The sequence below is a fragment of the Oncorhynchus masou genome, chromosome 6 (assembly GCF_036934945.1).
Source record: "Oncorhynchus masou masou isolate Uvic2021 chromosome 6, UVic_Omas_1.1, whole genome shotgun sequence".
Classification (NCBI taxonomy): domain Eukaryota; kingdom Metazoa; phylum Chordata; class Actinopteri; order Salmoniformes; family Salmonidae; genus Oncorhynchus; species Oncorhynchus masou.
In genome coordinates this window covers 35,781,681-35,853,769 of record NC_088217.1, presented here as the reverse complement: position 1 = coordinate 35,853,769, position 72,089 = coordinate 35,781,681, and the positions used below count along the sequence as shown (strand labels likewise).

Sequence of the window (72,089 nt, the reverse complement as noted above, 5' to 3'; positions counted from 1 at the left end):
AAGGGCTCTTCGGTACTGCACGGTAATGTCTTTCCAAGCTAGTCGGAAGACTTCCAGTTTGGTGTGGCGCCATTTCCGTTCCAATTTTCTGGAAGCTTTCTTCAGAGCTCGGGTATTTTCTGTGTCCCAGGGAGCTAGTTTCTTATGAGAAATGTTTTTAGTTTTTAGGGGTGCAACTGCATCTAGAATATTGCGCAAGGTTAAATTGAGTTCCTCAGTAAGGTGGTTAAATTATTTTTGTCCTCTGGCGTCCTTGGGTAGACAGAGTGAATCTGGAAGGACATCAAGGAATCTTTGTGTTGTCTGTGAATTTATAGCACAACTTTTGATGTTCCTTGGTTGGGGTCTGAGCAGATTATTTGTTGCAATTGTAAACGTAATAAAATGGTGGTCCGATAGTCCAATATTATGAGGAAAAACATTAAGATCCACAACATTTATTCCATGGGACAAAACTAGGTCCAGCGTATGACTGTGACAGTGAGTGGGTCCAGAGACATGTTGGACAAAACCCACTGAGTCGATGATGGCTCGAAAGCCTTTTGGAGTGGGTCTGTGGACTTTTCCATGTGAATATTAAAGTCACCAAAGATTAGAATATTATCTGCTATGCCTACAAGGTCCGATAGGAATTCAGGGAACTCAGTGAGGAACGCTGTATATGGCCCAGGAGGCCTGTAAACAGTAGCTATAAAAAGTGATTGAGTTGGCTGCATAGATTTCATGACTAGAAGCTCAAAAGACGAAAACGTCATTTTTTATTTTTTATTTAAATTGAAATTTGCTATTGTAAATGTTAGCAACACCTCCGCCTTTGCGGGATGCACGGGGGATATGGTCACTAGTGTAGCCAGGAGGTGAGGCCTCATTTAACACAGTAAATTCATCAGGCTTATGCCATGTTTCAGTCAGGCCAATATCATCAAGATTATGATCAGTGATTAGTTCATTGACTATAAATGCCTTTGAAGTAAGGGATCTAACATTAAGTAGTCCTATTTGAGATGTGAGGTATCATGATCTCTTTCAATAATGACAGGAATGGAGGTGGTCTTTATCCTAGTGAGATTGCTAAGGCGAACACCGTCACGTTTAGTTTTGCCCAACCTAGGTCAAGGCACAGACACGGTCTCGATGGTGATAGCTGAGCTGACTACACTGACTGTGCTAGTGGCAGACTCCACTATGCTGGCAGGCTGGCTAACAGCCTGCTGCCTGGCCTGCACCTTATTTCATTGTGGAGCTAGAGGAGTTAGAGCCCTGTCTATGTTGGTAGATAAGATGAGAGCACCCCTCCAGCTAGGATGGAGTCCATCACTCCTCAGCAGGTCAGGCTTGGTTTGCGGGTGAGTCCCAGAAAGAGGGCCAATTATCTACAAATTCTATCTTTTGGGAGGGGCAGAAAACAGTTTTCAACCAGCGATTGAGTTGTGAGACTCTGCTGTAGAGCTCATCACTCCCCCTAACTGGGAGGGGGCCAGAGACAATTACTCGATGCCAACACATCTTTCTAGCTGATTTACACGCAGAAGCTATGTTGCGCTTGGTGATCTCTGACTGTTTCATCCTAACATCTTTGGTGCCGACGTGGATAACAATATCTCTATAGTCTCTACACTCGCCAGTTTTAGCTTTAGCCAGCACCATCTTCAGATTAGCCTTAACGTCGGTAGCCCTGCCCCCTGGTAAACAGTGTATGATCGCTGGATGATTCGTTTTAAGTCTAATACTGCGGGTAATGGAGTCGCCAATGACTAGAGTTTTCAATTTGTCAGAGCTATTGGTGGGAAGCTTCGGTGTCTCAGACCCCGTAACGGGAGGAGTAGAGACCAGAGAAGACTCGGCCTCTGACTCCGACTTGCTGCTTAATGGGGAAAACCGGTTGAAAGTTTCTGTAGGCTGAATGAGCGACACCGGTTGAGCGTTCCTACAGCATTTCCTTCCAGAAACCGTGAGAAAGTTGTCCGGCTGCGGGGACTGTGCAAGGGGATTTATACTACTATCTGTACTTACTGGTGGCACAGACGCTGTTTCATCCTTTCCTACACTGAAATTACCCTTGCCTAACGATTGCGTCTGAAGCCGGGCTTGTAGCACAGCTATCCTCGCGGTAAGGTGAGTACAGCGACTGCAATTAGAAGGCATCATGTTAATGTTACTACTTAGCTTCGGCTGTTGGAGGTCCTGACGAATCGTGTCCAGATAAAGTGTCCGGAGTGAAAAAGTTGAGAGAAAAAAACAAAAATATAAACGGTAATTAAAAACTAAAAACCGTAAAGTTGTCAGGTAGCAAAATAGGTTGGCAACAAAACGCACAGCAACTCAAGGAGCAGAGCAATGGTGAAGAGAGAAACAGTTTAGGACTTGGCTGGTTCTAGTAGTACTTCCTCGGCATACCTGTGTGACTCGGTGTGAGGGTTCAGGAGGCACCCTGGTCACATCTGAGAACCATCTGAGGTGTGAAAATATTCCAGTAAATATTCCAGCGCTGCAAGTTGAGTGGGTTGGTGTTCCCACAGCGTTCCTACAATGTCTCTAGGGACAAATGTTTCTCTGTGCCTCCCTGTCACCGCCTACCAACCAGGGCTGGTAAAACCTTGGATCATTGCTATTCTAACTTCCGCGACGCATATAAGGCCCTCCCCCGCCCTCCTTTTAGAAAAGCTGACCACGACTCCATTTTGTTGCTCCCTGCCTACAGACAGAAACTAAAACAAGAAGCTCCCGCCCTCAGGTCTGTTCAACGCTGGTCTGACCTATCTGATTCCACGCTTCAAGACTGCTTTGATCACGTGGACTGGGATATGTTCCGCATTGCTTCCAACAACAACATTGACGAATATGCTGATTCGGTGAGCGAGTTCATTAGAAAGTTAATTGATGATGTCGTTCCCATAGCAACGATTAAAACATTCCCAAACCAGAAACCATGGATTGATGGCAGCATTCGTGTGAAACTGAAAGCCCGAACCACTGCTTTTAACCAGGGCAAGGTGACCGGAAACATGACCGAATACAAACAGTGTAGCTATTCCCTCCGCAAGGCAATCAAACAAGCTAAGCGTCAGTATAGAGACAAAGTAGAGTCACAATTCAACAGCTCAGACACAAGAGGTATGTGGCAGGGTCTACAGTCAATCACGGATTACAAAAAGAAAACCAGCCCAGTCACGGACCAGGATGTCTTGCTCCCAGGCAGACTAAATAACTTTTTTGCCTGCTTTGAGGACAATAAAGTGCCACTAACAACCAAAACCTGCGGACTCTCCTTCACTGCAGCCGATGTGAGTAAAACATTTAAAAGTGTTAACCCTCGCAAGGCTGCAGGCCCAGACGGCATCCCCGTGTGTTTACGAACATATTCAATCAATCCTTATCCCAGTCTGCTGTTCCCACATGTTTTAAGAGGCCCACCATTGTCCCTATTCCCAAGAAAGCTAAGGTAACTGAGCTAAATGACTACCGACCCGTAGCACTCACTTCCGTCATCATGAAGTGCTTTGAGAGACTAGTCAGGGACCATATCACCTCCACCCTACCTGACACCCTAGACCCACTCCAATTTGCTTACCGCCCTTTGCTCAACCCCGCCCTGTGCAACTGGGTACTGGACTTCCTGACGGGCCGCCCCCAGGAAGGGTGTGAGTAGGTAACAACATCTCCACCCCGCTGATCCTCAACACTGGGACCCCACAAGGGTGTATTCTGAGCCCTCTTCTGTACTCCCTGTTCACCCACGACTGCGTGGCAATGCACGCCTCCAACTCAATCATCAAGTTTTTTATTTATTTATTTATTTATTTTTACCCCTTTTTCTCCCCAATTTCGTGGTATCCAATTGTTGTAGTAGCTACTATCTTGTCTCATTGCTACAACTCCCGTATGGGCTCGGGAGAGGCGAAGGTTGAAAGTCATGCATCCTCCGATACACAACCCAACCAGCCGCACTGCTTCTTAACACAGCACACATCCAACCCGGAATCCAGCCACACCAATGTGCCGGAGGAAACACCGTGCACCTGGCAACCTTGGTTTGCACTCACTGCGGCCGTCCCGCAACAGGACTTGCTGGTGCGCGATGAGACAAGGACATCCCTACCGACCAAGCCCTCCCTAACCCGGACAACGCTAGGCCAATTTTACGTCGCCCCACGGACCTCCCGGTCGCGGCCGGTTACGACAGAGCCTGGAGTACAGCGCCCTTACCACTGCGCCACCGGGAAGGCCCCTCAATCATCAAGTTTGCGGACAACACTACAGTGGTTGGCTTGATTACCAACAACGACGAGACATCCTACAGGGAGGAGGTGAGGGCCCTCGGAGTGTGGTGTCAGGAAAATAACCTCACACTCAATGTCAACAAAACAAAGGAGATGATTGTGGACTTCAGGAAACAGCAGAGGGAGCACCCCCCTATCCACATCGATGGGACAATAGTGGAGAGGGTAGTAGGTTTTAAGTTCCTCGGCATACACATCACAGACAAACTGAATTGGTCCACCCACACAGACAGCGTCATGAAGAAGGCGCAGCAGCGCCTCTTCAACCTCAGGAGGCTGAAGAAATTCCGCTTGTCACCAAAAGCACTCACAAACTTCTACAGATGCACAATCGAGAGCATCCTGTCGGGCTGTATCACCGCCTGGTACGGCAACTGCTCCGCCCACAACCGTAAGGCTCTCCAGAGGGTAGTGAGGTCTGCACAATGCATCACCGGGGGCAAACTACCTGCCCTCCAGGACACCTACACCACCCGATGTGGAAGGTCATAAAGATCATCAAGGACAACAACCACCTGAGCCACTGCCTGTTCACGCCGCTATCATCCAGAAGGCGAGGTCAGTACAGGTGCATCAAAGCAGGGATCGAGAGACTGAAAAACAGCTTCTATCTCAAGGCCATCAGACTGTTAAACAGCCACCACTAACATTGAGTGGCTGCTGCCAACACACTGACTCAACTCCAGCAACTTTAATAATGGGAATTGATGGAAAATGATGTCAAATATATCACTAGCCACTTTAAACAATGCTACTTAATATAATGTTTACATACCCTACATTACTCATCTCATATGTATATGTATATACTGTACTCTATATCATCTACTGTATCTTTATGTAATACATGTATCACAAGCCACTTTAAACTATGCCACTTTGTTTACATACCCTACATTTACTCATCTCATATGTATATACTGTACTCGATACCATCTACTGCATCTTGCCTATGCCGTTCTGCACCATCACTCATTCATATATTTTTATGTACATATTCTTTATCCCTTTACACTTGTGTGTATAAGGTAGTAGTTTTGGAATTGTTAGGTTAGATTACTCGTTTATTACTGCATTGTCGGAACTAGAAGCACAAGCATTTCACTACACTCGCATTAACATCTGCTAACCATGTGTATGTGACAAATACATTTGATTTGATGAAAATACTAGCCTGCAATTTCACATTTTGACAGGCTTCTCTGGGAAATAACATAACCATGGACCCCATGCCAGTGAGAGGGCTCTGAGTTTAAAGGTAGGAGGTTCCGGCTTTCAGCTGGGCTTAATATGGCGGCCGGCAAGCCCTGGGCACCTGGTCCTCTCCAGCATGGCAGTCTAGTGACTAACCTAGGCTCTGAGCTGTTTGGCCCACTCCAGCATGGCAGTCTAGTGACTAACCTGGGATCTGAGTTGTTTGGCCCACTCCAGCATGGCAGTCTAGTGACTAACCTGGGCTCTGAGCTGTTTGGCCCACTCCAGCATGGCAGTCTAGTGACTAACCTGGGCTCTGAGCTGTTTGGCCCACTCCAGCATGGCAGTCTAGTGACTAACCTGGGATCTGAGTTGTTTGGTCCACTCCAGCATGGCAGTCTAGTGACTAACCTGGGCTCTGAGCTGTTTGGCCCACTCCAGCATGACAGTCTGACTAACCTGTGACTAACCTGACTAACCTGGGCTCTGAGGCTCTGAGCTGTTTGGTCCACTCCAGCATGGCAGTCTAGTGACTAACCTGGGCTCTGAGCTGTTTGGCCCACTCCAGCATGGCAGTCTAGTGACTAACCTGGGATCTGATTTGTTTGGTCGACTCCAGTATGGCAGTCTAGTGACTATCCTGGGCTCTGAGCTGTTTGGCCCACTCCAGCATGGCAGTCTAGTGACTAACCTGGGATCTGAGTTGTTTGGTCCACTCCAACATGGCAGTCTAGTGACTATCCTGGGCTCTGAGCTGTTTGGCCCACTCCAGCATGGCAGTCTAGTGACTAACCTGGGATCTGAGTTGTTTGGCCCACTCCAGCATGGCAGTCTAGTAACTAACCAGGGCACTCGAGTGGACACTACAGCATCTACTGGATCAGCCCAGAAAGTGTACAGCTACACAGTTATAGGTTGGCTATCCATGGTGCCTAACCTGCTATACTGGATATGTCATTGGAATGTTTCCTTTTGGCGCATTACAAGTTTGCAGTGTGAACGACAGGAGTAACAAGAATACATACTACTGTACACTCAGGGCTTAATCACACATATGTAAACCCAACCTGTCACATAAATCATGGACAGATTTCAATTGGAGATGTGCATGTTTAGTTTACGTTACATTTGTACGTCTAGGATACAGCCCTTGTTTCTTTCACCTGTTCCTCTGTGCCTAGGTTTCACACACATACACATACACCCGTGTGTGTGTGTGTGTGTGTGTGTGTGTGTGTGTGTGTGTGTGTGTGTGTGTGTGTGTGTGTGTGTGTGTGTGTGTGTGTGTGTGTGTGTGTGTGTGTGTGTGTGTGTGAGGGGTTAACAGGTTAGGTTTGGGGGATAACCAGGCAAAAGCCATGCTATATGAGTGAGAAAGAGAGTATGGAGGCTTTAGTTCTCAGCCCTGACCTCCCAGGCCTCTCTCTAACTCACATCTCACCAGCATACTTCTCATATTAAAAGAAAACAAGTTACACAAATGAGACAGATGGTTCTTGTTTGTGATGACAGTTGCAATTTTTGGGGTTTGAGGAGTGCCAAGTTGTGCAACACACAGAGACTGACAAAAACCCAGCGCTGAACCCCACACCCTGAGGATGCAACACCTAGCAGACCTGTACTGGTTGTTAGATTTACAAGCTCTTTCTCTGTATCTCAATTCTTCTATTTGTGTAGTAAACCAAGAGCTCTAGTCAATTCATATTGTGAAAGGTTTGCGGTGTAGCATTATTGAAATGTAAAGGTAATTTCCAATTGAGCTGACATATGCAGAGCCCTAAGGATCAGTATGGATTCTCACCAGAAGTACGACGGTGGTTCATCCTTTAAAAGTTGCAGCATAATGTAGCACAGCTTGCATGGTGCCACAGAATTCTATGGTACATTATTTAAGTGCCAACCACTGATACCATTAATGCTAGTTAGTGCTAGTTTGACCACCAGAGGGCATCTTTGAAAAGCATTTGATAGCCTGCAATAGTGGCTGTACTAGAGAATTTAAAACTTTTTTTTAGAACATAGCATATGAGACTGATTTTAAGAAATGTTGCTTCATTAATTTGATTAATATTATGGTGTTTATATTCCAAGAAAAACAAAAAACCCTCTGGATTTCCGTTAGGATGGAACGTAAATTATGGCGCTGTATAACGTGACGGTCGGGAGTAGGCTGCAGTGCTGGGCTATTTATCTAAAGAATCCTCGTGTTGTGCGGGCATGCAGGAGACCGGGGTTCAATTCCCCAATGGGGGAAGTAATAAACTGTCCTTGAAAATAAGAATTTGTTCTTAACTGACTTGCCTAGTTAAATAGAGGTTACACTAAGAGTATAACATTTCTACACCCTAATTGTATAATTGTAGTCTAACCAATACCTAAACGGAGATTCAGTGAAAATAAAAATCTCATTGATTTATCAAGACCAGTCCCCATGCTTGTCTCAGAGCAGTGCGAAACGGTGCTAAAATAGTTGTAGGCTATTTGCTTCAAATCCTATTGCTTCTAACTTCAATATGCTCTTTAAATAAATAAGACATACACCACTTTGAACAGCACAGTACTCAACACTAGTGAGACTCATGTTGCCTACAGTAGGCCTACAGTACATCAAAAAATATGACATGACTCTTCGCCAATAATTACATGCAGTGGGGAGAACAAGTATTTGATACACTGCCGATTTTGCAGGTTTTCCTACTTACAAAGCATGTAGAGGTCTGTAATTTTTATCATGGGGACACTTCAACTGCGAGAGACGGAATCTAAAGCAAAAATCCAGAAAAATCACATTGTATGATTTTCAAGTAATTAATTTGCATTTTATTGCATGACATAAGTATTTGATACATCAGAAAAGCAGAACTTAATATTTGGTACAGAAACCTTGGTTTGCAATTATAGAGATCATACGTTTCCTGTAGTTCTTGACCAGGTTTGCACACACTGCAGCAGGGATTTTGGCCCACTCCTCCATACAGACCTTCTCCAGATCCTTCAGGTTTCGGGGCTATCGCTGGGCAATACGGACTTTCAGGTCCCTCCAAAGATTTTCTATTGGGTTCAGGTCTGGAGACTGGCTAGGCCACTCCAGGACCTTGAGATGCTTCTTACGGAGCCACTCCTTAGTTGCCCTGGCTGTGTGTTTTGGGTCGTTGTCATGCTGGAAGACCCAGGCACGACCCATCTTCAATGCACTTACTGAGGGAAGGAGGTTGTTGGCCAAGATCTCGCGATACATGGCCCCATCCATCCTCCCCTCACTACGGTGCAGTCGTTCTGTCCCCTTTGCAGAAATGCATCCCCAAAGAATGATGTTTCCACCTCCATGCCTCACGGTTGGGATGATGTTATTGGGGTTGTACTCATCCTTCTTCTTCCTCCAAACACGGAAAGTGGAGTTTGGGCCAAAAAGCTCTATTTTTGTCTCATCAGACCACATGACCTTCTCCCATTCCTCCTCTGGATCATCCAGATGGTCATTGGCAAACTTCAGATGGGCCTGGACATGCGCTGGCTTGATCAGGGGCACCTTGCGTGCACTGCAGGATTTTAATCCATGACGGCGTAGTGTGTTACTAATGGTTTTCTTTGAGACTGTGGTCCCAGCTCTCTTCAGGTCATTGACCAGGTCCTGCCGTGTAGTTCTGGGCTGATCCCTCACCTTCCTCATGATCATTGATGCCCCACAAGATGAGATCATGCATGGAGCCCCAGACCGAGTGTGACCGTCATCTTGAACTTCTTCAATTTTCTAATAATTGCGCCAACAGTTGTTGCTTTTTCACCAAGCTGCTTGCCTATTGTCCTGTAGCCCATCCCAGCCTTGTGCAGGTCTACAATTTTATCCCTGATGTCCTTACACAGCTCTCTCGGGTGTTGGCCATTGTGGAGAGGTTGGAGTCTGTTTGATTAAGTGTGTGGACAGGTGTCTTGTATACAGGTAACGAGTTCAAACAGGTGCAGTTAATACAGGAAATGAGTGGATCAATCTATGGACATAGCATCCTATAACCTAATTTCCTCGGTCAAACAGGAAAGCCTACCTCTGACTTCTTAAATAGGAAGAAACCTTTGATTCTCCTCCTGAAATGCCACTGTAGCTCTACACAGCACAGCCATTGGTTAAGCAGCACACAAAAACGGTTTTGATCAGTAAGAGCAGAGCAGGCCGAGGCTCCGGGTTGGAATATCAATTGCAGTGTGTAATGTAATCTAGTTTTATTTACACCATCCCAGCAGCTATCTTAGAAATATAACTTTTCTCTGTGCTTCTCTGAGCATGCACTTCGTAGCCTATCATCTATATATATGTGATGCATGATATCACCTTTAGGCTCTGGATAAAACAGTTTGAGACCACACTAAGTAGACTATAGGCGCAATTAATATTGAGCACCCAGCAGAGTATCAGAGATGAGGGATGGCATCAGGCACACATCGATATATAGCCTAATAAGTAACGAATACTAAAACAATGAGAAATATTGAATTTAATCAATTACAAATTACACGACCCTCCCTTGGACTACATAAATAAATACTAAACCCTCCCCTTGATTGAAATTGAAAAAGCTCCTCCAGGTAACGATTCTGTACATTTTTATCCGTCCCTAATTACTGCATTATTTGACGTTTGTCCAAATTGGATTTTATCTTTGACAGAATCGTCGATTTATGACTTAGGAGTCATTTGTTCTATTCTATTCTTCTCCCTGGCAGGAACAGAACTCTATTCTAGTGCAGCATTGGATGCATGGTGAGATCCATGATCCTCTTACTGAAACCATACAGAGCGAGCAGGAGGGAGGCGACAGTCTATTGTTTAAGTCCCTATCTAAATTTGTGACGAATAACGCTCAAAATAGCTCTCATGCCTTTAACCACACACACCACGTTCCAAGCTAGCCCCTTATTGCTCTCAAATATGCCCTCTGGTGGTCAAACTAGCACTAACTAGCATTAATGGTACCAGTGTTTGGCACCACGCAAGATTCTGAGGCAACTTTTAAAGGACGAACCACTGTATGTAAGAAGTCACAGAAAACGTTGTCCATTGATTATATATTTATAGTACAGTACCTTTACAAGAACCATAAATAACATTCTAATAAATTAAAATCAAATTAAAATAATCAGGTCTGCCACCAATGATGGATAAATACAAATACACACACCGCCATATTGTCTCTTCTTATCATAGAACTTTAGCAATGCTCTAAAGGTAGTCTGCTCTGTGTTGTAATGTACCCTCTGAGGCTACGGCTGGGGTAGGATGTCCCCCTCTACAGCCTGAGGCCTACAGCTGTCACTCTGACCTAATTCTACTGCTCTAGACCCAGGGGTAAAGAGACATACTAATTCCATTTAGAGAGAAGGCTATACTCTTGTATGGACCAACAGGTTGGAGGCTGAGTCTCAATCCCTCTGCCCTTGTTCATTCCAGCTTCACTGATCTATACATGCATAAGCAATAGCTCCACCTAGCTCCTACCACAAAGCATACGGGATGTGACGTAGGTGCATGACCCACAGCATCTTAGAGCCTGCATTCCTGGCCTAACCTAGTAAACCCCTCTGGATACACACACATTGCTATGATGAACAGGATAAAGTCTGAGGCCGAGGCTGCATGGACAAATTGATGGCTCATGGTAGATCATGGATTTTGGATTGTAACGAGTCCCTGTTGGGTTAGTTAGAAACATGATTCTGTCCATTTGGTGGGCCTCAAGAAACTCTAGAGAGCTTTAAATGGATCACAGGCCCTGTACGTTAGGGAACAGACGCTCTAAAGGGACAGCACTGCTGACCTCACTCTTTCCATGAACTCAGGGAATCAGCCAGGACATGAGAGGGGAGCAAGAGAGGAGAAGAACAGAGAGAGCGAGAGAGGACAGATACTGCATCAGTGTGGCAGATGATGTTATCAGTGAGGTCACTCACCATCTATCCCTGAGTGGATAAATCCGATAAGGTGAACAGCGTGGATCAGATAGGGAGTGAAAGTGACAGGCGTGTGGTGGACCAGAGCGTTCCAGGCACTGTGTTCATGTGGGCTGCCGGCAGTTGGCTTGGCCAGCACTGTTTATTTTGGTTCAGCTGCACTAGCTCTCTTGATGCTGGTATATCTATCTATGGGGGTTTGGACTCAGTGTTGGTTCCCCTTGGCCTGCATGATGACCACCTGTCTTTCCCCCTCTCACGCACACACACAGCTGTGGACAGTGAATTTGTGACGACCACCTCAGGCAGGACGGTCTGTCGGCACATCATAAGGGGGGAGAGACGTGTAAGATTTTCCTCACACCTGGACAGTGCTAGCACCTGTGGGAATTAATCTGTGGTGTGGCAGGTGAGGGGAGACGGACTGTGTGTGTTTTTGTTGGTGTGTGTGCGTGTGCGTGTGGTACAGCTGAGGGGAGACGTACCATGAGTGTGTTACATGAATCTGTTAGCCGGTGGCGACTTACCGTGTCACAACAAGATGTGCTTTGACAGGAGCGCGGTATCCATGGTCTCCAAGCTGTCAAATAGCCTCTCCAACCCACACCTCAGCCACATAACTCTCTCTCTCAAATGCAAACAAATAAATATTGCCAAAATTCAGTTAGTAATGGAATTGATAGAAAATGACATCAAGTGTGGTGGGGATGTTTTGCCTTGGTATATTTATTTTCCTGGAAGTCAAAGAGACATCGATATACAGATACATGCTGGCCCTGTTCAAATACTTCAATACTCCATTCATCCCTCCCTTCGTTGAGGTGGTCACTGACCTGTGAAATAGATAGATTATGAGATGTGATTACTTCAAGCAAGCAAAGAAGGATTGTAAAAGGATTCAGCCTCCAGAAGAAATATAGCTTCATCACTCAGAATCGTTCCTTTCCCTTTGCCATCCCTGCGGCCATCTTTACCATGGCTACATGGGCAGTGCACGCACCGAGACACAGTCAGCATACCTACACGCATGTCTCTACCCTCCCCCATCTCTCTTCCTTGATGAAAAACACATTGTCTTCCATATGTTGACAGGAGTGTCTGGCAAAAGACAGTGCAAAGATAGAGGACTGAATACCATAATGGCTAAGGGAATAACCCTGACACCTTGAGGCTCAGATATGACATGGAATTGTTTAATGACAGGCAATTAACGCAATAGAGACAGACAGGCAGAGAGATAAATAAGCAGTCGAGCACACATACACACATCACACTCACAAGTTTGAGCTGGCATGCCCACGCATCTCCTAGACATCGGTAGAGTGATTTACTGTATTGCTTTAATAAACTGCTAAAACTTTGATTGTGCTTTTCATCATAAGTCATCTTCTGTGGAGATCATCATAAAATGCTCGGGTCATATAATGCTGCATAGCACACGCAGTTCCAGGGTTCACCACTGCACTTCTCTCCTGGGACATGGCTCTCCACCAGCTGTGTGTGTGTGTGGGTGTACACTACATTACCAAAAGTATGTGGACAACTGCTCGTTGAACATCTCATTGCAAAATCATGGGCATTAATATGGAGTTGGTCTCCCCTTTGCTGCTTTAACAGCCTCCATTCTTCTGGGAAGGCTTTGAACTAGATGTTGGAACATTGCTGCGGGGACTTGCTTCCATTTAGCCACAAGAGCGTTCGTGAGGTTGGGCACTGATGTTGGGCGATTAGGCCTGGCTCGCAGTCTGCATTACAATTCATCCTAAAGGTGTTTGATGGGGTTGAGGTCAGGGCTCTGTGCAGGCCAGTCAAGTTCTTCCACACCAATCTCGACAAACCATTTCTGTATGGACCTCGCTTTGTACACGGGGGCATTGTTATGCTGAAACAGGAAAGTTCCACAAAGTTGGAAGCACATAATTACTCTAGAATGTCATTGTATGGTTTAGCGTTAAGACTTCCCTTCACTGGAACTAAGGGGCCTAGCCTGAACCATGAAAATCAGTCCCAACCATTATTCTTCCTCCACCAAATTTTACAGTTGACACTGCATTGGGGCAGGTAGCGTTCTACAAGCATCCGTCAAAACAAAGATTAGTCTGTCGGACTGCCAAATGGTGAAGCGTGATTCATCACTCCAGAGGACGTGTTTTCTCTGCTCCAGAATCCAATGGCGGCGAGCTTTACACCACTCCAGCCCACGCTTGGCATTGCGCTTGGTGATCTTAGACTTGTGTGCGGCTGCTCAGCCATGGAAACCAATTTCATGAAGCTCCCGACAAACAGTTCTTCTACTGACTTTGCTTTCAGAGGCAGTTTGGAACTCGGTAGTGAGTGTTGCAACCGAGGACAGATGATTTTTATGCTCCTAGACATTTCCACTTCACAATAACAGCAATTGACTTGGATAGCTCTAAGCGGGCAGAAATTTGACAAACTGAGTTGTTGGAATGGTGGTATCCTATGACGGTGCCAAGTTTAAAAATCACTGAGCTCTTCAGTAAGGCCATTCTACTGCCAATGTTTGTTCATGGAGATTGCATGGCTGTGTGCTCGATTTTATACATCTGCCAGGAACGAGTGTGGCTGAAAAAGCAGAATCCACTAATTTGAAGGGGTGTTCACATACTTTTGTATATATAGTGTGTGTGTGTCCCCCAGGTTGAAGGGTTTCTTTTGTGCTTCCTCAGTTATTTCTAAGCTATGATTGGTTGTCCCAGAGATGTTTAAACGGCACTCAATAGTGATTGGCTGTCCACAAGGGGACAATTAAACAGGCTTGATCTTGATTGGCTTTCCCAGAGGAGATACTTAAACATGTCTGTCAATGAGGAGCAATGGAGTCTCGTGGGACTCTCCACTCAACTTTATAGTAAGTGCTGAATAGACTCTCTTTTTAGATAGTTTCTAAGCTCTCTCCCTACACACACACACACTGCATTAACATAGAGAGCCAGGCTCAGACAGATCACCAGCTCAGCTTTAATCCGGATGTGGAGTAATGGTGCCCATGGGGCTCTGATCTTATGACTTATGGGAGAGTTAGAGAGTAGATACTTGTGCTGGCAAACAGTCCACAGCATATCAGAGAGTAATGAAGAAAATACTTATTTTTCTAGTTTGGCTGTGCAATGTGAAGTTTAACAAATCTGGACCTTGAAAAACAGCACAGGAGCTAGTGTGCATACCAGCAGATGTTGGTATCACCACTGTACAGCCATTTGCCCACTAAGCTGTGTGCTTGGATAGTAAGTGTTAGCTGATTCTCTCTTCTGCAGGTGGTTACCCCTAGCAAACACACACACAGGAATGCCCTTAGTTCAGCCTATGGGATAATTAATGGGTCTCAGCAGCTCTTTAGCGTAAGAAGGCACCGACAGACAGCACTCCAGAAACGCACAGAATGTGTGAAGGCCTCTTAGAGGTAGAGGTGTGTGTAAAGGAGCATATTTCAACACCCCTCAGGGGCAGACGATCCATGTGCATCTGTGAATGACTGTGTGTGTATCACCAAGAACATAGAACCTGATACTTAAATCTTTCTGAAAAGTATTTCAATTTATTAGACTATGCATCCATAATCAAACAGCGCTCCCTGGTGGTTAAAGGAATATCCTACACACATGCAAAAAAATAAATATGGCATCTGGCTGAAGGGAAGACACGCTACCTCACTCTCCAACCAAGGTGCATGAATTGAGGAGCAAACTGAAGTGAAGAGGAAATTCTACTTTTGGGCAGTGTTTAGACAGACAGCTGATCTTTTTTCCACTAATTGGTCTTTCGACCAACCAGATCATTTTCCAGAGGTAATCTGATTGATCAAAAATCCAACAAGATCAGAATTGGGCTGGCTTCGTAACAGCAGCCAGAGGTCAGTGGATTTAAGCTCTTAACAGCCCAAGAGTTGCTGAATTTCTTCTTCACTTGTGAATGTACTCATGCCTGCAGCTTCCCTTCTATCTACTATCCATGGGGCAAGATGCAGTGTCAAGTAATGTGGTAGACAAGTTACTCCACCAGAGATGTGTTGACATGCACCACACATTTACCTCCTGCACCCTCTATAATTATTTTTATAAAGTAATACTTTTTAGGCAACTTCCATTTTCCTCCACAAGTGAATGGATATCTCCTACGAGATGAGGGTAGTATACTTTTGTCTATACAAACCACACAGAGCAGTATTGGGTATTTGACCCTTGAGCGCCACCTTGTTTTCTGTAAACTGCCTGATAAGAATGGCCAAGGAAAAAGGAGTAAAGGCAATTAAGGTATAAGTTTAATATTTTTTTTTAAAGAATGCATATACAAAGAACAGACGTCAGACAAAGCATTTGGTTTTGCACCAAAACAACGACAGGTTATAATAATAACAATATAATAAATGACTTGGGCTGCATGTCAACCCAACTCTGAGCTACCAGTCAAATCAACCAATCACGATCCAGGTTTAACAGACACTCTTCTGTCATTGGAAGGTTTAAATGAACTCCAATGAGTGTTTCTAGCTGGTGAGTCAGAGTTCAGCTGAGTTCCAGCCCCTAAAATGTAAAAGGAGAGGAAGTAACCTTTTTATAAAATCAAAAACCGCACAACTGAAAAGAAAAAAAAGATTATGGTAAAAATATCTGGAGCCTATTGACATGTGCCAGCTTACATCATTAAATCTGTTAACCAATCATCTCAGAGACCAGGGGCTCATCTACATGCATCACCAGCAGGTTCAACAACATTTCGACAACGTTAACACCATAGAATTAAAAGTAATAGAACAGACAAATCCCTCAGACCACAGATGTTTTTGAGGTACACATACAGTATCATGGCAGCACCACAGCATTGCCATTGCAGCATGAAACACAGAAAGGCACAGAATTCTGATGTGGCACAGAATTCTGATTCAATAAGCATCAATTAATTAACAATCGAAATAGGTCATAAAATATGGCCGCAGGTGTCTCTACTATAGAACGTTGCTTTGAACGGGGCATTTCAGCTCTACCAATTCTAATTCTATGGTTACCATAACGTTTTGACAATGTTGGACCTTAGCAACACATTAAGCACACACCACTTGTTCTGCTAACACTGTTTATGTTCCCTGCTTCAAAAGGCCAATTCCTGCATCAAGACCCATTGCTACAGGATGCCTTTAGTTTAGATATTTAGTAATGCCAGTCCCTAATTTACACCTAGCCTCTTCCCCTACAGTACAGTCCTACAGTACAGTTCTGAAAGGATTGGATAGATAAGCAATATGGTAATAAAATGTTTCCCTATCCAGTTTATTAAGATCTACAAAAGTGCCCCGAGTGTAGGGGCATATTTGAGAAATAAGTTTCTATGATCAGACTTCTGTTCTGTCATGTGGAGGGGAGACATTGGCAAAGAAAAAGGCTACTCTCAGCACTACTTCAGGTGGTTTTGGAGGTGGAGCAGCAGGATTGGGCACTTGACATGCTCATCAAGAGGGGTGGGGATTAATAATGCAGCAGCTATTTCATTTGGGGGTGGAGCATAGGTCTTTCAGAACGGCTAACTGGCCAATGGCTGCAAAGAAGATGGATGACTAAGAGCCAATAGACATCACTGACAGGGCAAGATGTCAAAGACAGTTTAAAAGTCAAAGTTCAGTTTAGTCTGATTTCCTAAATCACCTATGAGAGATGACACTTTTATGAGAGCCTATGTCACCTGTGTGTTGCCGGCATGGTTCAAACCCTTTGGATAGTATAAAGGGACATGGTCTTGGCCTTCCCTTAAGTGCAGGGCTGAATCTCAGTCTATAGTTACTGCCTCTCCTTGTCTCCTTCCCTGAAGTTTAAAGTCAATGCTCAGTGGGCATCCATCATATTGCTTTCACTAACTTTACTGTGAGATCGGTGTAGATTAAGATGAGGAAGCCACTTTAGCCTACTGAGAGGCACTGATTACGCAGGACTGGGTTGTCTGTCACATCTAAAGGCTCGTACTTACTGTTCTAACTGGAATAGGAGTGTGTCCATGATAGTCACGGTTACAAGCTGGGTTAGGTTCACTTCTGTCTCTCCATCCGTCAGCCCGCTGGTTTATTGCAGTCTAATCGGAAACTCGTTTTTGTTTTTATACTTCGCTTCAGAGTAAATGGCTGTCAATCAGCCTTAGCAGAGCAAGGGATGGATGGGCGGGTGAGGGGAGGGTGTGTGTGAAGAGGTGTAAATGTGTGTGAGGGATGGGGTCACTCATAGCAGCACACATTTGCGTTTCTTCTTGGGTTCGGGAGGCTCCAGCGCAGCCAGTATCGCCTCATCAAACACATTCTTTAGGCCTTTCTGTGGATACAAACAAACACACAGGCTCAATGAAGGGGCAGCATATACACACACGACCCATGAGAGCATCCGCTGGATAAGAGCATCTGCTAAATCACTAAACTAAAAAAATTTAATGATCAATGACGGGGTAACACAGACACACATATGAAAGGGAAAAACAATAGCATGAATACAGAAAGGCATTAAACAAAAAAAACAAAGGGTTAAATGATCAAGTGCAAACAATACAGAGCATTGGCAGAAATTAAAACCCAGGATACTTCATCTTCACAGACGGAGGTGAAAATGAAGTCAAGAGCAGTTGGGGATATGATCAACCTGAATTCATTCATATCAAAGTGAGGAGCGTTCAAAACATAGTCTGGGCAAACAAGAAAGTGGAGGTACGAGAGAACACGGGCTCAAAGAGACACATTCCGCATCTCACACATACACACACAGTGGGAAGGGAAGTCAAATTAAACAACTACACCAAGCCAGACCACTCAAACAGTTTCACCAGATCACTAAGGAGCCTACTGTTAGCTGGAACTTCCCTTGGCTTTTGCTGATTAACGTGTAATTAGATGGAGCAGCATGTTTCTGCGCTCACTGTTCGTTGGTAGAGCAGCTTAGGATAGGAAGGATGGCCTCAGGCCATGCCATGTAACGGGAGAGTGGTACAACACAACTCTATGAGCAGAGCAGGAAGCCCCTGTATCCCTCTGTTTAAGGAAACTCAAGGAACCCTGTAGAAACAAACTATGGCAAGACATGTTTTACCCAGAGATCAGGCTCTATTAAAAATTGGTCTAGGAGGCTATGTAGCAATATGACGCAGCACGATTGAGCTGCTATCCAGCTGTTCCCGTAGATGGAGGAAAAGACAGGCGGACAAAAAGGATAGCAATTTCAGTTGTCCTTTATTAATTCATGTCACAAATCATTTCACACGATTATATTAGCTTTTTATTTATTTTTACTCCCAAGACGGCTAGATATGAACTGCAGCAAATGGCACTACAGAGTGGTACATAGAGAGAGTTTGGCCTCTTAGAGCTGGACGGCATGGTGCTGCCTTGGAGGATTCCATTCAGGATGACTATTTGGTAGGGGTGTAACGGTTCATTAAACCCATAGTTCGGTACATAGTGTGGTTTGGGGGGGGGTCACGGTACAACGGAAAAATTAAATGCCAGTCACAGCGTTCAGCAATCACAATGTTCCATTGTTTGTTGTGACTGGACATTGGTCATCTATTTATATATTCTTAATTCAATTTCTTTACTTAGATTTGTGTGTATTGGGTATACGTTGTGAGATTGTTAGATATTACTGCACTGTCGGAGCTAGAAATACAAGCATTTCTCTACACCCACAATAACATCTGCTAAACACATGTATGTGACCAATACGATTTGATATGGATTGTTTTGTTGGGCTTTTCACGTTTCCACTAATGCTGCATTTGTAACCATGTGGGAGGTAGGAATTTACCAGTTGTGAAGTCGTAAATACACGTGATTTGAACTCATTGAGAAACGCAGATTGGCTTATGGCGAATAAGCTGTGTCAACCATAAACTAAAAGTACAGCTATCATGCTTGTAAACAGATTATGAAGGTCAAAAACCACATTAATAGATTGCCTTTTATAAAAAATGTTTTTAACTGCGGTTAGAGGCCATTTCCATAGTAGGTGACATCAGGTCACCATGTGGGAGAAGTGGGTGCTCATCGTACCCAATTCGTTCCCGGCTGTGCCTCACAAAAGGAAAGTTTGAAACGTGCCAAATTTGGATTACAACACGTGCATCAGCTTTAGTTGTTTTAATGGAAGTGTTTTTTCAGCTCAGATTCACTTAAGGGAGATACCTAGTCAGTTGTACAACAACACATCTTCTGCATTTAACCTGAGACAGCCCTCCGCAGCTCTGATTCAATCGACATCCAAGTCTTCTGCGCCCAGGGAACAATGGGAGAACTGTCTTGCTCAGGGGCAGAACAGATATTTTTACCTTGTCAGCTCAGGGATTAGATCCAGCAACCTTTAGGTTACTGGCCCAACGCGCCTACCAGATGCCCTGAAGAGGCATATGCCTTCAACGTAGCATAGACATAGCCTATAGGCCTAGTGTTTTATTTTGTAAATATAGGTTATATATTAATTCAGGTTCACAGTGCGGACCGAAGTTACCATGCCAAACAGTTAGGTATGAATACATGTACCATTACACCCCTACTATTTGGGTTCTAGCTCTAAATGGTTGCCTTTGCAAGTTTGGTTTTAAAATCCATGGTCTGCCATGGGTCAGTACTGCCCAAAAGGTTCCAACATGGCTGCCGTGATATCATCAAAGAGCAATGTTGTAATGCTTCTTGGTTGAAACCGTGATGGCCAAACTCTCTGTTGCTCTGGCACAGCTCTAAATGCAAATGGTCAGACCGCAGGCTTGTCATACATCAGCAGTAGTACAAAAAACACATGAACATTAGGAATCATGGAGGCTTGTAGAATTGGTGCTTAAATCACAATGCTGTGGAGCCAAGTAAATAAGACACTCCCTTAACTCTGGACTCTCCAAATAATATAGCATGGGGAGGAGGAGAAACACTAATCAAAGGAGAAGAGACATGGGCTGTGTCTCAAATCACATGCAAACTCCCAGAAAGTACACTACTTCATCCACTATGGTAACAGGATGTCATTTGAGATTCACCCAGGGAGGATAAGTGATGGGATTAACCAAACCAAAACAGTCCTTCAGGCACAGTAAGGCCCATGAGGACAAGTAAACAAAAAGAGAAGGGAGGGAAGAGCAATGGGACACAATAGAAAGTAGCACTGTCATAACGGGGGAGTGGATACAGGGGATTGCTTTAAGAGGTTCTGGGTTGGTTGGGTAAAACGACAGGTTTAAACTAAAAGTAAGCAGCAAACAATTTGAGAGAAAGAAGGAACGGATTTTAGAATATACAGCACTTCCTCTTTCTTTGCGTCTCTGGTGGCTCTAGGGCGGCTAGGATAGCTTCATCAAATACATTCTTCAGCCCTCGCTATAATGACAAAGGAGAAAATGACAGCACAGTTAGCACAGCAAACAGAGAAAGAGGAGATGAGCAGAGAAGACAAGAAAAGAGGAGAGCGGAAGAGGCAGTGGAGGAGAGATAGCAGTAGAGGCAAGAAGAAATTGAAATGGCAAAATGCAGATGAGGGCAAGTGAGGTTAGGAGAAACAGTGCAGGCAACATTGTGTAGAAAATGTAAGGACAGAGCATTAGGAGACTAGAGTGAGGACTAGAAGATGGATCTACTGTAAAACAACGTTGGTAGAGGAGATGAGGAAGCCTCCAGAGAGATACCGCCCTGTGAAATAGGAGAGGATGAGCTTGAGATAGAAGTTTCCGTGACCAACAGATCTAGGATCAGATTACTCTATACCCCCTGTTACAACCTTCACCAGTTGGATAAAACATCTGACCCAGGTCCAATGGTTAGGGGCAACTTCTGTTTTGCCTACTGGGGAGACAGTCAGTCACACAGGAAACAGGATATTGCATCAGCATCTGTTACGCCAGTGGAAGCCGGTCTAGAGAGAGGAAGGAAGGCGGCAAGACGCCAGGCCAGTGTAGGAGAGAGACAAGATGGGGAGGGAGCGGGGACCTAAAACTAAACTGGGCCACAGCTCACATCCACTGGGACCCATTGTTTCCACAGTACAGCCCAACTCCCACCGCGTAACACCATCAGACAAGATGGCCGTATGAGATGGTGGTGATAGCTGTACTCCTCTTTGCAGCTTAGAAATGGACATCTCTGATATGCACAATAGGGTGATGAGGACAATATTTATCCATCTAAAAGGATTAATATAATAGACTGTTTATAGACTGTTTGCCAATCTGCTTTGTTTGACTACCAAGAGTTGTGTCACTGGTGCAGCTCAAGCACACCCCTGTACCACAAGCTGATGGAAATGTTGAATTTTGGGTGTAAAAAAAACTACTAACGCCTACAAAACAACTTTATCAGACCAACTTTTTATCTGCAACTAAAAATACTCCACCTTCCTGAATGAGGCCAACAACTGATAGACTGCAGACAGCAGCTGCTAAACACTTTAGAGTAAGGCTAGGCAATATACGTCTATCTATACTTATCGTAAAACAATATGCATATTGACCGATTTCACCACTGTTTCTACTACTGTAGCGATTCAAAGGGAACAGCCAGAGTGGGACTTGAACCAGAGACCATGTGGTTCCAAGGGTACCTAGTACCTTTGTGCCATAAAAGGTATGGCTAGATCTCAAACAACGTATCAGATGAATACACAGACCAGAGCATGCAGTCTACCCCACTTTCTTGTTTCTTTGAGCAGTGACAGATGATATAGGGCATGTATTCAGCTGTGCAGAGAGAACACTTACCTGCAGGTGGCCTGTGTAATTTCAAGATTGAGTGAAGATGTGTGGGAGTGTCTCCGGCTGTCTTACCTCGGTGAAGACAATGTTTTTTTGTGTGTGTATACAGTTGAAGTCGGAAGTTTACATACACCTTAGACAAATACATGTAAACTTAGTTTTTCACTATTCCTGACATTTAATCCTAGTAAACATTCCCTGTCTTACGTCAGTTAGGATCACCAGTTAATTTTATCACATTGGGTCAGAAGTTTACATACACTCAATTAGTATTTGGTAGCATTGCCTTTTAAAAATGGTTTAACTTTAGTCAAATGTTTCAGGTTGCCTTCCACAACCTTCCCACAATAAGTTGGTTGAATTTTGGCCCATTCCTCCTGACAGAGCTGGTATAACAGTCAGGTTTGTAGGCCTCCTTGCTCACACGCCTTTTCAGTTCTGCCCACAAATTTTCTATAGGATTGAGGTTATGGCTTTGAGATGGCCACTCCAATACCTTGACTTTGTGGTCCTTAAGCCAGTTGCCACAAATTTGGAAGTATGCTTGGGGTCATTGTCCATTTGGAAGAGCCATTTGCGACCAAGCTTTCACTTCTTGACTGATGGCTTGAGATGTTGCTTTAATATATCCACATAATTGTCCTTCCTCATGATGCCATCTATTTTGTGAAGGGCACCAGTCCCTCCTGCAGCAAAGCACTTTCACAACATGATGCTGCCACCCCTGTGCTTCACGGTTGGAGATGGTGTTCTTCGGCTTGCAAGCCTCCCCCTTTCTCCACAAAACATGACAATGGTCAATTATGGCCAAACAGTTATATTTTTGTTTCATCGGACCAGAGGGCATTTCCCCAAAAAGTATGATCTTTGTCCCCATGTGCAGTTGCAAACCGTAGTCTACCTTTTTGTTTTATGGCGGTTTTTCGAGCAGTGGCTTCTTCCTTGCTGAGCAGCCTTTCAGGTTATGTCGATATAGGACTCCTTTTACTGTGGATATTGATACTTTTGTACCGGTTTCCTCCAGCATCTTCACAAGGTCCTTTGCTGTTGTCCTGGGATTGATATGCACTTCTCTAGAAGACAGAACGCGACTCCTTCCTGAGCGGTATGACGGCTGCATACTATTGTTTGTAACAGATCAACATGGTACCTTCAGGGGTTTGGAAATTGCTCCCAAGGATGAACCAGACTTGTGGAGGTGTACAATTTTTTTTCTGAGGTCTTGGCTGATTTATTTTGATTTTCCATGATGTCAAGCAAAGAGGCACTGAGTTTGCAGGTAGGCCTTGAAATACATCCACAGGTACACCTCCAATTGACTCAAATTATGTCAATTAGCCTATCAGAAGCTTCTAAAGCCATGACACCATTTTCTGGAATTTTGCAATCTGTTTAAAAGTCAGTCAACTTAGTGTATGTAAACTTCTGACCCACTGGAATTGTGATACAGTGAATTATAAGTGAAATAATCTGTCTGTAAACAATTGTTGGAAAAATTACTTGTCATGCACAAAGTAGATGTCCTAACAGACTTGCCAAAACTATAGTTTGTTAACAAGAAATTTGTGGAGTGGTTGAAGAACAAGTTTTAATGACTCCAACCTACGTGTATGTAAACTTCCCACTTCAACTGTACACGATAAATTCAAAAGTTTGGGGTTACTGAGAAATGTCCTTGTTTTTGAAAGAAAAGCGACTTTTGACCATTAAAATATCAAATTGAACAATAACAGTGCGGACATTGTTAATGCTCTAAATGGCTATTGCAGCTGGAAACGGCAGAATTTTAATGGAATATCTACTTAAGCGTACAGAGGCCCATTATCAGCAACCAACACTCCTGTGTTCCAATGGCACGTTGTGTTAACTAATCCAAGTTTATCATTTTAAAAAGGCTAATTCATCATTAGAAAACCCTTCTGCAATTATGTGAGCACAGATGAAAACTGTTGTTTGCTGATTAAAGCAGCAATAAAACTGACCTTTTGGCTAGTTGAGTATCTGGAGCATCTGCATTTGTGGGTTCGATTACAAGCTCAAAATGGCCAGAAACAAAGTACTTTCTACTGAAACTTGTCAGTCTATTCTTGTTTTGAGAAATGAAGGCTATTCTATGCGAGAAACAGCCAAGAAACTGAAGATCTCGTACAACGCTGTCTACTACTCCCTTCACAGAACGGTGCAAATGGGCTCTAGCCTTTTAAAATTATAAACTTGGATTAGCTAACATAACGTTCCATTGGAACACAGGAGTGAAGGTTGCTGATAATGGGCCTCTGTACGCCTATTAAAATAAAATAAAAATCATCTGTTTCCAGCTACAATAGTCATTTACGACATTAACAAGGTGTACTTGATATTATTTTAATGGACCCCCCAAAAAAGTTTTTCTTTCAAAAACAAGGATATTTCAAAGTGACCCCAAACTTTTTAACAGTAGTGTGTGTGTACATATGTGGAAGTGACTTGAATGTGCTAGGCTGTGGTGTGTTGCGTACGCGTGTCTGTGTGGGATTGTATGCGAGTGTCTGGTCTTACCTGCGTGAGAGCTGAGCACTCAACGTATTTGACAGCCTTGAGGTCTCTGGCCAGTTTCTCTGCCGTCTCAGGAGTGATGGGCTTCTGCTTGTTCTTGGCCAGCTTCTCTATGGTGGACGGGTCGTCTCGCAGATCTATCTGAGTCCCCACCAACAGGAACGGGGTCTTTGGACAGTGATGGGTGATCTCTGGAACCCACTGGAACACACACACACACAGGTTAGAGTGTGAGTGATAGGTGGAGGAGGGAGAGACTAGAAGAGAGGCAGAAGGAGGATATGAGAAGAGGGGAGCGTAGACCCACCTTTTCTTTTACGTTTTCGAAGGAAGAGGGGGATACAACGGAGAAACAGACGAGGAAGACGTCTGTCTGGGGGTAACTCAGAGGCCGTAACCTGTCATAGTCCTCCTGACCTGGAGAGAAAACAAACGTTACACACACACCTGGAACGCAACATGCCTTCAAACTTTTGTTAGGTACACTCTAAAACACAAGCACTTTGATGCACACACCGACACACACACACACACACAAAGGGACTTTAGTGTCAGTATTCAGGCTGTCCAGAGAAGGCAGGGTGTGTCTCTGAGCAGACTGAGGCAGAGTCAAACCTCTCCACTGTATAGAAACCAAGACAAACCCCAGTCTAAAATAGCAAGGACACACACACACACACACACACACACACACGTGTAGAACGCAGCTGATGGGAGGCTGGTTCTATAACAATACCAGTCCCTTTACTACAGCTTAATGAACCTAGCTACCCTTAGTCATCAGTAGGACACACACGATGAGACAGGGCATTGAAGAGGAGCATACTTTACCTGCAGTGTCAAACAACCCCAGGGTGTAGGGCTCCCCTCCAATCATTACAGTTACAGCATAGTTGTCAAACACCTGCAACAGAGAGAGGGGAAGGGTAGAGAGCAAGGGGGGGGGGGTTTGAGACAGTGTGTGAGTGTCAGTGTGAGTGTCAGTGTGCATAAAGTACTTACCGTGGGTACGTATTCAGAGGGGAACTTGTTTGTGGTGTAGGAGATGAGCAGACAGGTTTTACCCACAGCTCCATCCCCCACCACAACACATTTGATCGTCTGCATAGCTGTGCTTTAGAATCCTCTTTACTCATTCAAGATCTAGAGAGAAAAGGGGAGAGAAAGATTAGTGACGGTCAGATATAGAGCCGTGGGGGTAGCTAGTAGTGTCAAAACAACAGGCTAACATGAGCACTCTTGAGCACCCTGTTTAAACTATTATAAAATAAGATGAAACTTGAATGAAAATTCGATTGCAGTGTTTTCCACAAGCACATGGAGTAGCCAGCCAATTAGAAAAAGCCAGCCAGACTCCCCCGGGTTGGGGGAGGTTACGTTTTTTTTGACCGAACAAGTCCTATTTTGGTAGCCTCTGGTACATTCAAATGCTAGATTGTATTATCAACCAGCAAGTCAGGAAATAACACTTGATAAAAATATATAAATTTATTTTTTTGAATCACACTTTAGTGTTAGTTTCATCAGCTGTTTTAAAATATAAAATAAAAAAAGAACAAATGTGTTTTGGCTGCACTGGGCCTTTAAAGAATCCTGTAGGAGTCTGCTGACTTACCAGGCTTTAAGCTTCCTTTGAAGATGCATTTTCTCAGCTACAGTGCCTTTGGAAAGTATCCAGACCATTTAACTTATTCCACATTTTGTTATGTTACAGCATTATTAAACATTTTTTTGTAAGTCCCCTCATCAACCCACACACACAAACCGCATAACGAAAAAAAACATTTTTGCTAACTTTAACAAATACCTTGTTTAATTAAGTATTCAGACCCTTTGCTATGAGACTCAACTGAGCTCAGGTGAATCCTGTTTCCATTGATCATCCTTGAGATGTTTCTACAACTTAATTGGAGTCCACCTGTGGTAAATTCAATTGATTGGACATGATTTGGAAAGGCACACACGTGTCTATATAAGGTCCCACAGTTGACAGTGCATGTAAAAAATAAAAACCAGGCAATGAGGTTGAAGGAATTGTCCGTAGAGCTCAGGGACAGGATTGTGTCGAGGCACAGATCTGGGAAAGCATAGCAAAACATATCTGAGGAAATCGAAGGTCCAAGAACACAGTGGTCTCCATTATTCTTAAATGGAATAAGTTTGCAACCTCCAAGACTCTTCCTAGAGTTGGCCGCACGGCCAAACTGAGCAATCGGGGGAGAAGGGCCTTGGTCAGGTGACCAGACCAAGAACCTGATGGTCACTCGGACAGAGCTTCAAGGGTCCTCTGTGGAGATGGGAGAACCTTCCAGAAGGACAACCATCTCCGCAGCACTCCACCAAATCAGGCCTTTATGGTAGAGTGGCCAGACGGAAGCCACTCCTCAGTAAAAATGACTGACCATGAGAAACAAGATTCTGGTCTGATGAAACCAAGTTAACTCTTTGGCCTGAATGCCAAGTGTCACGTCTAGAGGACACCTGGCACCATCCCTACGGTGAAGCACGGTGGTGTCAGCGTCATGCTGTGAGGATGTTTTTCAGCGGCAGGGACTGGGAGACTAGTCTGGATCGATGGAAAGATTAACGGAGCAAAGTACAGAGATGCCTTGATGGAAACCTGCTGAACAGCACTCAGGACCTCAGACTGGGGGCGAAGGTTCACCTTCCAACAGGACAACGACCCTAAGCACACAGCCAAGACGACACAGGAGTGGCTTCAGGACAAGTCCCTGAATGTCCTTGAGTGGCCCAGCCAGAGCCCGGACTTGAACCAAATCAAACATCTCTGGAGAGACCTGAAAATAGCTGTGCAGCAACACTCCCCATCTTACCGGACAGAGCTTGAGAGGATTTCCAGAGAAGAATGGGAGGAACACTCCAACTACAGGTGTGCCAAGCTTGTAGCGTCATACCCAAGAAGATGAGGCTGTAATCGCTGCCAAAGATGCTTCAACAAAGTACTGAATAATGGGTCTGAATACATATACAGTTGAAGTCGGAAGTTTACATACACTTTAGGTTGGAGTCATTAAAACTTGTTTTTTTTTTTTCATGGGAAAATAAAAAGAAATCAAAGACCTCAGAAAAATAATTTTTGTAGACCTCCACAAGTCTGGTTTATATTTGGGAACAATTTCCGAACGACTGATGGTACCACGTTCACTCAAAGATGCATATCGTTCATTCTAGCGGAAGAGGGCTTAGCATACTTTTCTCAGACTAGCAAACTGAAAAGTAGAAAAAGTACCTGGCTGAAAATGACTAATCTGCTGTATAGCCAACTGCCAGCGATAGTGTAAAAAACTCAAGTCTTCATTCACATTCATTCCAAGCACTGTGGTTGGACTGCGACTGAGGTAGTGACAACATACTGTCCCCTAAATGAACACGAGAACCAGAGTTGAGGAAGACGACCGGTTGAGATCCTGATGTGCTGAAGTTCACCCAGTTAAAAAGGTGAGAGAGCTCTGCAGAGTCTGCCTGCCAGTTGGGATGTGCACGGTTATTTGAATATCCGAACGGATGTTAGTATTCAAATACTTGTAGGAGTATTCATTTGTGAAAAATGTGTTACATAAGGGTAAAGCAAGACAGTTTTATTAAAATAATTTTAAATAACTTCAGTGTAGTTATGATGACCACCGCGTGCCCCATAAAAAGAACGGTATCCTTCACGTGTGTAGCTTGTTTATGTTGGCAAATCAAAGCGGAAGATGAGTACAAGTTCACTAATGCAATGCAAGATGGAATACAATTACAGAATTAAAAGTTAACTAAATGAGGACAAGGCTACAATGAGCAACCCAACAGGTAGGCTGTTTTATCTGAATGGCATTGGGAAGAAAGCAGAGCATGTGCCCTCAATAAGCCTAGCTAGCTAGCTTCTCTAGGCTACTCCATGCAAGACAGGCATGGTTATATGGGATGATAAACAATATTGTGGTTGCTACAAGTTTCCTAGTTTTGCTGTAGTCAAGTTCCCTTAGAGTCTCTTTCTCCCTCAGTCTGTTCGGCACATATGCCGACCAATACCCTCCGCAGCTGTAGCAATAGTTCACAAGTCTCATCTTTGCGCAGTAGCGCTCAGGTTTAAAAATATTTACAAAATTACGATTTTTTTTTTTTTAATATCCGACAAAAAGTCCTGATACTATTTGAAGAGTCAAATTATTTCAAACACCCATCCCTTCCTGCCAGTCACAATTCAACTAAGCTTGGGCAGTATACCGGGATATTTGGAAATAGCCACAGGGTGGTTTTTCAAATCAATTTGAAGATTTGTTGCTACTTTAAGTAAAATACCTTAAGTCAACTTCTGCAATACACGTTAGGAGATAAGAACTGCGTTCTTCATTTCACCCATCACAATTTTTCATCATGGCACTTACCGGTAGTTCTCAGTCGTGAGGTGTTTGTTTACAAGGTCACAATGACGAGACCAGAGCCGTGTGAGTGAGTCACTTTTATTCAGCACGCACCAGGTGATCGCGTTACAGTATGGAATTCACAACCAAATGTTCGCCCGCTAGATATCTTAGCTATTAAGTTAACCGTGTAAAAATTTGCTAAATTCTCTGTAGTGGTGCATTTGGTTTGCTAATTTAGTAGCTAGTTAGCCATCTAGCTAAGTGGTTAGCTTCTTCCAAAAATCAAGCTTCACATGACAGCAGAGAATCCCCTCCCAGATCAAGAGCCTTGCTTTTTAGCATTTAATTAGCATGCTCTATGGGATTTTAAAATGTACTTGTTAGCATTGCTAACATTTGGATTACAAAGGCGGAGTGGGGTATCCTGGTATGGCACAAGATTGGTATGTAGGTATGACAATCTGGATACCACCCAAGCCTATATTACACAACACCCTCCCCCATTGTCTTCTGAACTATCACTCATATGCTGGTTACATACAAACTACCTACCACACATAACAATGCACACCATCTCCCTCTATTTCGCTACCCTCACACACCTCCCTGAATACACACTCCATCTCATTACACATACACACACCGTACTCTTGCTCATTACATAAACGCTGCTTTCATTACACACTCCCTATGTCCCCCTCTCATCCTCTTTATCTAGTCACGGAGACCAAATCTCAGTACAGTTAGAAATAACTGTTGGTCAAGTAGTACAACAGTGATTATTGGATGCCTAACACCCAGAGATCTCCTGTTCATTAGCCAAGTAAGGCCCGGTCTGTAAAACAACCCCTTGCACGGGACAAACTCTTCTGCATTATGGGGATGGCTTTAATAGCATTCAAATGGGTTGAATGGAACTCAGGAATATAGCTTATCCATTCATCTGATAGATCTGTGTGATGGAAGGGACAGGGGCCTGTACTGCAACTATACATCACACCTCCAGACACTGCCCTAATGGAGAGAACTGAGACAAGGACATTTGGGTAATTTAAATAGAGTAGTGTTCTTCACACATACACAGCAGAGCTGAGCTGCTGGCATAGAAAAATGGGCTCTGTCAGTGAGATGGAGAACACAGGGTTTTGTGAGGCTAGAGAAAAAAAAAAAACACATTGACCTTTATAGTTTATCCATCTACTCTGTACCCATAGACTGAACAAGCCCAAGGTCACAATACTGCTGACATTTTCTGTTTTACTGGGAGGGGTGGGAATCAGTAAGCACAGAGAGGAACGGGGAAGAAACTGTTTTTTTCTCAAGGAAAACTAACGATCAAACTGAACGTTGGACACTGATGACAGCTAGACCTAGATGATGCACACTAACATCTAGAAGCAAAATCAATCTCATATTTACACATGCACAGAAAACTACACTGTCAGAGGTTATTGGCACAACACATTTGAATTAGCCTAAATTGTTGTTCTCCCCCTTTGAGCCCGGCTGTCCTCTAGCCCAGGGAAACAGGCTGAATCCTCAGCCAAGTTGCATTAATAGTGTGACAGACGACCATTTACACCCACCCGCCGTACTATTGCTCGCCCTCCATCCGCCCTCTGACCAGCCAGCCTTCCCCTCCCCATGCAGACAGTGGGTCACTGCGGCTTTAAGCTGAGGCATAACGTCATCGGTTTAGAAGCGCTGCACAGCATAGCACAGCTCAAATCAGCACACATAGCTAGATCACAACAAGGCACAGCATAGAACTCAAAGCCACTCACAAAAGTGATTCAGAGTACCCAGCAGCAGGTCATAACAGACACTGCCACAATGACCGTATAATCGTGTAACAGATGGTTATGATGAAGACAGTCATGAAAATAAGATAACCGTCATAATAGTTAGGGAACAAAAATAAAAATGGGTGGAACGAACAGCTGACAGAATTGCCAGGCATTGTTGAGTCAATTTCTGCAGTAACTTTCGGTTACTGGCCCAGTGCAAATACAAACGTGATTTTCTTGGCAGTAGGTAGCCTAGTGGTTGGGCCAGTAACCGAAAGGTAACTAGTTCGAATCCCCGGGCAGACGAGGTGAAAAATCTGTCAATGTGCCTTTGAGCAAGGCACTTAACCATAATTGCTCCTGTAAGTTGCTTTGTATACAAGAGTCTGCTGAATGCTTAAAATGTAAAAATAATGGTGAATGTTTAATACAATACTTTTAAAAATTTTATTAAATTGAAACTGTCTATGCTAGTGAGACAATACCCCACCCATAATGTCAAAGTGGAATGTTTTTTTTAAGATTTTTTTATTAAAAATGAAGTCAATGGCAAGCCTAAATACGTTCAGGAGTAAAAATTTGCTAAGAACAAGCCATATAGGTTGCATGGGCTGTGTGCAATAGTGTAACATGATTTTCAAATGACTACTCCTGTACACAACTACTTGTAATGTCCCGCAATCGAGTAGTGAATTTCAAAACAGAATCAACCAAAGACCAGGGATGTTATTCAATGCCTCACAAAGAGAACCTATTGGTAGATGGGTAATAAAGGGGGAAAAGCAGACATTGAAAATCCCTTTGAGCATGGTGAAGTTGATTACACTTTGGATGGTGTATCAATACATCCAGTTACTACAAAGATACAGGTGTCCTTCCTAACTCAGTTGCCGGAGAGGAATGAAACCGCTCAGGGATTTCACCATGAGGTCAATGGTGACTTCAACAGGTACAGTTTAATGGTGGTGATAGAAGAAAACTGAGGATGGAGCAACAACATTGTAGTTACTCCACTAACCTAAATGACAGAGTGAAAATGAAGCCTGTACAAAATAAAAATCTTCCAAAACATGCATCATGTTGGCAATAAACTGCAAAAAAGTGGCAAAGAAATGACCTTTGTGTCCTGATTACAAAGCATTATGTTCAGGGAAAATACATCACTGAGTACCACCTCATATTTTCAAGCATTGTGGTGGCTGCATCATGTTATGGGTATACTTGTCAATGGCAAGGACAAAAAATTAACTTTTATAACTAATCACGGGTAAAATCCTACAGGAAAACATGGTTCAGTCTGCTTTCCAACAGACACTGGGAGACAGACTAACCTTTCAGCAGGACATTAACCTAAAATATGGCAAAATCTACACGAGCTGATTAGCAAGATGACATTGAATGTTTCTAAAATGGCCTAGTTACAGTTGACTTAAATCCACTTGAAAAGCTTTGGCAAGACTTGAAAATGCATGTCTAGCAATTATAAACAAATCAACTTGACAGAGCTTGAAGAATATTAAAAAGTGCACATATTGTACAACCCAGGTGTGCAGAGCTCTTAAGAGAAACGTACACAGCTGTAATCGTGGCGAAATGTGATTAACATGCATTGACTCAGGGGTGTGAATACTTATGTAAATTAGAAATTTCTGCATTTCATTTTCAATACATTTCTAAAAACATGCTCTCACAAAGGGTATTGTGTGTACATGGGTGAGAGAAAAAATGCAATCCATTTTGAATTCAGGCTCTAACAACAAAATGTGGAAGAAGTCAAGGGGTAGGAATACTTTCTGAAGGCACTGTATAGGCTATATTTCCTCTTTGTGAAAATGATAATCCCTTTTAGTGTAAGAGCTGTTTGAAAAGACCAAACATTTCAGCCTGTTTTGGTGCTAAATTAGTTAGACCAGTAAGTGAGCTCGAATCCTCTCTACCAATAACGGCTAAACTCAACAAAAAAAGAAACGTCCTCCTACTGTCAACACCGTATATTTTCAGCAAAATTACATGTGTAAATATTTGTATGAACATAAGATTCAACACAAACTGAAAAGCTTCCACAGACGTGTGACTAAAACAAAGGGACACAAATCAAAAGTAACATTATCTGGTGTGGCCACCAGCTGCATTAACCTGTTGATGCTCTGGGGGCGCCATTTCATTTTTGGATGAAAAACGTTCCCGTTTTAAACAAGATATTTTGTCACAAAAAGATGCTCGACTATGCATATAATTGATAGCTTTCGAAAGAAAACACTGACGTGTCCAGAACTACCAAGATATTTTCTGTGCGTGCCCTAGAACGTGAGCTTCAGGCAAAACCAAGATGAGACGGCATCCAGGAAATGAGCAGGATTTTTGAGGCTCTGTTTTCCATTGTCTCCTTATATGGCTGTGAATGCGAGAGGAATGAGCCTGCCCTTTCTGTCGTTTTCCCAAGGTGTCTGCAGCATTGTGACGTATTTGTAGGCATATCATTGGAAGATTGACCATAAGAGACCACATTTACCAGGTGTCCGCCCGGTGTCCTGCGCCGAAATTGGTGCGCAAAAGGCAGCTGCCAGTATTTTTCCATGGGATACAGAGAGGAAAGCAAGCTTCCACGAACTGCATATCAATGAAGAGATATGTGAAAAAACACCTTGAGGATTGATTCCAAACAACGTTTGCCGTGTTTCGGTCGATATTATGTAGTTAATTCGGAAAAAGTTTTACGTTGTAGGTGACTGAATTTTCAGTTCGTTTCGGTAGCCAGACGCAATGTAGAAAACGGAACGATTTCTACTACACACAGACGCTTTCAGGAAAAACTGCGCATTTGGTATGTAACTGAGAGTCTCCTCATTGAAAACATCAGAAGCTCTTCAAAGGTAAATGATTTTATTTATTTGGTTATCTGGTTTTTGTGAAAATGTTGCGTGCTAAATGCTACTCAAAATGCTATGCTAGCTTTGCATACTCTTACACAAATTAGTCAATTTCTATGGTTCAAAAGAATATTTTGAAAATCTGAGATGACAGTGTTGTTAAGAAAAGGCTAAGCTTGAGAGCAGACGCATTATTTTCATTTTATTTGCGATTTTCAGAAATCGTTAACGTTGCGTTATGCTAATGAGCCTGAGGCTTTAGTCACGATCCCGGATCCGGGATGGGGAGTTCCAAGAGTACTGCAGTGCATCTCCTCCTCATGGACTGCACCAGATTTGCTAGTTCTTGCTGTGAGATGGTGGAGGAGTGGGTCTAACAAGGCACCTGCAAGTTCCCGGACATTTCTGGGGGGTATGGCCCTAGCCCTCACCCTCCGATCTAACAGGTCCCAGACGTGCTCAATGGGATTGAGATCCAGGCTCTTCACTGGCCATGGCAGAACACTGAAATCAGCCATTCTGCTCGTTCTGTGCGTGGTGGCAATGTCAGGATGACCCTGCAGGAAAGGTACCACATAAGGGAGGAGGATGTCTTCCTTTAACGCACGGTATTGAGATTGCCTGCAATGACAAGCTCAGTCCGATGATGCTGTGACACACCGCCCCAGACCATGAAGGACCCTCCACTTCCAAATTGATCCCGCTCCAGAGTACAGGCCTCGGTGTAACGGTCATTCCTTCGACGATAATCACGAATCCGACCATCACCCCCGATGAGACAAAAGCATGACTCGTCAGTGAAGAGCACTTTTTGCCAGTCCTGTCTGGTCCAGCGACGGTGGGTTTGTGCCCATAGGCGACGTTGTTGCCGACACTGTCTGGTGAGGACCTGCCTTACAACAGGCCTACAAGCCCTCAATCCAAACTCTCAGCCGATTGCAGACAGTCTGAGCACTGGAGGGAGGGATTGTGCGTTCCTGGTGTAACTCAGGCAGTTGTTTTTGCCATCCTGTACCTGTCCCGCAGGTGTGATGTTTGGATGTACCGATCCTGTACAGGTGTTGTTACACGTGGTCTGCCACTGCAAGGCCAATCAGCTGTCCACCCAGTCTCCCTGTAGCGACGTCTTAGGCGTCTCACTGTACGGACATTGCAATTTATTGCCCTGGCCACATCTGCAGTCCTCATGCCTCCTTGCAGCATGCCTAAGGTACGTTCACACAGATGAGCAGGGACCCTGGGCATCTTTCTTATTGTGTTTCCAGAGTAGAAAAGCCTCTTTGGTGTCCTACGGTTTTATAACTGACCTTAATTGCCTACTGTCTTAACGACCAATCCACATGTTCATTAATTGTTTATGGTTCATTGAACAAGCATGGGAAACCGTGTTTAAACCCTTTACAATGAAGATCTTTATTTTATTTTTTATATACGAATTATCTTTGACAGGGTCCTGAAAATGGGACGTTTCTTTTTTTGCTGAGTTTAGTTTTCAGCTTCCCCCTCCACACTCAGACCACTCCCAGATAGTCCTAGCAATATTCTTGCTTGAGAAATGTCTTTGCTAAGAAGCATTGTTTTGTAAATTAAAAATAAACAAAAATCACAGTAGGGTACTTAATTGTTACGAGAGAAAAACACATCTACACTGGACCTTTAACAATATGATATAGCTTTGTTGCTCCTTGCTGAAAAAGTTGTAGTAAATTAGTCATTGGTTGCTGCTGCAGCAGCACACACATAAATATAATCAATAAAACAGGCTTGGAACCCCAATCCCTGGAAATTTGACTGGTAAAGTCATGGGTACACTCGCAAAGGCTGCCTGGTATTGTGGTGCAATAATTTTTCATGCGAATATAGAAAATTAATTCAAAAATTTACTGATGTGGCTCATGCAATGGAATGTATTTTTGTTTATTTCAGTTGAGTTGAAATCAACAAGTCACAGCACATATACACTACCTGCTCTGCTCCTAGGTTATCTTCAACCTAGTTTTATACCTATAGGTACACTTGCAATGCTCGCCAGTCCACCCATTATGCCATCATTGACTTGAATGGGGACAGCCATTCTATATTTCTACAGCAGCACATGGTCAACTGCGCATGGTCAACCTGTGCATGAAAAAAAAACTAAAATAGCTATTTTCCTAATTAAAGTACTTTCAAATTTACCTTGAATGTATGTATGTATTTTGAAGTACAGACTACAGGTGGCCTTCCAAATGTAATATCATTGTTGCTCCAACATAGGATACAAAGTCTCAAAATAAGGCTCTTCAAATCAACCAGATATAACTTGCTTTGATACTCACATCTGTCCTCCTGTGTTTATGACCAAGTTGGAAGGTTAATTTAACAATAGCAAATAAATACAAAATAATTGTCCATTGAGTGCTAGTATGCAAAATTATAATCTAGTGAGGAGAGAACGCTGATTTGGACAGGCAGTGTCACATTCGTAAAGTTTTTGAATTAAAAAAGTTAATGTAGCAGCATTTCCAGTCTGATTGTATGCAAATGTTCTATGCAAAGCCATCTTTCATAAAGGGCTTAGGTGATGTGTAACCGGTTGCATTTCTCTGTCAGTACTCGTTCTAAGCATAAAGGATGTGACAGTTAAGGATGCTTCATAACATGATCATGATAAAATGCGATAATGATAAAATGTTAATGTACTTCCTACTGCTTCTGAAGTGTGTTTATGTTAACAAGCAGGCAATCTTAATCTGTGATCCATTTTGGGTGCACTCACATTCTCATATGAACTGCAATAATGCATTATGCTAACCGGAGCATTTTTTTATTTAACCAGGTAGGCCAGTTGAGAACTAGTTCTCATTTACAACTGCGACCTGGCCAAGATAAAGCAAAGCGACAGAGTTACACATTGAATAAACAAACATACAGTCAATAACACAATAGAAAAGTCTATATACAGTGTGTGGAAATGAGGTAAGATTAGGGCGTTAAGGCAATAGACCGACCATAGTGGCAAAATAATTACAATTTAGCATTAACACTGGAGTGACAGATGTGCAGAAGATGAATGTGCAAGTAGAGCTACTGGGGTGCAAAAGAGCAGCAGAAAAATGGAAAGAAAGGCAGCCAAAAGAGAAGTTGGATTTGGGGATGATCTGTGAAATATACCTGCCGGAGCATGTGCTACGGGTGGGTGCTGCTATGGTTACCAGTGAACTGGGGGGGGGGGTAAACAATGCAGCAACCTTTTTAGCTGTGGCAAAACAGAGATGCCTGAATATACAGATGAAGCTGATTACATTGGAAGAGACAGCAGACTCCACCCAGAAGCATCACGTGGAGGACAAGTGGAAAGATATCAGACCTGATCCAGGCCATCCATGTTGAGCACATCTCATGGGGGAAAGTGAGAGACCATTCCATCTGCATGTAAATCAGCTGAGCACAATTTTGTGCAGTGTCCTCAAGAGCAGTGTACTGCCACCTAAACACACCAAATCCTCTGATTACCAGTCCTTGTCCAGCTCCAATCGTGAACATTAAAAACGGGCCTGCATTCTTGTCAAATATAAAGCCACAAAATCCAACAGGCAGTTCATGGGACTGGTAACAGATAAAGACTGATGCAGTTGAAATCCAGTTCTTGAGGAGTAACGACCACACAGGATGTGTACATCTTGCCAGCCAAGGAGAACAAGGGTTGGGTGGCAGCTGGTCAAGTGGTCCAGTCCATGACCTTTTGTGGACAACAGGTCTTTTGTGTTACTCAGTAGGTGGTTGATAAAAAACATTTTGTCTTCGAAATAAAACATCTGTCATTAACGATCTAGAATGAAATTGCTAAAACTTGTGTCATTTGCAGTTTCTTTTGGGACCCGTTCACATCCATAACTCTAGTGTTATGAAAATACTCAAATTTATATAACTTTTGAGGTGTGCAACCCTCTAATTCAATGAAAATAAAAAGGTATTCCAATAAAGAATTGTAAACGCATTTTTGGTTGGTTAATACCGGACCCACGAGTGCACTTTGATAGCCTATGCAATAACAGTTCAAGATGCTCGTTATTTATTGGTTCTTTGAGGTACATTGGGCCCTATGATTTCTGTGTTGCGGAAATCACTGACGGAATATGGCCATAAAAATGGAATCAGCTGTAAAATATTTCAAAAATGTTCCATAATTTGGCTGAAATTGATGTAAAAAATCTAAAGCAGGCCTAAATATTGTAGTAACCTAAATGATTTCATAATTTAAAGATTACAGACGAGTAGGCCTAGAGAAATAATTTTCGTTTTCAAATTAGGTGTTTTGAGAGAGCAGAGCAATACCAAAAGGACTATTACAAGTAGAGGTCGACCGATTAATCGAAATGGACGATTAATTAGGGCCGATTTCAAAGTTCTTCATAACAATCGGTAATAGGCATTTTTGGACACCAATTGTGGCCGATTTAAAAAAAAAAATGTTTTACCTGTATTTAACTCGGCAAGTCAGTTAAGAACATATTCTTAACAGGCTGACTACCTGTTACGCGAGTGCAGCAAGAAGCCAAGGTAAGTTGCTACCCAGCATTAAACTTATCTTATAAAAAAATCAACCTTAACAATCACTAGTTAAACTAGTAATATCAACCATGGGTAGTTATTGTTAATTTCTCATCGAATGACAGCCTACTTCGACAAACGGCTAATAGCGTTTCAATCGGTGACGTCACTCGCTCTGAGACCTTGACGTAGTTGTTCCCCTTGCGCTGCAAGGGATGTGGCATTTTTGGAGCAATGGATAACGGTGCTTCGAGAGTGGCTGTTTTCAATGTGTTCCTGGTTCGAGCCCAGGTAGGGGCGAGGAGAGAAGCTATACTGTTACACTGGCAATACTAAAGAGCCTATAAGATCATCCAAGTGTCAAAGGTACATGAAATACAAATATTAGAGAAATAGTCCTATATTAACTACAACCTAAAACTTCTTACCTGGGAATATTGAAGACTCATGTTAAAAGGAACCACCAGCTTTCATATGTTCTCATGTTCTGAGGAAGTAACAGTAGCTTTTTTTTTTTACATGGCACATATTGCACTTTTACTTTCTTCTCCAACACTTTTATTTGCATTATTTAAACCAAATTGAACATGTTTCATTATTTATTTGAGGCCAAATTGATTTTGTTGATGTATTAACTTCTTGACACTACCAATAACTGTAGCGGGATATTTTCGTCTGCAACCGCTGAAAAGCATAGCGCAACAGTCAAATAATATTACTAGAAAATATTCATATTCATGAAATCACAACTGCAATATTTCGAAACACAGCTTAGACTTTTGTTAAATCACCCTGTCGTCTCAGATATTGAAATTATGCTTGGTCACGAAAATCAGAAAAGCAAATCAAATGAACCATTTACCTTTGATCTTGGGATGTTTTCACTCACGAGACTCCCAGTTACACAGCAAATGTTCCTTTTGTTCCATAAAGATTATTTTTATACCCAAAATACCGAAGTTTGTCGCGTTATGTTCAGAAATCCACAGGAAAAAGCGGTCACGACAACGCAGACGGAAATTCCAAATAGTCTTCATAATGTCCACAGAAACATGTCAGATGTTTTTTATAATCATTCCTCGGGTAGTTTAAAATATATATTCGATAATATATCAACCGAGTGTGTAGCTTTTTCCATAACAGCTGGAGGAACAATGGCCGCTTTACTCAATTGCGCACAAACTCACTGAGAGCCCCCACCTCTCCACTTACGCAATGTGATCCTTCACACACATTTTTCAAAATAAAAGCCTGAAACTATGTCTAAAGACTGTTGACACCTTAGGGAAGCCACAGAAAAAGGAATCTGGTTGATATCTCTTTAAAATAGAGGACGGGCATGCATAGGAACACAGAGGTTTCAAAATAAGAGGCTCTTCCTGATTGGATTATCCTCAGGCTTTCGCCTGCAATATCAGTTCTGTTATACCCACAGACAATATTTTTACAGTTTGGGAAACATTAGTGTTTTCTATCCTAATCTGTCAATTATATGCATATTCTAGCATCTGGTCATGAGAAATAGGCCGTTTACTTTGGGAACGTTATTTTTCCAAACATAAAAATAGTGCCCCCTAGCTTCAAGAGGTTAATTAAGTTAAAATAAAAGTCCATTCAGTATTGTTGTAATTGCCGCTATTACAAATAAACAAAAACAATGGGCATCGGCTTTTTTTGGTCCTCCAATAATCGGTATCGGCATTGAAAAAAAAATCCGGCGGTCGACCTCTAATTACAAGTCAGGCGATAAGCTGTTTGCAAATTGTCAACATACTATTGGTTGGACCTGTAAAAATACATGTGATGACCACTTAAAGTCTAAAGCCCACATGAAGAACAAGGAAAAGCACCGTCTTAGCCAGAGCATGCCTCTTCAAACGACCATTACTATTGCAAGCGCAACTGCAGATTCAAGACGAGAATTTATCCAGGACTTTGTGGCTGTGTACGCCGAGTCTGATATTCCCTTAGAAAAGATAAGAAAGCTACGGCCGTTTCTAGTGAAGCATTGCAAACAGGGAGGAGTGTTGGCCAAAAATGAGAGCAGCCTCCATCAAACTCACCTGCCCCATGTGTTCGACCAACACATGACTGCTGTTCTACAGAAGATCCGTTAGAAGTTGGCGGTGGTTGTGGACGAGACAGATGCAAGGGATTGTAGCGTTCTAAACATAACTTAGCCTATTAATATACCGTTGCTATAGTCTACATTTACATTCTACAATGTGAAATTGTCCGCACGCTAATTGATATTCCAAACGACGAGCTATCATGGTGAAACATAGCGATGTATAAATGTCAGCAACTGGTCCGCCTCTCCATCTAGCTAACTATCGCTATATCTATATTGTGTTTACACTTAAAATTTAAATAAAATAATATTGTGACAATAAGTGTTAAGGAAAAACTTTGTTTTAACCCATCTTTCATTGCATGTGTTGAAAACCAGTACTTTCTGGTGGATGTCATTTTCATGGACAGATGCAAAAACTCCACGTTTTCCCAAGCTATACTAGCCTCCCTCCACAGCAACGATCTGAACCTGAACAGTGGTCACAGATAATGCTGCTACTGCCTGAAGGCATACAAGGAGGTTCTGAAAGGAGTGATGCCCAACAGTGTCCATGTAACCAGTCTTTGTCATGTCAATCTGGTGGGTGAGACCTGGCAGCGCTACAATTACTTCTATGAAGTTGCATCACGTGTGACATAGATCTTATCGGTCTTCTTTAAGAAGCCTGGCAGAAAGAGGAAAAGGGTGAGCTTCCTCATTATGAAGGAGTTTGTGCAGGCCAAAGCTCCTCCTGAAGCAGTGAGCTCCAGATGGAATAGCTGGTTTGAGGCAGTGAAGTACCATGCAGAGCATAACCATCTCAGAGGGCTGCTCCAAACTGATGACAGCTCTGTCAATCCTGGAAGGAACCCGCCGTCCCACAGCAGTGTCTGCATACAATGTCATGGAGGATCTAGACTCTTGCCTAGTGAATGGAATGGCAAAAACATTTGGGTATGCTGCCAAGACAGGTGAGCTATTGAGAAAGATGGGGATTGGAGACAGGAGGGAGGTGCTTGACCATCTCCATGATGCATTCCACTTGGCCTTCAAAGTTCTCAAAAGCACTGGGACACACATCCAGTCAGAGGTCTACAGGCTGGCAAGGGTGTTCGATCCTAGTTAGGCTTCAGCCATGGAAAAGTAGATTGAAGCCTACACACAATTGAAATCCATGGCAAGCCCATCAAGAGAGCTCAGTGAAGAATGGATTGCCTATCAGCTCTGTGTGTCCAGGGAGTCCTCTCTTGTTTGAGCTTGCTAATTACTGGAGGAGCATGAGTGCAAGATTCCCAAGAGTTGCAGTGCCCTACATCTTCTTCCCAGTCAACTCACTGGACCGAGGGGAGTATCAGCAAATACACAACTCCACTCACAGACAAGCGAGAGGCACTCACCGAGCTCAACACAAAGAGGCTGATAATCATGTACTTATAATGGAGGTGTCTGTTATAGATGGAAAACTTAGTTCCATACATTTTGCCTATTGCTGCATAATTTGCTTAGTGAAGCACTTTATTTCACAAAAAACAATGAATGTACCATTGTTTTTATACATAAGTATAACTAAGTTTTGCCTATTTCTGGCTGCATTGTTGCCTAGATTACCACATTACTTGTTCTATTTATAATGAAACACTTAGAACTCTGTATTGAAGCACTAGCTTTGATTTAAAAAATTGTGCAATGTTGTGTTGCATCAATACAAATGTACTGTTATATCTTAGGTTCTTCAGGCTTGGGGGCAGTACTCAGAAGTTTGAATGACTGAGGTACCCAAAGTAAACCACCTGTTACTCAGGCCCAGAAGCTAGGATATGCATATAATTGGTAGTATTGGATAGAAGAAAAAAACTGTGCCTGTGAGTATAACATAACAGCTATAGCAGGTGAAAACCCTTGGAGAATCCATCCGGGAATTTGTTGTTGTTGAGGTGACACCATTTAAAATGCCTGTCTATGGGACAATCAAAGGAATACCTCCCAGATTGCAGTTCCTAGGGCTTCCAGTAGATGTCAGTCTTTAGAAAGAGTTTTAGGCTGGTTTTTCAAAAAATGAGCTAGAATATAGTTTCTCGGTGGCTCCCATTTTGGCTGTAGTATTGTGGCACGCGTGGATGAGCAAGGGCACTTTTATTTATCTCCAGTAATGAACATACTATTCTATCATACATACTATTATTTACATTTTAGGGCACCTGAGGATTGATTAGAAACGTTGTTTGACTTGTTTGGACGAAGTGTATTGGTAACTTTTGGATTCATTTGTATGCATTTTCAATGAGGGAAACCGGTGATATACTGAGTCAAGCACGCCAACTAACCTGACTTTGGGATATAAAGGACTTTATCAAACAAAAGGACCATTTCTTATGTAGCTGGGACCCTTGGGATTGCAAACAGAGGAAGGGAAGTGATTTATTTTATTGCTTTTTCTGACTTTCGTGGCACCTCTGCTTGTTTGGAAAATGTTTGTAATGCTTTTGTACACGGGGCGCTGGCCTCAAATAATCGCATGGTATGATTTCGCCGTCAAGCCTTTTTGAATCAAAGCGGCTGGATTAACAAGAAGTTACGCTTTTAAACTATGTAAGACACTTGTATTTTCCTGCATGTTTAATATTACAAATTTTGCATTTCACGCTCTGCAATTTCACCGGATGTTGGCCAGGTGGGACGCTAGCCCAAAGAGGTAAAATTGTTGATGTTTTATGAATTCACATTAGACACTGATGATAAAGTGTAAATCGTAAAACACAGAATTCAGAAAATTGTAAACGGATTTCATAGGGCCCTAGGTACACTGTATTTTCAGAAAACTAGAAAGTAGTACGATGAAGTTTGGTGAAGAAATCTTTAAAATAATAACACTCAATTTGCAGAGCGTCACATCCATTGTGCGTCGCCAAGCCTTCCTTTTAGCCTCTCTAGGGTGTGGGACACTAGCGTCCCATCTGGCCAACATCCAGTGAGATTGCAGAGCGCCAAATTCAAATACAGAAATGCTCATCATAAAAATTCAGAAGACAAAACATATTTTACATAGGTTTAAAGATTAACTTCTTGTTAATCCAACCACGGTGTCAGATTTATAAAATGCTTTTCGGCAAAAGCATACCCAGCCCAGAACATACCTAGCCGACAAATTATTAAACAGTAACCAACCAAGCAGAAGCATTACAAAACTCACAAATAGAGATAATTAATCCCTTACCTTTGATGATCTTCATATGGTGGCAATCACAAGACATTCATTTACTCAATAAATGTTCCATAAAGTCTCTTTATATCCAAAAACCTATTTTTTTCACCTGTTTTCTTCAGTAATCCACAGGCTCAAACGCAGTCAAAACAGGTAGACAAAAAAATCCAAATTGTATCTGTAAAGTTCATAGAAACATGTCAAAAGATGTTTATATTCAACCCTCAGGTTGTTTTTAGCCTAAATGGTCTATAATATTTCAACCAGACAATAATGTCGTCAATATAAAAGGTAAACAAGAAATGCACTCTCTCGGGGTTGCGCATGAAAAAGCTCTGCGACACGGTAGGGGCCACTCATTCAGACTGGTCTTACACCCTCATTTATAGGAATACAAGCATGAAACCATTTCTAAAGACTGTTGACATCTAGTGGAAGGCATAGGAACTGCAAATTGAGTCCTAAGTCAATGGATACTGTAATGGCGTTGAATAGAGAACTACAAAAAAAACTACTTCCTGAATGGATTTTTCTCAGGTTTTCGCCTGCCAAATCAGTTCTGTTATACTCACACTATTTTAACAGTTTTGGAAACTTCAGAGTGTTTTCTATCCAAATCTACCAGTTATATGCATATCATATCTTCTGGGCCCGAGTAGCAGGCCGTTTAATTTGGGCATGCTTTTCATCCAAAATTCCAAATGCTGCCTCTTGCCCTAGAGGTTAAATTGTCTAGTAATATTTTACCCTAAGACTGAGATTTACTTTTGCCGATGTGTCTGTTCTCCAAAAAATGCCTGTCAATTTATGTGACATCCATTACTTCAAAGTGGTATTACATAGAACTGTACACTTCACCTATAAAAAAAGGTTTAAAAAAAATAATAATAATAAATTCACATTTATGCATGATAAATCAATTCTGTGAGACATCTGGTTTCTCATTGTGTGTGCAAATGTCACATCCATAACACTGAAATTGCCTACATGCAGCCAGGAGCATAGGAGAAAGTTTTTTTTTAAACAACGTATTTTTTGCTATTCAAACGTTTATTATTACGGTGACAGATCATTTGGCTGGCCAATAACAGACATCCAAAATTCCATGACCATCACAGTCCTAACAAAGAAGCCACAATTCCCTGTGAGGGTAGAAGGCCCCAGGCTCCAAAAGGGCTGCAACGGGCAGTGGCACTATCCCCACGATTATGGTTCCACTTCCAGGAACTGACACAGCCATTCATTTTTAGCATACAAACTTCAGCATGCTTGTTATCGTGGTTCCAAACATTGAATAGCTACAAAAGTCTCTGGGGTAAACGATTAACTCAATGGTTAGGTGTCACTTTAATCCCTTACACTCTTAGAAAATGGCCTATATACACACATAAACAAATCTAACAACAATTTAAGATGTTTACTGAGTTACAGTTCATATAAGGATATCAGTCCATTGAAATAAATAAGACATTAATCTATGAATTTGACGACTGGGTATACAGATATGCATCTGTTGGTCACAGATTTAAAAAAATATATATATAAAAATATTAGGAGGCGTGGATTAGATGTCAGTATCTGGTGTGACCATTTGCCTCACACAGCGTGACACATCTCCTTTGCATAGAGTTGATCAGGCTGTTGATTGTGGATTGTGGAATGTTGTCCCACCCCTCTTCAATGGCTGTGTGAAGTTGCTGGATATTGGCAGTAACTGGTATCCCGAACATGCTCAATGGGTGACATGTCTGGTGAGTATGTAGGCCATGGAAGAACTGGGACATTTTCAGCTTCCCGGAATTGTGTACAGATCCTTGTGACACGGGACCGTGCATTATCATGCTGAAACATGAGGTGATGGTGGCAGACGAACGGCACGACAACGGGCCTCAGGATCTTGTCACGGTATCTCAGTACATTCAAATGTCCATAGAAAAGGTGCAATGTTTGTTGTCCGCCACGCACACCTCCAACTCAATCGAGTTTGCAGATGACAACAGTAGTAGGCCTGAATACCAACAACGAGACAGCCTAGAGAGGAGGGCCCTGGGAGTGTGGTGTCAGAAAAATAACATAACTCAATGTTGACAAAACAAAGCAGCTGATCGTGGACACCAGGAAACAGCAGAGGGAGCATGCCCCTATCCACATTGACGAAACCACAGTAGAGCAGGTAGAAAGCTTCAAGTTCCTCGTCATACACGTCACTGACAATGTGAAATGGTCCACCCACAGACAGTGTGGTGAAAAAGGCACAACAGTGCCTCTTCAATCTGAGGATGCTGAGGAAATTTGGCTTGGTCCCTAAACCCCTCAAACTTTTACAGATGCACAATTGAGAGCATCCTGTCACCGCTTGGTACGACAACTGCACCGCCTGCAACAGCAGGGCTCAAGAGGGTTGTGCGGTCTGCTCAACGCATCACTGGGGGCAAACTGCCTGCCCTCCAGGACACCTACAGCACCCAATGTCACAAGAAGGCCAAAAAGTTAAAGAACAACCACCACCTGAGCCACTGCCTGTTCATCCAGGAGGAGAAGTCAGTACATGTGCATCAAAGCTGGGACCAAGAGACTGAAAAACAGCTTCTCTCTCAAGGACATCAGACTGTTAAATAGCCATCACTAGCCAGCTTCCACCCGGTTACGTAACCCTGTACCTAGAGGCTGCTGCCCCATATACAGCTGAAGTCAGGAAGTTAACATACACTTAGGTTGGAGTAAAAAATAAACTCTTTTTTTTCAACCACTCCAAAAAAATCTTGTTAATGTTTTTTGGGTCTGATTTTCCCCATCTTCTAAAGGTGTTCTCTTTCAATTGCTACCCTGGTCATTTAATCTAACTTTTTATAGTTCTTCTGGTAAGGCCACATTTAAATGTTTCTATTTACACTGAACAAAAATATGCAACATGTCAAAAGTTGGTTTCGTGAGCTGAAATAAAATAACCCAAAAACGTATTCCTCTCAAATTGTGTGCACAAATTTGGTAACTTCCCTGTTAGTGAGCATTTCTCTTTTGCCAAGATAATCCATCCACCTGACAGGTGTGGCATTTCATTACACAGGTGCATCTTGTGCAGGGGACAATAAAAGGCAACTTGAAAATGTGCAGTTTTGTCACACAACACCACAATAGATGTCTCAAGTTGAGGGAGTGTGCAATTGGCATGCCGACTGCAGGAATGCCCACCAGAGCAGTTACCAGAAAACGTAATGGTCAAATCTCTACCATAAGCTGCCTTCAATGTCTTTTTAGATAATTTGGCAGTACGTCCTACCGACCTCACAACCACAGACCACGTGTATGGAGTTATGTGGGCGAGCGGTTTGCTGATGCCAACTTTGTTAAGAGTGCCCCATGGTAGCGGGGTTTGGGCAGGCATAAACTATCAAATTTTATGTCACATAAACATGTTTAGCAGATTGTATTGCGGGTCTAGCAAAATGCTTGTTTCTAGCTCCAACAATGCAGTAATATCTAACAATTCACATCAATACACACAACCTAAAAGTTATTTTTTTTTAAATTATCTATAAATATTAGGATGAGAAATATTGGAGTTGCATATACTAAAACAGTAGAATAGAGTACAGTTTATGTATGAGTAAAGCAAAATTATGTAAACATTAGTGGCTAGTGATATAAACTCTATGTACAGTTGAAGTTGGAAATTTGCATATACCTTAGCCAAATACATTTAAACTCAGTTTCACACTTCCTGACATTTTAATGCTAGTAAAATTCCCTGTCTTAGGTCAGTTAGCATCACCACTTAGTTTTAAGAATGTGAAATGTCAGAATATTAGTAGTGATTCTTATTTCAGCTTTTATTTCTTTCATCACATTCCCAGTGGGTCAGACATTTACATACACTCAATTAGTATATAGTAGCATTGCCTTTAAAAAAATTGTTTAACGAGGGTCAAATGTTTCAGGTAGCCTTCCACAGCCTTCCCACAATAAGTTGGGTGAATTTTGGCCCATTCCTCCTGACAGTGCTGGTGTAACTGAGTCAGGTTTGTAGGCCTCCTTGCTCACACACGCTTTTTCAGTTCTGCCCAAAAATGTTCAATAGGATTGAGGTCAGGGCTTTGTGATGGCCACTCCAGTACCTTGACTTTGTTGTCCTTACGCCGTTTTGCCACAACTTTGGAAGTATGCTTGGGGTCATTGTCCATTTGGAAGAACCATTTGCGACCAAGCTTTAATGGAAACATCATCTTACTGTCAAAAGGCTATAGTCTATTATTGAACATGCACCTCTGATAATGAAGCAGCTAATAAAACCACATTTTCAAATATTCGCCAAAATACAATTAGCAGGAAAATACTGCTCTAAACACTGCACCTAATGTGAGTGATTCAATATGTGGAGAAATCTGTTAGAAAACGTAGAAAGAGGTGGAATCTAATAGCAATAACTAGGATGATAATATAGGACTAAGAGTGTGCCTTTGGCTTCTGGACAAGGAAAGAAAGTTGATATGAAAACCAATAGAACAGGAGAGAAATCAAAACAGTTAACACAGGATTGAATTTAGAATCATTTGTTGCACAATGACCAGTACCAGCTTTTTGAGGAGGTGCTCTCGCTCTGTCTGACAGGTGATAGCTATTCTGCCCCACAAGCAAGGCTGTGTATGCTATGCACGTGTGATAAATGAGATGACTCATGAAAATACCCACACAACAATTTAATTCCACTAATTATGCAAATTAACCTTCAGACCGATAAGCATGACCGGTCAAATGAATCTTAAGCGACAAACCGATTAAAAAAGGTCCTTTTTTTAAAAAAAAAATAGGTCTCCTAGCTTTGCCATTGAGGAACTGAAGCAAGCACACTTGTAGTTTTTTGTTTGGAACACAGCCCTGCATCCCCACCATAACACAATTACTGATGTTTATGCTACACAAAAACGTTCCATTATAAATTGCAATCTGGGTCAGGTGGGCATCATTTAAAGCTTATTCTACTGCCAACATGGCTAACTAAGTTATAAAATACGATCTTCCACTGTTGGGCTTACAAAAGGCACTTCAGACAAACAGATTTTGGTGCACATAGAATAGAGTCATGGGTGGATTCAAGTGTGCGTTCCTTGGCACATTTTCTTCACAATACGACAAACAGGTTAATTCTGTTTAGGACAACCCAGGGTATACATTGTCATCCTTGTAACTGTGGAACAAACTTAACAATAATAAACGTTGACACTAAATTAGATGACTTTTCAAATATGGAAATGTGAAATGCACATTTCAACTCATAGGTGTGTGGTTAGCTTGTATGACATCAAAGCAGTATCTCATCTTTCAGAACAGACTCCTCTCAATTTACAGCAGTTCCCTCACCCAAACAACAACAACAAATGTGCAAAAGCAGCCCAATTAGCGGGAGGGGTGAGGGTCGTCATCTTGCCACACGCAGTGCTCAAGTTCAGAACGGCAGTCAGTCAAAACCTAAAGCGCTGTGAAGCGGAGAACCTGTGCTCTGACATGTATAGCATGTTACTGTACAGCCACTGCGTTCCAATTTAGGCACTTATCAATGACAAAATCTGCTATTTTCAACCAGTATACGGGATGACAGGGGCTATGACTGGAAAGGACTACAAAAACTGATATGAGGAAAATATCAAGGGTACAAGACAGTGTACATACCAGAGTTAGGGGATTAAACAAATTATTCCATACAGCATTGCGTGCAATCTCAGTAAAAAAAATAATAGAATGTCTACGATGCACAGTAATATTGCATATATTTGATATCACCATGAGTTCCAAAATCCCTCATTGCAGCCCTATTCAACAGAGGTTAGGCCACAGCTTCTCCAGGCAAGGGAGTGGGGGGCTGGCAATAGGGGCAGAGGGACGCTAGATGGGTATGTGTGGAGCCTCCGCAGAGCTCTGTAGCAATGAGGATGAGCAACGAGTGTAAGGGAGAAAGAGAGCGAGGGGGAGTGAGAGAAAGCAAGACAGTGTCATATTGCAAAGTGAGCAAGAGAGTGAACGGGAGAGGGAGTGAACACAATCTAATGCACAGATGGACATCTTCCTTCCACACTCCAACAACCTGAGGATGAGGGGCTAACCATCCCTCTGTTCCAACACACACACACACACCAGCCTGATCAGGGTGTTTTCCTCCTACACTGGCTCCAAGCAGCTGGACACTGTCTGGGGTGATGTTGAGACAAAGTTAAAGAGTGATAGATAGCACTGTTTAGGTCATATGCCTGACAAGAACAGACAGTGTTGCCACATCTAGCCCCTCCAAGCCTTGTATTTTTTTTTCACCTTTATTTAACCAGATAGGCAAGTTGAGAACAAGTTCTCATTTGCAACTGCGACCTGGCCAAGATAAAGCAAAGCAGTTCAACACATACAACAACACAGAGTTACACATGGACTAAAATAAACATACAGTCAATAATACAGTAGAAACAAGTCTATATAAGATGTGAGCAAATGAGGTGAGTTAAGGGAGGTAAAGGCAAAAAAAGGCCATGGTGGCAAAGTAAATACAATATAGCAAGTAAAACAGTGGAATGGTAGATTTGCAGTGGAAGAATGTGCAAAGTAGAAATAAAAACAATGGGGTGCAAAGGAGCAAAATAAATAAAATAAATACAGTAGGGAAAGAGGTAGTTGTTTGGGCTAAATTATAGGTGGGCTATGCACAGGTGCAGTAATCTGTGAGCTGCTCTGACAGTTGGTGCTTAAAGCTCGTGAGGGAGATAAGCGTTTCCAGTTTGAGATTATTTGTAGTTCGTTCCTGTCATTGGCAGCAGAGAACTGGAAGGAGAGGTGGCCAAAGGAAGAATTGGTTTTGGGGGTGACTAGAGAGATATACAGTGCCTTGCGAAAGTATTCGGCCCCCTTGAACTTTGCGACCTTTTGCCACATTTCAGGCTTCAAACAAAGATATAAAACTGTATTTTTTTGTGACGAATCAACAACAAGTGGGACACAATCATGAAGTGGAATGACATTTATTGGATATTTCAAACTTTTTTAACAAATCAAAAACTGAAAAAATGGGCGCGCAAAATTATTCAGCCCCTTTACTTTCAGTGCAGCAAACTCTCTCCAGAAGTTCAGTGAGGATCTCTGAATGATCCAATGTTGACCTAAATGACTAATGATGATAAATACAATCCACCTGTGTGTAATCAAGTCTCCGTATAAATGCACCTGCACTGTGATAGTCTCAGAGGGTCGTTAAAAGCGCAGAGAGCATCATGAAGAACAAGGAACACACCAGGCAGGTCCGAGATACTGTTGTGAAGAAGTTTAAAGCCGGATTTGGATACAAAAAAAGATTTCCCAAGCTTTAAACATCCCAAGGAGCACTGTGCAAGCGATAATATTGAAATGGAAGGAGTATCAGATCACTGCAAATCTACCAAGACCTGGCCATCCCTCTAAACTTTCAGCTCATACAAGGAGAAGACTGATCAGAGATGCAGCCAAGAGGCCCATGATCACTCTGGATGAACTGCAGAGATCTACAGCTGAGGTGGGAGAATCTGTCCATAGGACAACAATCAGTCGTATGTTGCACAAATCTGGCCTTTATGGAAGAGTGGCAAGAAGAAAGCCATTTCTTAAAGATATCCATAAAAAGTGTTGTTTAAAGTTTGCCACAAGCCACAAACATGTAGAAGAAGGTGCTCTGGTCAGATGAAACCAAAATTGAACTTTTTGGCAACAATGCAAAACGTTATGTTTGGCATAAAAGCAACACAGCTCATCACCCTGAACACACCATACCCACTGTCAAACATGGTGGTGGCAGCATCATGGTTTGGGCCTGCTTTTCTTCAGCAGGGACAGGGAAGATGGTTAAGATTGATGGGAAGATGGATGGAGCCAAATACAGGACCATTCTGGAAGAAAACCTGATGGAGTCTGCAAAAGACCAGAGACTGGGACGGAGATTTGTCTTCCAACAAGACAATGATCCAAAACATAAAGCAAAATCTACAATGGAATGGTTCAAAAATAAACATATCCAGGTGTTAGAATGGCCAAGTCAAAGTCCAGACCTGAATCCAATTGAGAATCTGCGGAAAGAACTGAAAACTGCTGTTCACAAATGCTCTCCATCCAAACTCACTGAGCTCGAGCAGTTTTGCATGGAGGAATGGGAAAAAATGTCAGTCTCTCGATGTGCAAAACTGATAGACATACCCCAAGCGACTTACAGCTGTAATCGCAGCAAAAGGTGGCGCTACAAAGTATTAACTTAAGGGGGCTGAATAATTTTGCACGCCCAATTTCAGTTTTTGATATGTTAAAAAAGTTTGAAATATCCAATAAATGTCGTTCCACTTCATGATTGTGTCCCACTTGTTGATTCTTCACAAAAAAAATACAGTTTTATATCTTTATGTTTGAAGCCTGAAATGTGGCAAAAGGTCGCAAAGTTCAAGGGGGCCGAATACTTTCGCAAGGCACTGTACCTGCTGGAGCGTGTGCTACAGGTGGGAGATGCTATGGTGACCAGCGAGCTGAGATAAGGGGGGACTTTACCTAGCAGGGTCTTGTAGATGACATGGAACCAGTGGGTTTGGCGACGAGTATGAAGCGAGGGCCAGCCAAAGAGAGCATACAGGTCGCAATGGTGGGTAGTATATGGGGCTTTGGTGACAAAACGGATTGCACTGTGATAGACTGCATCCAATTTGTTGAGTAGGGTATTGGAGGCTATTTTGTAAATGACATCGAAGTCGAGGATTGGTAGGATGGTCAGTTTTACAAGGGTATGTTTGGCAGCATGAGTGAAGGATGCTTTGTTGCGAAATAGGAAGCCAATTCTATATTTAACTTTGGATTGGAGATGTTTAATGTGAGTCTGGAAGGAGAGTTTACAGTCTAACCAGACACCTAAGTATTTGTAGTTGTCCACGTATTCTAAGTCAGAGCCGTCCAGAGTAGTGATGTTGGACAGGCAGCGATCGGTTGAAGAGCATGCATTTTGTTTTACTTGTATTTAAGAGCAATTGGAGGCCACGGAAGGAGAGTTGTATGGCATTGAAGCTTGCCTGGAGGGTTGTTAACACCGTGTCCAAAGAAGGGCCAGAAGTATACAGAATGGTGTCGTCTGCATAGAGGTGGATCAGAGACTCACCAGCAGCAAGAGCGACATCATTGATGTATACAGAGAAGAGAGTCGGTCCAAGAATTGAACCCTGTGGCACCCCCATAGAGACTGCCAGAGGTCCGGACAGCAGACCCTCCGATTTGACACACTGACCTCTATCAGAGAAGTAGTTGGTGAACCAGGTGAGGCAATCATTTGAGAAACCAAGGCTGTCGAGTCTGCCGATGAGGATGTGGTGATTGACAGAGTCGAAAGCCTTGGCCAGATCAATGAATACGGCTGCACAGTAATGTTTCTTATCGATGGCGGTTAAGATATCGTTTAGGACCTTGAGCGTGGCTGAGGTGCACCCATGACCAGCTCTGAAACCAGATTGCATAGCAGAGAAGGTATGGTAAGATTCGAAATGGTCGGTAATCGGTTTGTTGACTTGGCTTTTGAAGACCTTAGAAAGGCATGGTAGGATAGATATAGGTCTGTAGCAGTTTGGGTCAAGAGTATCCCACCTTTGAAGAGGGGGATGACCGCAGCTGCTTTCCAATCTTTGGGAATCTCAGACGACACGAGAGGTTGAACAGGCTAGTAATAGGGGTTGCAACAATTTCGGCAGATAATTTTAGAAAGAAAGGGTCCAGATTGTCTAGCCCGGCTGATTTGTAGGGGTCCAGATTTTGCAGCTCTTTCAGAACATCAGCTGAACGGATTTGGGAAGAGAAATGGGGAAGGCTTGGGCGAGTTGCTGTCGGGGGTGCAGTGCTATTGACCGGGGTAGGAGTAGCCAGGTGGAAAGCATGGCCAGCCGTAGAAAAATGCTTATTGAAATTCTCAATTATGGTGGATTTATCAGTGGTGACAGTGTTTCCTATTTTCAGTGCAGTGGGCAGTTGGGAGGAGGTGTTCTTATTCTCCATGGACTTTAGTGTCCCAGAACTTTTTTGAGTTAGTGTTGCAGGAAGCAAATTTCTGCTTGAAAAGGCTAGCTAGCGAATGAGCATGTTCAACCAACAGCTTGCTGGGTCTAAAACGGTGTCTCAACTTGCCACTATGTGTGACTCAACATGGTTAATGCCTACTATAATTATGATGCTTCCTGATAGCAAGCAGACAAGAGGAAGAGTGACAAGTGTATGGGTTTTCAATAAACAGCCACCACCTTTGTTGCATGTAGGCCCGTGAGAACATGGAATCACATCCCGATAGAGCTGGTCATACCATATGTTCCACACACCTCTCCAAAATGTTGTCATTTTCTGTAGGCCTCTGGCCTGTTGAAAGGAAACAACTTCAATAGTTGCCAACCAATACCTAGCAATGTGGATTTATCACTTATGTGGACTCAGATTACACCGCTCTGTCAGTCAGCTACTTTCACTGCCTTGGTTGGCCTTGTTTCAGAGTGCTGGCTGGCCTACAAACACAAATGAGTGGATTAAGGCTGATGCAATCATTATCACAACAGTAAAGTGTTGTCTCCAGCTCCAAACACTAATGTTGAACTAATGCTAGGATGCCCAGATATTCCAAGAATGTCAATAGAAGATTCACCATCCCACCCCTTTGCAGATGCAGGGGTTCTCCCACCTATGACACTTTTACAGAAGGGGCAGAGGGACACACAATGCAGTTGTGCAATGACTTTCAGGGACTTTCCCATCTGGGTTTACAGTACAATGCTGTGCAGTATAGACTACCAAAAGCAGCTCTATCTGCAAGGCGGTGTCTGGTATTACACCGGATTTACTCACTCTGAAAGGCTTTAGTGATCTTTCACAGCCTCCCTGTTTTCTTCCTACAGCCTATGTAGAAAACACACTGACTCACGTACTGCTAGCCAACCCATATAACCATACTTCTTTTAAAGGTCTATGCCTTTTTCTGAATGTAACGCTAGTCTGTCAATAAGTACAGTACACCAAACAAATAAAATCAATGTACCACAAAGTCAGAGTTTGGTTGAATTGCTTTTCTATCAGTACTGACTGAATGGCACTGTGGAAGGGGACAAAAAAAAACAAATCAGCTTTACACAACCATATACCCGATGTACCACTATCCATGTATTAACTAACCATGAGCTAACCAGCTAGCTAATTAAAGATGGCTCGTAGCTACTATTCGATGGCCTAATCTATCTGTCTGACAATTCTAAAACATTGGTAGAGAAATGGTCAACAATCAAAATAATAACACTCCTGACTAGGTAACATTACACGCTACGTTGTCATGAAATAATGGAAACATCTATGTGCTGGCTACCATCGTTCAATCATTCCTCCTGGCTTCCTCCTAGCAGTAACGTTAACTACCCTCCCAGGCGGTTTTAAGCAGAGAGCGACCATCGCCATTCCAGCTAGCACCCTGGCTAGCTAACAGCTAGTAGTAACAGTGTCAATCAACGATGAAGAAACAGATTAACGTAACTTAATTGTTTTCATACAAACCCTGTCAGATCGATTGCTTTAAGTACATTAATCCACTAGCTCATTTAGATAACGTTAGTTATCATTTAATTGAAAAAGTCTGATTAGCGTTGATTTAGCTAGTTAGTTTGGCTAGCGGCTTCCTTTCGCTAGTTTGCAGTAGCTACCGTAGTAAACGACGTTAAGATTGGCTACCAAGCGGATGCTGTTGTTGAATGAGATGACAAAAGCAAACATTTGATCTCCAATTAAGTAAACAACCAGATACATACGTTGATAGTGACATGTTAGTTATAACACCGATAGTAACTAGCTACTATACGTGAAGAACTAATTTATTAAAAATAGTCATTTTCCGTACCGTATCCTCTTTATTTGTGTCTCTGCGGCGGGCGTTGGCAGGTTCACGCTAGGGGCTTTCTAGTCAAAAGTGCAGGGGCACGTGCGTAGAACGTAATGCGTGACATGTTAATAAGAAATCACTTATAGCAAAATTGATTGATTGACTCCAAATGATTTTCATTTCAATAACAGTGAACAAGAATATATTCCCTAGTAAGAATAGTGCAGTACAATACCGGTATTATCTTACTCTGTGTTAATGCACATTATTATTATTTTTTTATGAGAAGACCTGACTTTTCCCTATATTTGCAATCACCTGCTATAGTGATTGGGAGAATACGGACAGCTGTTTTCACAGTAATATTGCGTTCACACAATATCATTATTATTTTTACTCCACTACTCAAAGGACTGCAATACAATAGCATGCCGTTAGATGGCAGAGTACTATGTCAAAGATAATCAATATAGTGGTTTGAAAACAGATTGTGTCGTTGCTGTGAAGTGTCATCAAAAAATCTATTGAACATTTAATCAGTGTCTGCCATATGGAGAGATAAGCACGGAATTGTGACCAAAAGATCTTATAGAAAAATGGTTTTGTGTCAGCTACATTAAACACTTAGCTCTGACTGAGTTCCTGGAATAAGATGCTGAAAGATTAATGGAATCTGTGTGGGTAGCTGGACAGGTAGGATGACTGACAGTGAAGGTGAACAGGTGGTCACATGTCAGGTGACAGAGGAATGGATGAGACTGAGGCAGGAATTCCTTTAACCATAAAGTGGTATATTTACTGAGTAGTGTGGATTCATGGATGCACAGAACTTCTGGATCAAATGGAGTTAAGGAAGAGAAAGCAGCGAGATCAGGCGATGGCAATTTCCTCCTTTTATGGAGTTGAGATCTGTCGGACATTTCCACGTGACCTAATTAAAGCGCCCCTGGCCGAGCTGAGTAAATGGCAATGAATTAAAGGATTATTCCACCAACTCCATGGGCCTTTTCGACAATGCAAAACACATTCTAACACTGTCTCCCCTCTCAGGACTATGTCCTCAAACCGGTTACCGACCAACCGACCATTATCCAACCAACACTTCTACAATCTGGGACACAATGACTGCAACATAAACTATTGTGTAAAGTTATACTGTTGATGTTTCTCTTGATGTAGTGTCTCTCTTGATAGTTCTTCTGATATGCTTGCTGATTGACAGAGGTATATTACTAAGCCAATACTCAAAACACAGAGAGAGAGAGAGACCGCCAGAAAGAGATAGAGAGACAGAGAATAACCCATCTAAAATAAGAATTTTAACCAGAATATTTTATCTATATTTTATCTCCCTATGCAGTTTGATTTGGTTATCAAAATGTTTTATGACAAAAGGTGTCTTCATAATAAAAGTAAAATAAAATTAGTCCAGTAAGTGGCAGAAATGCAATTTTCCAGTCACACAGCGGAAGTAGGCCGCTGTGTTATTCATAGTTAGATAGAGGACTCATCTTTATATCTGTTCCATTGTAGTGTCTGTGACAGCTGTACCATTGTAGTGTCTGTGACAGCTGTACCATTGTAGTTTCTGTGATAGCTGTACCATTGTAGTTTCTGTGACAGCTGTACCATTGTAGTGTCTGTGACAGCTGTACCATTGTAGTTTCTGTGACAGCTGTACCATTGTAGTTTCTGTGACAGCTGTACCATTGTAGTGTCTGTGACAGCTGTACCATTGTAGTTTCTGTGACAGCTGTACCATTGTAGTTTCTGTGACAGCTGTACCATTGTAGTGTCTGTGACAGCTGTACCATTGTAGTGTCTGTGACAGCTGTACCATTGTAGTGTCTGTGACAGCATGGGCAGTGGCATTGAGGCTATCTCCATTTTCAATTAGTCAATTTTCTTCTTCAAGATATGCTGATCCCTCCTAATGACCCAGTTGGACAAGACTCCAACAGGGTCACCAGGAGGGATCAGCTAATGAAGTTGGAAGAGTTGACTAGATTAAAACGATGGAAGCCCTCAATGGCGCTGCCCATTTTAATTGGCCTTTTGGCCACTGGATGCCTCTATCATTCTCTATGGTGTTGTTTACATCTGCACCACATGTTGTGCACCATATCAGTGATCAGTATATAATGACAAGATGCTCATGTCTCCTCCCTGAGTCGTTGTCCCAAAGGCGGGAAGACAGGCGAGAAGCTTAGGTCCAAAATAAAACCATAGAAACGCATTGGGTTTATTTTGGACAGATTTTGTCGAGAGCGAAACATATCGCTTCGTTTCTTCCTCTCTGACCAAGGGTTTCCACTAGATAGCACAGCCACAAAGTCAGAATAGTCTTTTGATGTCGTAAAAGTTGATGAAAACAAAAATATGCTTTTGGTTATTAATTTTATCAGTGTGGTTAAGGTTAGAGTTGGGTTTCAAACAACATTTTATTTTACGATCAATTGTAGAATTAGGCGGGTTTTATGACTTTGTGGTGTGGTAACTATTGAACTATTGACGAACCCCATACTGCAGTGGTTGTTTGGAAACTCTGCGAGAATCGAAAGAGGCTGTAGTAGTGAATGAGCTTATGCTGGGTCCCAGCCCATTCAGGAGTGACCGGGAATAAAATAGTAGACCAGGTAGCCAAAAGGGCGTTAAAACAAGATATAATTGATATTCTTGCTCCATTGGGTAGAGGTAAGGCCAAATGTAAGATTAGTGCAGTTATGATTGATGTGTGGCAGAAGACATAGGACTCAGAGTGCAAGGGCCAGCATTTATATGCCCTCCAAAGAAAGGTTGGTGGACGAAGATTCAAGGGTCAGATTAGGAAGGAAGAGGTGGTGTTTTCTCGGTTGCGTCTATGACATTGTACATTGAACTCTTCATTATATTTGGTTAGCAAGCATGTGAAGGGTTTGTGTATGGTTGATGAAACATTGAAGCAACACTACATATTTGTTTGTTTCTGTGTACCATTGGTTGCTTGCTTTCTTATTGGATAAATTAGGTCTAGCACACGTGTCACTATAGCTATCTGTTATTTTGCATATGTCTTAGCTAGTATCAAACCACAAGCCTACAGTGATTTAGAATACATTATTGTACATCTTGTGTCATCACAGTTATCTATTCCCTATTTTCCTTCCAGACCCTCAGCAGCTCAGTTGCGCTCTGCCTGCAGAGGAGTTTCCCCCTGAGCAGCAGCACTGTGATCAGTAGTGGAGCCCCAGTCTGGGGCAGGAGGACCCAGAGCCCATAGAGATTAAAAAGGAACGGGAGCTCAGGACCAGTCAGGAGGAAGAGCAGCTTTAAGAACTGGAGTCTGACACCATAGAGCAGTGTTTCCCAACCCTGGTTCTCTAGTACCCCCAACAGTACACATGTTCATTGTAGCCCTGGCCAAACACACCTCATTCAACTAATTGAGGGCTTGGTGATGAGTTGACAAGTTTAATCAGGTGTGCATGGCCAGGGTTACAATAAAAATGTGTACTGTTGGGGGTACTCGGTGTACCAGGGTTGGGAAACCCTCCCATAGAGTTCATATTCATTACTCCATGTGTGAAAAGTGACTGTGGCCTGGACCCACCATAGCCCTCACATCAATACCAAACCCAAGCTATGGAGAACAGAGAGAGGAACTGTCTACCCACTAATACAACTATCAAACAGAACCTGATGCAAAGCGGAGAATCAGAACCAAACTGTGAAGAAGTGAAATGTTAGAGTTAAAGCTTCACAAATCAAAGATAGCACAGGCAAAGAAAGGACAAAGCTCCCATGTCTCTTCTGGCATCAGGAAAAGCAGTAGGCCGAAAGTGCCATTCTGGGCATAGACAGGGGAGGGATCTCACAGGTGTCCTGTATGCAGTTAATGCTTTATGCAAGCAAGTCTTTTACAAAAGTATAAAATAATAAATGCTGGAAAGAAACAAAACCAATGCAATGTTTGTGGCAAATGCTTCCACAATACAGGAAACCTGCAAAAGCATATGTTGATTAACACTAAACAGATCATATAGGTGCAAAGAATGTGGCAAATGCTTCAGACAACAACGAGGCTTAAAAACACACATAATGATTCACACAGGGGAGAAATGCTATACGGTAGGTGCAATGATTGTGGCAAATGTTTCAACCAAAATCACATGTGGAGTGGCATGTGAAGACACACAGGAGAAAAATAATAAGTGCACATGCTCAACCAATCATCCACCAGAGAATTCACAATAGAGAGAAACCATATCAGTGTGAAGTATGTGGCCAAAGCTTTACTCAACGTCCAAGCCTAATAATGCATATGAGGAGACACACTGGGCAGAGACCGTACACATTGTGTGGAAAATGCTTTAAATCAACCAATAAACAAGCGTCCCACCAACCACTTCATTCTGTAGAGAAACCATATGTGTGAAGAATATGGTAAATACCTCAAATGAGAGCCTGATATTGCATATGATGATTCACAAAGGGGAAAGACCACATAAGGACTATTTTTTTGGAAATGTCTTTCTAACAAAAGGTGAATGAAACGATCACCAGTGAATGCACACTGGAGAGAAATCATATCATATCATAATATGGACAAAACACTGTCATGACACGTATTTAGACTTGTGAAATATATTGCGTTATTTTATGGCTGGTTATGACACCTACATAAAATGGCAAAACCTACCACAGAAGGTAAAACATTCCAATACACCATAAACATACTGTTGACAAGTAGGCTATGGTGTAATGGAATGTTTTACCTTGTGTGGTACGTTTTGCCACTCTTATGTAGGTGTCATTATCAGCCATAAAATAACGCAATACATTGTAGGTCACAACAGGTGTAAATATATTTGTCATGACAGTGTTATGACCATATTTTGACAGGTTATGACAAGTTATGTCAGGTGTTATTGTCACGCCCTGACCTTAGATATCTCTGTTTTCTTTATATTTTGATTAGGTCAGGGTGTGACTAGCGTCAGGGTACGCTAGTTTTTGTATTGTCTAGGGTTTTTGTATGTCTAGGGTTGTTATAGGTCTAGGGTTTTTTGTATTTCTATGTTGGCCTGATATGGTTCTCAATCAGAGACAGCTGTTTATCGTTGTCTCTGATTGGGGATCATATTTAGGTTGCCATTTTCCCTTTGGTGTTTGTGGGATCTTGTCTATGTGTAGTTGCCTGTCAGCACTCGTTTGTATAGCTTCACGTGTTGTTTTGTTATTTTGTTAGTTTGTTCAGTGTTTCATTCTTTAAATAAATAAGAATGTACACATACCACGCTGCACCTTGGTCCTATCCTTATGATGAATGTGACAGTTATGACATTATGACATGGTTATGACAGTGTCCTAAAGTGTTATGATGCTGGGTATCAAGGAAAGTGTTGGCATTAATTGATCAGTTGACTGCTCAGAGCGCTTGCACCCACATTCTTACACACTAAAGTATGTCATGGACCATTGAAATGCAAGACCTAACCAACACTTACAATCTGCTAACACACAAGTCACGCAAACAATATGGACAATTATGATAGTTTGGTATTTTCAGTTTCTTATTAATTTAACTACTGGAATTGTGTATGTGACCTGGCCATGGGACCACACAAAGCCTGACAAGCAGCCTACCCATCCCTCCACATACATACAGTGCCTTGCGAAAGTATTCGGCCCCCTTGAACTTTGCGACCTTTTGCCACATTTCAGGCTTCAAACATAAAGATATAAAACTGTATTTTTTTGTGAAGAATCAACAACAAGTGGGACACAATCATGAAGTGGAACAACATTTATTGGATATTTCAAACTTTTTTTAACAAATCAAAAACTGAAAAATTGGGCGTGCAAAATTATTCAGCCCCCTTAAGTTAATACTTTGTAGCGCCACCTTTTGCTGCGATTACAGCTGTGAGTCGCTTGGGGTATGTCTCTATCAGTTTTGCACATCGAGAGACTGAATTTTTTTCCCATTCCTCCTTGCAAAACAGCTCGAGCTCAGTGAGGTTGGATGGAGAGCATTTGTGAACAGCAGTTTTCAGTTCTTTCCACAGATTCTCGATTAGATTCAGGTCTGGACTTTGGCTTGGCCATTCTAACACCTGGATATGTTTATTTTTTAACCATTCCATTGTAGATTTTGCTTTGTGTTTTGGATCATTGTCTTGTTGGAAGACATCTCCGTCCCAGTCTCAGGTCTTTTGCAGACTCCATCAGGTTTTCTTCCAGAATGGTCCTGTATTTGGCTCCATTCATCTTACCATCAATTTTAACCATCTTCCCTGTCCCTGCTGAAGAAAAGCAGGCCCAAACCATGATGCTGCCACCACCATGTTTGACAGTGTGGATGGTGTGTCCAGGGTGATGAGCTGTGTTGCTTGTACGATAAACATAACGTTTTGCATTGTTGCCAAAAAGTTCAATTTTGGTTTCATCTGACCAGAGCACCTTCTTCCACATGTTTGCCACAGGTGGCTTGTGGCAAACTTTAAACGACACTTTTTATGGATATCTTTAAGAAATGGCTTTCTTCTTGCCACTCTTCCATAAAGGCCAGATTTGTGCAATATACGACTGATTGTGGTCCTATGGACAGAGTCTCACACCTCAGCTGTAGATCTCTGCAGTTCATCCAGAGTGATCGTGGGCCTCTTGGCTGCATCTCTGATCAGTCTTCTCCTTGTATGAGCTGAAAGTTTAGAGGGACGGCCAGGTCTTGGTAGATTTGCAGTGGTCTGATACTCCTTCCATTTCAATATTATCACTTGCACAGTGCTCCTTGGGATGTTTAAAGCTTGGGAAATCTTTTTGTATCCAAATCCGGCTTTAAACTTCTTCACAACAGTATCTCGGACCTGCCTGGTGTGTTCCTTGTTCTTCATGATGCTCTGCGCTTTTAACGGACCTCTGAGACTATCACAGTGCAGGTGCATTTATACGGAGACTTGATTACACACAGGTGGATTGTATTTATCATCATTAGTCATTTAGGTCAACATTGGATCATTCAGAGATCCTCACTGAACTTCTGGAGAGAGTTTGCTGCACTGAAAGTAAAGGGGCTGAATAATTTTGCACGCCCAATTTTTCAGTTTTTGATTTGTTAAAAAAGTTTGAAATATCCAATAAATGTAAATAAATAAATTCCACTTCATGATTGTGTCCCACTTGTTGTTGATTCTTCACAAAAAAATACAGTTTTATATCTTTATGTTTGAAGCCTGAAATGTGTCAAAAGGTCGCAAAGTTCAAGGGGGCAGAATACTTTCGCAAGGCACTGTACATTGTCTGCTACTCCTAAAGATACGTTGTGCAGCTTGGTTTTATTTGGTCCTAATAGAATAAAGTAGAGGTTAACAAATCTGCATTGCCTTGGCCATCACTTAAACATGAGCTCCACGCAATAAATAAATCCAAATAATTATTTGACTTAGCATGAACCTAACACACTAGGTGGCAGTATGGCACAAACTGAATTTGGGAAACACGGATCTAAAATACATTTGATATGTGAAAATGTGTGGTAAGTGTTCTTATCTCCAATGAGTGCAAACTACTGACAAGTCTTGCATGAACCAAATTGGGACCCTAGCCTGAATGCAGACATTTTGCCAATCTTTCATAATGCTGCAACATGTGAAACCAAAGTGCTTGTCTGTGTAAAGAATTGTCTATTTTCTTATTCTTGTGTCCTTCTGGTGTATTCAAGTGTCACTAAATAGTAAAGTATCTCTGTGGGATCTTGATCTGCACCAGTGTTTTCAAAGGTAAATTATTTTTACCATTGGTACCAAACTCTGCAAATCTTATCTTCTCATTGACAAAACGTTAGCTTTATTAGTGCAGATTGTGGATTCTATCAATGTAATTGTCTGCATACTTTGCAATCACCCATATTATTTTTGTAAATATATACATAATTTCAAATATAATTTCCCCTTACCCTCCCCTAATTGGAGTAAACTAATGTACAACAATACTTAGGCTTCTACTTCCAGTTTATACAGTACCAGTCAAAAGTTTGGACACCTATTCATTCAAGGGGTTTTCTTTATTTTCACTATTTTCTACATTGTAGAGTAATAGTGAAGACACCAAAACTATGAAATACTGTAACACATGTGGAATCATGTAGTAACAAAAAAGTGTTAAACAAATCAAAACATGTTTTATATTTGAGATTCTTCAAAGTAGCCACCGTTTGCCTTGATGACAAGCTTTGCACACTCTGGCATTCCTGCAACCAGCTTTGAGGTAGTCACCTGGAATGCATTTCAATGAACAGGTGAGCCATGTTTAAAGTTAATTTATGGAATTTATTTCCCTTTTAATGCATTTGAGCCAATCAATTGTGTTTTGACAAGGTAGGGGTGGTATACAGAAGATAGCCCTATTTGGTAAAAGACGAAGTCCATATTATTTAAAGAACAGCTCAAATAAGCAAAGAGAAATGACAGTCCATTACTTTAAAGACATGAAGATCAGTCAATCTGGAAAATGTAAACAAAACGTAACGTTTCTTCAAGTACAGTCACAAAAACCTTTTAATCTGTAACACACCTCGTTTATTCTCCTCAGGACTTTGAACGGCCCCACACACTGCGGCCCCAGCTTCCGACAGGGCAGGCGGAGGGGTAGGTTTCGAGTCGAGAGCCAGACCCTGTCCCCCGGTGCAAACACAGGGGCCTCACTGCGGTGCTGGTCAGCGCTCCTCTTCTGCCGTTCTCCCGCTAACCGTAGTGAGTCCTGAACGGCTTTCCAGGTGTCCTTGGAGCGCTGTACCCATTCCTCCACCGCAGGAGCCTCGGTCTGGCTCTGATGCCATGGAGCCAGGACCGGCTGGTAACCTAACACACACTCAAAAGGGGACAAGTTAGTTGAGGAGTGGCGTAGGGAGTTCTGAGCTAGTTCAGCCCAAGGAACATACCTTTCCCACACACCAGGCCGGTCCCGGCAATAGGACCGCAGAAACCTGCCCACATCCTGATTTACGCACTCCACCTGCCCATTACTCTCGGGGTGAAAACCTGAGGTTAAGCTGACCGAGACCCCCAGTCTCTCCATAAACGCCCTCCACACTCTGGACGTGAATTGGGGACCCCGATCAGAAACGATGTCCTCAGGCACCCCATAGTGCCGGAAGACATGGGTAAGAAAATCCACCGATAAGTGTGTCCACGGCCGTTGTGGAACGGGGAGGGGTTGTAATTTCCCTCTAGGCAGGTGCCGAGGAGCCTTGCTCTGAGCACACACTGAGCAGGAGGATACATAAAATCTAACGTCTTTAGCCAGCGTGGGCCACCAGTATCTCCCTCTCAGACTCCGCACTGTCCTCTCGATGCCCGGATGACCCGAGGAGGGGAGAGTATGAGCCCACCGGATCAGCTTGTCCCGGACCCCCCTCGGCACGTACTGAGTCCCCACTGGACAGTTTGGGGGGGCCGGCTCTGACCGTGAGGCCTCCTCTATCTCCGCGTCCACCTCCCATACCACCGGTGCCACGAGACATGACGGTGAAATGATGGGAGTTGGCTCAACGGACCGCTCCTCGGTATCATAGAGGCGGGACAGGGCGTCGGCTTTGGTGTTTTGGGAGCCTGGCCGGTATGAGAGGGTAAACTGGAACCTGGTAAAAAACATGGCCCATCTAGCCTGACGTGGATTTAGTCTCCGAGCTGCTCGGATATACTCGAGATTACGATGGTCAGTCCAGATGAGAAAATGGTGTTTAGCCCCCTCAAGCCAATGTCTCCACACCTTCAGAGCCTTGACTACAGCTAACAACTCCCGGTCCCCCACATCATAGTTTTGCTCCGCTGGGCTGAGCTTGCTCGAAAAGAAGGCACACGGGCGTAGCTTGGGTGGCACGCCCGAGCGCTGGGACAGCACGGCTCCAACCCCAGCCTCGGACGCATCCACCTCCACTATGAACGCTAAAGAGGGGTCCGGATGCGCCAATACGGGCGCATTGGTGAACAGCTCCTTCAAACGACTGAAAGCTCTGCCCGCCTCTGCTGACCAACGCAAGCGCACCGGTCCTCCCTTCAGCAGTGAGGTGATGGGAGCAGCCACCTGACCAAAACCCCGGATAAACCTCCTGTAGAAATTGGCAAACCCTAAAAACCGCTGCACTTCTTTCACCGTAGTCGGAGTCGGCCAATTACGCACGGCTGTAACGCGGTCATCCTCCATCACCACCCCGGAGGTGGAAATACGATACCCCAGGAAGGAAACGGACTGTTTGAAAAACTCACATTTCTCCGCCTTGCAATACAGGTCATGCTCCAGCAGTCACCCAAGTACCTTACGCACCAGAGACACATGCGCCGCGCGTGTGGCAGAATAGATCAAGATGTCATCGATATACACTACCACTCCCTGCCCGAGCAGGTCTCATCTACGAAGGATTGGAAGACGGCTGGAGCATTCTTCAACCCGTATGGCATGACGCGGTACTCATAATGATCAGATGTAGTACTAAATGCGGTTTTCCACTCATCTCCTTCCCGGATACGCACCAGATTATACGCGCTCCTCAGGTCCATTTTTGTGAAGAAGCGCGCCCTGTGAAATGATTCCATCGCCGTAGCGATGAGAGGTAGTGGGTAACTAAACCCCACTGTGATGGAATTTAGACCTCTATAATCAATACACGGACGCAGACCTCCATCCTTCTTCTTCACAAAAAAGAAGCTAGAGGAGACGGGTGATGCGGAGGGCTGAATGTACCCCTGTCCCAGCGATTCAGCAACATATGTATCCATCGCTACCGTCTCCTCCTGGGACAATGGATACACGTGACTCCTAGGAAGTGCAGCGTTCTCCATGGTTTATCGCGCAGTCCTCTTGACGATGGGGTGGTAATTGGGTCGCCCTCTTTTTACTGAAGGCGATAGCCAAATCGGCATATTCAGAGGGAATGCGCACGGTGGAAACTTGGTCTGGACTCTCCACCGTAGTCGCACCAACGGCAACTCCTATACACCTTCCTGAACACTCCTCTGACCACTCCCTAAGAGCCCCCTGTCGCCAGGAAATCCCAGGGTTGTGTTGAGCTAACCAGGGAACCCCCAACACCACTGGAAACGCATGTGAATCTATAAGGAACAGACTAATCTGCTCCTTATGATCCCCCTGCGTTACCATGTCCAGCGGCACCGTAGCCTCCCTAATTACTCCTGACCCTAATGGTCGGCTATCTAAGGAGTGCACGGGGAAAGGTAGGTCTAACGACACCAGGGGAATCCCTAGCCTTAACGCAAGCCCACGATCCATGAAATTCCCAGCTGCACCTGAATCGACTAGCGCCTTATGCTGTAGAGAGGGGAAAAAAACAGGGAAAGAAGTCAACACATACACATGACCAACAGGAAGCTCTGGGTGAGTCTGGTGCTTACTCACCTGGGGTGATCGAGCAGTGCTCCGCCTGCCCTCCCGACTCCCAGAAGAGTTCCTCCAGCACCGGTCGGACGCGTGCCCTCGTCGACCACAACTGATGCAGGAGGACACTCCTCCTCCGGTCCCCCTCAAAGCCGCTCCTCCTAAATCCAAAGGGATAGGGGCAGGAGGGCTGGGAAGTGGAAACAACAGGGCCTGATCCGAATGCCCGCGGGCAGCCAGCAGGTTGTCGAGACGGATAGCCAAGTCAATGAGTTCCTCCAATGTGAATGTGGTGTCCCGACATGCCAGCTCCCTGCGGACGTCCTCCCTGAGACTGCATCTGAAATGGTCGATCAAGGACCTGTCGTTCCATCCTGCTCCTGCGGCCAAGGTCCTGAACTCCAGAGCAAAGCCCTGTACACTCCTCGTCTCCTGACGCAGGTGGAATAGCCGTTCACCCGCCGCCCGACCCTCTGGTGGATGGTCAAAAACAGCTCGGAATCGGCGGGTGAACTCTGGGTAATTATCCCTCGCCGAGTCCGGACCATTCCATACTGCGTTGGTCCACTCGAGGGCTCGCCCAGTCAAGCAGGAGACGAGGGCGCTCACACTCTCCTCTCCGGAGGGAGCAGGACGCACGGTAGCCAGGTATAGTTCTAGTTGAAGGAGGAAACCCTGGCACTCAGCCGCCGTTCCATCATACTCCCATGGGAGCGTCAGCCAAAGAGCCCCGGAGCCAGATGTGGTCGCAGGAACAGGAGGTGCTGAAGAAGGGGGTGCTGGAGATGAGGTGGGAAGGCCACTCCTCTCCCATCGATCCATCCTCTCCATCATTTGGTCCATGGCAGAACCAATCCGGTGAATCACGCTGGTGTGATGGAGGACCCTCTCTTCCATCGATGGGAGAGGAGACGCGGCTGCTCCTGCTGATTCCATGGTGGTGTGGGATTCTGTCACGACGTACCAAGGTGGGTGGAATCAGGCGCAGAGAGCAGGTTTCAGTGATTTGACAGTTTATTCTCTGATGCACAAAAGACGACGGTCAACCCAACACACAGGGTGAATAATCCAACACAGGATCAAAATAGACCGGAGAATAAAACACAAGTACTCCACCAAATGACATGAATACAAAAACAATCCCGCACAAAACAAGGGCGGGACAACCTACTACATATAAGGACACTAATTAACTAAAATACACACAGGTGAAACCAATAAGACAAAACCAACAGACAAACAAACAAAAAAGGGATCGGTAATGGCTAGTAGGACGGTGACGACGACCGCCGAGCACCGCCCGAACAGGCAGGAGAGCCAACCTCGGCAGAAGTCGTGACAGGTGGATTAAAGTGAAATTGCAACTAGCTTTCTATGGCGATATTTCGGAGATGATTTAATTTTCAAATACAGTGCCTCCAGAAAGTATTCAGGCCCCTTGACTTTTGTTATGTTACAGCGCTATTCTAAAATGTATTGAATAATGTTTTCCCCTCATCAATCTACACACACACACACACACACACACACACAATACCTCATAATAAAAAGGAAAAAATAAATTTTTGAATATTTTCTCATTTATAAAAAATGAAACTGAAATCACATTTACATAAGTATTCAGACCCTTTACTCAGTACTTTGTTGAAGCACCTTTGGCAGTGATTAAAGCATCAAGTATTCTTGGGTATGACGCTATAAGCTTGGCACACCTGTATTTGGGGAGTTTCTCCTATTCTTCTCTGAAGATCGATTCAAGCTTTGTAAGGTTAGATGGGAGCGTTGCTGCACAGCTATTTTCAGGTCTCTCCAGAGATGTTTGATCGGGTTCAAGTCCGGGCACTGGCTGAGCCACTCAAAGACAAATTACGGACTCCTCTTTAAATCTGCGTATTCCTCCAAAGCTCAGATGTCCTGAGCCTGCACAACTCTGCCAGGACCTAGGATCAAGAGAGACATTCAAGTGTTTTAGTACTATATCTCTTGACACAATGATGAAAATAATCATGGCCTCTAAACCTTCAAGCTGCATACTGGACCCTATTCCAACTAAACTACTGAAAGAGCTGCTTCCTGTGCTTGGCCCTCCTATGTTGAACATAATGAACGGCTCTCTATCCACCAGATGTGTACCAAACTCACTAAAAGTGGCAGTAATAAAGCCTCTCTTGAAAAAGCCAAACATTGACCCAGAAAATATAAAAAACCATCAGCCTAAATCGAATCTTCCATTCCTCTCAAACTTTTTAGAAAAAGCTGTTGTGCAGCAACTCACTGTCTTCCTGAAAATAAACAATGTATACCAAATGCTTCACTCTGGTTTTAGACCCCATCATAGCACTGAGACTGCACTTGTAAAGGTGGTAAATGGCCTTTTAATGGCGACAGACTGGGCCTCTGCATCTGTCCTCGTGCTCCTAGACCTTCGTGCTGCTTTTGATACCATCGATCACCACATTCTTTTTGAGAGATTGGAAACCCAAATTGGTCTACACGGACAAGTTCTGGACTGGTTTAGATCTTATCTGTCGGAAAGATATCAGTTTGTCTCTGTGAATGGTTTGTCCTCTGACAAATCAACTGTAAATTTCGGTGTTCCTCAAGGTTCCGTTTTAGGACCACTATTGTTTTCACTTTATATTTTACCTCTTGGGGATGTCATTCGAAAATATAATGTTAACTTTTACTGCTATGCGGATGACACACAGCTGTACATTTCAATGAAACATGGTGAAGCCCCAAAATTGCCATCGCCTGTGTTTCAGACATAAGGAAGTGGATGGCTGCAAACTTTCTACTTTTAAACTCGGACAAAACAGAGATGCTTGTTTTAGGTCCCAAGAAACAAAGAGATCTTCTGTTGAATCTGACAATTAATCTTGATGGTTGTACAGTCGTCTCAAATAAAACTGTGAAGGAAGGACCTCTACGTTACTCTGGACCCAAATCTCTCTTTTGATGAACATATCAAGACTGTTTCAAGGACAGCTTTTTTCCATCTACGTAACATTGCAAAAATCAGAAACTTTCTGTCCAAAAATGATGCAGAAAAAAAATTAATCCATGATTTTGTTACTTCTAGGTTAGACTACTGCAATGCTTTACTTTCCGGCTACCCGGATAAAGCACTAAATAAACTTCATTTAGTGCTAAATATGGCTGCTAGAATCCTGACTAGAACCAACCAATTTGATCATATTACTCCAGTGCTAGCCTCCCTACACTGGCTTCCTGTTAAGGCAAGGTCTGATTTCAAAGTTTTACTGCTAACCTATAAAGCATTGCATGGGCTTGCTCCTACCTATCTTTCTGATTTGGTCCTGCCGTACATACCTACACGTACGCTACGGTCACAAGACGCAGGCCTTCAAATTGTGCCCAGAATTTCTAAGCAAACAGCTGGAGGCAGGGCTTTCTCCTATAGAGCTCAATTTTTATGGAACGGTCTGCCTACCCATGTGAGAGACGCAGACTCGGTCTCAACCTTTAAGGCTTTACTGAAGACTCATCTCTTCAGTGGGTCATATGATTGAGTGTAGTCTGGTCCAGGAGTGTGAAGAAGAACGGAAAGGCTCTGGAGCAACGAACCGTCCTTGCTGTCTCTGCCTGGCCGGTTCCCCTCTCTCCACTGGAATTCTCTGCCTCTAACCCTATTACAGGGGCTGAGTCACTGGCTTACTGGTGCTCTTTCATGCCGTCCCTGGGAGGGGTGCGTAACTTGAGTGGGTTGAGTCACTGACGTGTTCTTCCTGTCTGGGTAGGTTCCCCCCCTTGGGTTGTGCCGTGGCGGAGATCTTTGTGGGCTTTACTCGGCATTGTCTAAGAATGGTAAGTTGGTGGTTGAAGATATCCCTCTAGTGGTGTGGGGGCTGTGCTTTGGCAAAGTGAGGGGGGTTATATCCTTCCTGATTGGCCCTGTCCGGGGGTATCATCGGATGGAGCCACAGTGTCTCCTGACCCCTCCTGTCTCAGCCTCCAGTATTTATGCTGCAGTAGTTTATGTGTCAGGGGGCTAGAGTCAGTTTGTTATATCTGGAGTACTTCTCCTTTCTTATCCGGTGTCCTGTGTGAATTTAAGTATGGTCTCTCTAATTCTCTCTTTCTCTCTTTCTTTCTCTCTCTCGGAGGACCTGAGCCCTAGGACCATGTCTCAGGACTAACTGGCATGATGACTCCTTGCTGTCCCCAGTCCACCTGGCCGTGCTGCTGCTCCAGTTTCAACTGTTCTGCCTGCGGCTATGGAACCTTGACCTGTTCACCGGACGTGCTACCTGTCCCAGACCTGCTGTTTTCAACTCTCTAGAGACAGCAGGAGCGGTAGAGATACTCTTAATGATCGGCTATGAAAAGCCAACTGACATTTACTCCTGAGGTGCTGACTTGCTGCACCCTCGACAAATACTGTGCTTATTATTATTTGACCATGTTGGTCATTTTTGAACATTTGAACATCTTGGCCATGATCTGTTATAATCTCCACCTGGCACAGCCAGAAGAGGACTGGCCACCCCTCATAGCCTGGTTCCTCTCTAGGTTTCTTCTTAGGTTTTGGCCTTTCTAGGGAGTTTTTCTTAGCCATCGTGCTTCTACACCTGCATCACTTGCTGTTTGGGTTTTAGGCTGGGTTTCTGTACATCACTTTGAGATATCAGCTGATGTAAGAAGGGCTATATAAATAAATTTGATTTGATTTGAAAGACGTTCAGAAACTTGTCCCAAAGCCACTTCTGCATTGTATTGGCTGTGTCCTTAGGGTCATTGGACTGTTGGAAGTGGAGCCTTCACCCCTGTCGGAAGTCCTGGAGCAGGTATTCATCAAGGATCTCTCTACTTTGCGGCATTCATCTTTGCCTCAATCCTGACGAGTCTCCCAGTCCCTGCCACTGAAAAACATCCCCACAGTATGATGCTGCCACCACCATGCTTCACTGTAGGGATGGTGCCAGGTTTCCTCCAGACATGACGTTTGGCATTCAAGCCAAAGAGTTCAACCTTGGATTCATCAGACCAGACAATCTTGTTTCGCATTGTCTGAGAGTCTTTAGGTGCCTTTTGGTAAACTCCAAGCGGGATGTCATGTGCCTTTTACTGAGAAGTGGCTTCCATCTGGCCACTCTACCATAATGGCCTGATTGGTGGAGTGCTGCAGAGATGGTTGTCCTTCTATAAGATTCTCCCATCTCCACAGAGCAAGTGACCATCATGTTCTTCATCACCTCCTTGACCACAATTGCTCAGTTTGGCTGGACGGTCAGCTCTAGGAAGAGTCTTGGTGGTTTCAAACTTCATCCATTTAAGAATGATGGAGGCCACTGTGTTCTTGGGGACTATCAATGCTGCAGAAATGTTTTGGTA

General features: G+C 43.2%; 1 protein-coding gene across 2 annotated transcripts; it reads right to left on the bottom strand.

The window, feature by feature from the left end:
- Positions 1-15,677: 15,677 nt before the first annotated feature.
- On the bottom strand, positions 15,678-55,466 carry cdc42 (cell division cycle 42). 2 transcript variants are annotated; one of them, XM_064968556.1, is made up of 6 exons: positions 55,380-55,466; positions 25,674-25,814; positions 25,503-25,575; positions 24,979-25,088; positions 24,675-24,872; positions 15,678-17,731 (listed from the first exon to the last, which is right to left on the bottom strand). In XM_064968556.1, exons 2-6 carry the CDS (start codon positions 25,776-25,778, stop codon positions 17,642-17,644), a joined length of 576 nt encoding a protein of 191 aa, XP_064824628.1. In that variant the 5' UTR covers positions 25,779-25,814; positions 55,380-55,466; the 3' UTR covers positions 15,678-17,641. The 2 variants fall into 2 exon arrangements, with proteins under 2 accessions (XP_064824628.1, XP_064824629.1); XM_064968557.1 differs by lacking the exon at positions 15,678-17,731 and adding an exon at positions 18,618-20,769.
- Positions 55,467-72,089: the final 16,623 nt, after the last annotated feature.

What these genes read in the sequence shown, in the direction of transcription:
- cdc42 (XM_064968556.1), bottom strand. Translation starts at nt 25,778, where the DNA reads ATGCAGACGATCAAATGTGTTGTGGTGGGGGATGGAGCTGTGGGTAAA. An exon ending in CCTCTGAATACGTACCCACG is followed by an intron (nt 25,576 to 25,673) that starts GTAAGTACTTTA and finishes TCTCTGTTGCAG; the next exon opens with GTGTTTGACAACTATGCTGT. An exon ending in AGTGCTCAGCTCTCACGCAG is followed by an intron (nt 17,732 to 24,674) that starts GTAAGACCAGAC and finishes TTGTATCCACAG; the next exon opens with AAAGGCCTAAAGAATGTGTT.